Consider the following 71,166-nt stretch of genomic DNA (forward strand, 5'->3'; position numbering starts at 1 on the left):
ACTGTCTGCCTGCATTGTGCTGCTTTAGCATTTTTCAGCTGAAATCTTTGTTTAACAATGTGACAATGAGCAGGTGTAGTGCTTGGATGGGGATTTAGGGAGATTCCATGACTTTACAGAGAGGAACGTTGGGAGGAGAAGCCTCAGGGGAGGGAAGAGAGCAGCGGAGGGCAGAAGGAGAGTGAAATGTCTTTCACATGTCTTCTGGGTGTTAGTCAAGCAGAAACTGCTGTCGTTTGCAGAGAAGCAATGGATCTGCTTATGCTTAGCTGAATTTCACATTCAGGGTTTGGGACATAAACACAACACATAAATCATTTCGCATTCTACTTTATAAGCCAAGTAAAAAAATTAACACTTGTGACAGTCTTCTTACTTAAATATGTGCAACAAAGTGAATGAGTGTATTTCAGTGTCAAACTATTGCTTTAAGTTGTGAGACACCAGGGCGAGGTGCACGTGGACATGTCTTATAAAAAGGTTAAAGATGAACTGGCCGGATTTCGCGAGTGGAAAGAAGTACTTTTAAATGACTGTGGTTTTAGAGTTGGGTTTGATCTTGTAGCTGCATTTCAACACATATTCTCTCTCTCTCTGCTTGTTTGCCATGGGACGGTAGACAGGCATGTCTCTCAGGGTGTCATCTTTCCTGCCAGAGGCCAGACAGTCTTCACATATCACTCACCTTGTTCCTGACAAGCCTGGGAATTGACTCATTTAGAGAAACACAGGAACCTCTCATCACTTAGCGTCCCGCATTTTAAGATTTGATTTTTGATTAGATAAGGAAACAAACGTTTTTCACTTCTGAACACTTCTGCTGTGAATCTGAAATCTGTGGTGCACGTGCATGACTTTGTGAACTTTATGGTTGCGTGCGTGCTGGTATGAAGGTGTACTACATGCCATAGCATAGATTTTAAATCCTAGGAGGGTAATCCACATCCACGAGCTGTGCACTCCTTTTGCTTCCTCATGCTGACAATGGGACATGGGTTAAAGGTGGAGCAATGAAAACACAGGAACCATCAGGAATCACCCAAGGTTGAGTTCTGCAAATTGAATGAGTCCCTTGAGAAAAATACTACTTAGGACTACACTGAAGCCCTAACAATGGTGGGTCATTTGGCAGCAAAAGGCAAGCATGCTCTCAAATCACTTCACAATAGCAGGAAAGAGAGGAAAAGGGACTTTTTCATCTTACTCTCAGATGCTGATATCTGCTATGTGCACGGTACTGATACCCAAACGTTCATGCTGGGATGCTGCTTTCATTTGGCCATGATCAAGGAGAAACACTTCAATCTGCAGAAGACCAAACATCTTCATAAAGCACTTCACTTTTCATCCCTGATTGTTTCCTCGTCCTTCATGTACTCCTTAAATAAATCATTAACCAACATTTTATGCTCCTTCAGCTGCTCCAAATGTGGACTGAAGATCACACTGTTATTACAAATTAAATATCTTTCAGCTGTTTATGGGACATTTTATAAAGGCACAGTTTATCAGATACAATTACTTTTTGTCGCAAAACACGTCAGTGGCAAAACCAGAAAGTCGGTTCCCACATTTCTGACAGCACCTGAACGCGTCCTCGAGTTGCACGGGCAGCATTAAACCTCCCTGCACATTTTTAATAGCAGTGACATCTTGGGGCTGTTGTAATCGCTCATACCTCCTCTGTGCTCCACCTACAAGCTGCTGCACACTTTCCCTCCTTCTCTCTGCCTCCAGAGCAGAAATGCAGCAGAGCTTGATCAGACCTGTCCTGGCTGCTCCAAGTGTCTTCCTTCTGTTCGGGACTAGTTTCGGGTGCTTTTCTCTCACGGTGTTATGGCCATTTCTATTTCTTTCCAGTGTCTGGGGCTCATCATACTTGCAGCGATCCTCCTCCAGACCATCGCGGTTGCTGTCAGTTTTATGTACTTCAACAAAGTCCTGAACACGGTAAGATATGTGTTTGACTTCCACTTGAACTAACAGACAGTGAGTGCATCACTAAATAACCTCTATCAACTCATAACTCACTTAACTATCATTTATTTTACAGGGACACTTACTTACAGGCACCATAGGGATATAGCATTCAAAATGAAGTTATGCTGAAGTGATTTGAGGTCCAGTGATGTCAAAATGCTAAGAAAAGGCCGTGTGACACTTCACATTTTCACTAATCAACTTAATTGTATTTTGTAAAGATGCAAATAGTTAGATTCCTGCAACACATGTCTCTGTCTCAAAAAGTGGTGCATGTTTACAACAACCATCAGCTTTCCTTTTAATCCTTTGGAGAATGAGGATGCTGTTTAGGGTTAAATGAATGTAGTGGAAGAAAAGTACAATATTGATTTGATTGATCTGATTTGTTAGTCGAGGAAGTAAAAGTAAAATAAAATAGAAGTTAATTATAAGTACCTCAAAATTACACTCAAGTACTTAGTTACTTACCATTACCTTACAGTCATGTCTTGGGCAAGTTGTTCAGAAAGGTCGGTGCAAAGAGGGGAGCCGTGAGTGCTTACACATGCTGAGTGGATCCTCCTTTATACCCAAACCATGACACCCTCACCTGTTACCAATTAACCTGTTCATTTAGAATTGTGTCAAACTGAATTGTGTAGCTAGAATATATTAGAAACTGTTGAGTTGTGTTTTGTTTCTGTTCCAGTTTTTTGTTGGGGTGTTCATTATAATGGAATGATCCATATCAGAAGTTAATAATTATATGTGATGATCTAATATTATCTAACATAATCATGCACGGATTCCTGGTGCTAACAGTGGACAATGACAGAGGAGAAAGTAGATAACAAAAAACAATAGGAGGAAGTGAGAACAGTTACAGCTTGGAGTTAGTGACACAGTGAAACAAAGAGTAAAAGTTTATAAAACCTCTTCATAAGGCTGATAAATCTGTTCCTGAGCTCTGATTGGCTGATGGTCGTGACCCCAACTCACTTACACTTCACAGTTGTGAATGCAGCCATTATTTTGCGTAATAAGGAAGGGACTGTATCACTTAGAGTTTTCTTATATATTATAATGATGATAATGAAAGTAAAATTGTGGCTGAGTCAAAAGCCGTATGATCATTTTCTTTACAGTGAGTAATAGCTGAAGCTGAGAACAAATGGGCAGACCTTGCATATAGTTGATTAATTGTTTTTTTTTTTATTGATAGATGCAGGAGAGTTTCTCTAGCAGCAGTGTGTCCTGCCTGATAAACACAAATCTGCACTTAGGGTCTGAAGATTCAGCAGCTGACGACAAGAAGAGCGATCCCTGTTGGCAGGTCACCCAACAGCTCCACTACCTCATAGAGAAGGTTTTACTCTAATTTAATTCAACCCGAGTCTCCCTCATTACACATCTCTATCTGTTTTATGATTATTCTTTCATTGCAGGGGTCTGTAGTTATTTTTTAGTTACTCAAGACACTCGTTGATAATAAAGACATAAAGGACTGTTCACACTTCATAGTCATCCACGATGGTATGGGATTTTCAGAAATGACGCAGATAAAATTCACTGGAAGTGCGGAAAATGATGTAATTTCATCTCACTTCAGAATACTGACTCACCCATAGGGATCATCGCCATTACAGATTAACACCTAAAATATTTGTTGACCCAAAATGAGAACTGCATGATCTGTGGGAAGGACCCGGTCCCTGGGGATTTACTGATTATAAGCTTAGATTTAAAGATACTTAAAAGTCATAATAGCTGAATAGGACAAGCATTGACTTTGCTTTTTCATTATCTTATGTCCCTTCTATCTCTGTGGGCGTATTTCTTTCAGAGCATGGCTGACAAATTCCAGAAAGAGATATCCACTGCTATGAGAAGTAAGAACAATGCCTTCACTCACTCTCAGTTACTCCTAATGGGCTAAAGTATGACTTTTCCCACTAAGAAAATGTCCTGTTTATGTGGGTTTCTTATCTGCTTGTGTTTCCACAGAGAAACTGACAGGAGTGCTGCCTATCCTGAGCTCTGGGATTCGAGGGGTCCCGCTTCCTGAAGTTGCTGCTCACGTGACGGGTGTCGTATCGTCCACAGGCCCTCCAGCAGCAGAGGGTACGTATATAAAGTAATGTGGTCGAAGAAAGCATGTAAGTGGCTGCAAATGTCATACAGATACTAAATGAGGCTAAATAATTAGCGTGGATCTCATGACGTGTTGCATACTGACTGGGTGCAACAAGTCCCGTGTTGCTTCATCCATACCTTTCCAGGGCCAGAGGTGAAGTATGTGCTTTGAGGCTTCTCAAACTGCTTTCACATTCAATCTTCCGACATGTCTGTCAGGACCTGTAGCCGACTTCTCATAGCCTGGAAAGTCCCACAGTTGTCTTTTGGATGAGTCTGATTTTTTTAAGACTCTTGTCCAACAAACAGTTCCAATAATTTACCTTGAGTTATGTGACAGACGCTTTTTTTTCAGCAGCTGCTGTAAGCTTTATGCGCAAACTCAGAGCTTCTCACATTTGCTTCTTATTCTAATAGCAGCATCACAGTGAATGGTTTTAACTTGTATGTGTACATCTGTGTATTTCTGCTGGTTTATGTGCAGGCTCGCAGAGAAGCAGGGGTTACTTGGGGGAGCGAGTCAGATCATGGGAGGGCCAGAAAGGTCTGTCCTTCCTGCAGAACATGGAACTGAAGGGAGGAGACCTGCTGGTGCCCAGAGCGGGCCTCTACTACATCTACGCCCAGACCTACTTCAGACTGCCTTCCACAGGGGAGACAGAAGGGGAGGCAAAGGAAGAGATGGGGGAAACCAAGGAGGAGGAAGGAACACAGCTTGTCCAGTATATCTACAAGAAGGTTAGGATTTGTGCACCAACAGAGGAAGAATGATATAATAAAGATATAATGTTTATAGATGAAAGCTATCTGGTGAACTATCATATAATGTTATGCTTTGAATGAATGTTGATCCTGTTTTTGTGGTTTGGCCCACAGATGAGTTCCTACTCAGTGCCCATCCTGCTGATGAAATCATCCAGGAGTGTCTGTTGGCCCCGGGGTCAGGAGCCTGGTCTCTTCTCCCTGCACCAGGCGGGTACTGCCTTTCTGCAGCCCGCTGATTGCCTCTTCATCACTGTTAGCAATGCCAGCGCCATGGAGATGGATGGAAGGGCAAGCTACTTTGGGGCCTTCCTTGTGGGACTGGGATGACTTGATTTAAATGTCAACAGGAGTTAGCCCACATGTGAGCGGTTTGCTCGGCCATTTGAGCAGCTGTCTGAGGAAACAGGACTGAAGGAGGATGGACTGTAAGGAGTGCAAAAGGCATCGTCAGGAGCGGGGAGCTGTATGGGCTTTGACCAAACCAAGCTGCAGTGGCAGATGCTGGACTGGACTTTGGTGTCAAAAGAAAAAACAGACATGCGTGTGATGTGTGTTTACTCCAGCAGCCAGTATGACAAAGGAGACACTTGAAGCGGTACAATAGATGCAGATTAAATGTCCTGTCATACATGAGTGCCTTCTGTCTGAAAGCAGAGTGACTTTAATTAAAAATAAATACCAAAAAGTAGAATTGATTCATAATGAATCATTTTTGTTTACATATTTCCTTGTTGTGCAATATCTGAATGAATGTGTGTCACTATGCAGCCTTAATGAGAAGCACCATCTTGAATGAATGAATTGAATATTAAAATTGTTGTCTGATATTTTTACACTTGTAAATATTTGTATAACGGACACCAATCCATCATAAGTCTCGTTAGTCCTGGTTCTTGTAAAGGTTCGTGAAAGGATGTCTCTACTCTGTGATGAATTAACATGAACATTGGTTGAGATTTGTCTTTTCCTCAAGGCCCAGCATTAGGTTCATATATTCAATTAAACTCAGTGAACTGATATGAAATTTGCTCTCTACATTATATTGCATTAATACTGGATTTCTTAAATCATATGCCTCAGGTTGAAATGTAATAACTTTGTTGATGCCTACATTTTTCATTTAGCATCATCCTTAGGTAACATTTCTAATTTGTCCAATCTTAGCTGTAATTCGTTCTCATTGCCAAATATTAGCTTGTTAACACAATCAAATAAAATAATAACATGGCAAATATTTTTCCTGCTAAACATTAACATGTTAACATGAGGTCAAAGTACTCTGTGTAGCCTGACAGGAATGCTAGCTAACATGGCTGTTGATTAAGTCTTGTTTTATTGAAGGGATCTAAATAATATTTCTCTATCTTCTTAACCAACGCGTACAACGAGGAAGACATTTCAAAAATCCCTTTTACACAAAAAGACACACAAAACTGAAAAAGTAAAAAACTATCATTTATTTCATGTTGTATTACATGTTTCCGTATTATGGCAGTGAATGTTTCAGCAATAAGAGTCACTCCTCAAACAAGAGTTTTTACATACAAAAAAACAAAACAAAACAAAACAAAAACTAATCAGGGTTCAAGTAATGCCCAAAACAAATACATTTTGAAACATACACACACGCAGGAAGATAGATCATATTCGCTGATCATACTGTAATCCATCTGCTACTTCCTGGTCTACGAGTAGAGAACCAAGGTGTTTGTTCTGCCTCAGTCCCCTCTCTCCTTCAGTCTCTTTTTGGTCAACATGACTGGACTGACAAACATGTCGTAGTTACAGCTGAGAGTAAACATAAACAAAGACAATACACAGCTTTGTAGGTTATAGGAGGCCTTCAAGGTGCTTTAACCAAAACACACACATACACACACACACACACACAAAAATAGGACAGTGGTACCAAATCTCAAACAATTGGTATCAAAAATAGTCTCTGAGTTGGTCTCTAATCAGTCAGGACACTACAACGGTGAGGAAAAATGCACACGCAGTGGATATTTTGTCTTGTTAATGACAACCTATGGCTTCAGTTTATCTAAACACACACACACACACACACACACACACACACACACAAGCATAGTGATGTACAATTCCACAGTCAAAATGTAACGGTGTCATTTTACAGAAGACAGACAGTTATAGTCTGTAAATGGCAATACTGTAAACAACTGTGTGTGTGCATGAGAGCTGGGAGGCTCCTTGTTGGCGCTCCTATTGCTATGGTAACCAAGAAATGGTTTTAGTTGTAACTTGGCTAATCAATCAAACGAAGTGCTTACAACCCACCATCCACCTCCCCACTGACTTAACAGTAAATCTCAGTAGGCACGCGCACACACAAACACACACACACACACACTCTTACACGCATAAAAAGAAACCGTGGATCCAGCCAAGTGCTTTGACATTATCTCGCTGCCTGTACAATGCCTGTATCAGTCAAGTTCATTAAGACAAGCTCATTAACAGCTGACAGTACTTGGGTTGAGTGAGTTAATAACATAGAAAAGGCATACAGTCTTGTGTGAGATAGAAGTTCTCCTCTGATCAGTCACAAGAATCATTCACAATTACGGTGCGAACACATACGGGGGTTAAGGATTAGTAAGGGCCATCCTGACACCAATTATGTCTTCTTAAACATACATGGAGTAATACTTAAACATAGAAAATGCTATGACAAGTGACTGACATATGATGATGCTGTTTCTGTTGTCATTATGCAACAAAAATCACACATGCACATATACTTCAATCTATAATTGTGCGTACACACTAACAAAAACACAAAATCTGTTATGAGTTCCTATTGCCTCTTACAGTATGTCTGTGGTCTATGAACAAAAAGCACCTCTGAAGTACAGAATAGCTGTGGAACTGAGTATAAGTGTTTAACTACACACAGGCAACAATACACACCAGCACACAGGCACAATACACGAGGCTTTGGCACACCCATGCTAGTCTTACTAATCAGCATTTTCCAACACATAATAAGAGCAGGTTACAGGATAGAACAGACCCATAGCTGCCTTAGATGGCCTCCCCCTCTTGAGGAGGTACAGGTTGTCTGACAGACACTGATCAGCCGTCACATTCAATCAGCACCAAACTGTCTGTTTTTGGTGTCCCAGCCTCTCATCCAATCAGAAGCTCCAGGCTGTCCTCGTAATTAGGATCCTGTGGAGGGCTGGGGGACAGAAAGGCTGTGGTCACGGGGCTCCCTGTTGCTGTGGCAACATTGAGGAGAGTGTTAGTGCGGATGCTGGTGGTTGTCGGGTTGCGGAGCGCCGCAGCTGCTGTGATGCTGGTGAGGTTGATGCCGAGTGTGAGCCGCGTCTGCTCCAAGGCTTTCTCCGGCACGGCGAAGGCCTCAAGCTTCTTCTCACCATTGGCCATATAGGAGTTCTGGCAACCTCGACAGATACAATCCAAGCATGCCTGAGGACGATAACAGAAAACAGACAAGAATGTTACTTTTACTTTAGGTTCTTTGTCTTCTCTTTAAAATGTAGCTTAAATAACCTACTTTTAAATGAGAGCAAATAAATACAGTACGATAGAGTGTTACTATTAAGCGCATGGTTTCTACATTAACAAAACATTAACCTATCATGACTCATAAATCTAAATAAAAAGCACAAAATAATCTTTTCATAAAATGAAAGTTGTAAGACTGAGGATTAGAGAAGAATTTCCATCATTCAGAACAACACTCTTGCACAAGTGTGGATTTTCAAAAATAGTAAAATTCACTAACAACAAATAAAACAATTACAGTACAACAAAACAACAATTTACACTCAGTCACAAAAAGACATGTACAGTGTTAAATAAATGATCTGCTTACTAAATATACTTCTACTAAAATACTTTTCAAAACTGAAAGAATTTCCATGAATGGTATGATCACCTTGCGGTTTGAATAACAGGGACAGCGTTGCCCCCTGCAGGTCAGCACAGAGGGATTCTGAGTGGCCCTGCCACACTTGCAGCCCTTTTTCTCCACTGGCTTCTTATATGGAGGCCTGACAGGTGTTGGAGGTACCACACAGCCTGGCATCAACCTCTGGTCTCTGCTTCTGTCCTTAGTCTTGGATCCTCCGCCAGAGCGGGCCTTGGCATGTGGCTTCTTAGGGCCAGGATCTACATGCTTCCTGGCACCTTTACTGTGGTTTGGTGCAGGGCGACTGGGCTTAGGAGGTACTCCGTTGGGAAGAGATGAGTATGTATGTGCTGGTACCGTTAAGGAAGGTGTGGGTGGCTGTGTGTGCAGTGTATGAGAGGGGTTTGGAGTGTGTAAGTGAGTGGGTGATCCCTGCAGGATGGAAGCAATAGGGAGGGGTTTCACCTTTTCCCTGTCGCTCTCTGAACGAGATCGCTTACGGTAAAGGCGGACTGGTGGGGGCTTAGAGGTCGGGGGAGGATCGAAGGAGGATGTGTGTATGTGAGCACCGTGACTTTCCACCATATTAGTCCTGTCTGTTTGAATCTGTGTGTAGTTGTGAGCAGCGTCCAGCTGTATGTACATTTGTGCATGTGCTCTGTCCGTGGATATGTGTGCATGAGTGCGCGTCCTGTCTGGCTGTGCGTGAAGAGAATCTCGAATGGGCCGAAGGGGATCTAAAGTTTGTAACACCTCCTCCACACTAAGAAGCAACACCTCCCCCTCCTCCAGCTCTCTGTTGCTAGATTCCTCATCCCTGAGTGAGCACACAGTGCCTGGAGTTGGGGCTAAAGGGCCAGTGGTCAGACTCAGTTCCAGATCACTACAACCAGTATTGGACACAGACAGGCCTGCCTGTGGCTGCTCCTCTACCAGTTCGCATACTTCCAGCTCAGGAGAAGATGGATCAAGGTCCTCTAGAACTCGTCCATTGCATTCCTGTGGTCCATTGGAACAGGGAGGATCTGAAGAGGAGCTTTGGGGTACAGCTGAGAGCTCTGCAGGAGCAGGTGGTGCCTCTGTGGGGGTAAGGGATTCAGGCCCAGAGGGATTCACATCTTCCTGTGCTAGGCTTGAGTCATCAGTCTCTATTTCCTCTTCATGTGACATTAGCACCTCCTCTAGCAAAGCCATAACTTCTGGAGACCCTCCTACATGGCTGCTGATTGACTGGAGCAACGGTGAATGGGTTACATAAAGACACAGCTTCCTGTAGCACTGAACCAGCAGAGTGAGCCGTTTGTTCTCCTGGAAGCAGGAATAGTCCTTACATCGGCTGCACGATGTCCTAATCTGCATCTTCTGGCCTTTACAGCCCAAGCAGATATAATGTTGACACTCTGGATGTGTTGAGGAAATGGGATCCTGGAGCAGTTTACCTGAGACACAGAGGAGCTATTAATGCACTTTGCACACAAGTACAGCAACAATGGCACATTCAGCATGTGGGAAATTTGCTCATCATCATGCCTCTATAGAACAGGTGCAACTGCTATAACAGCAATTACATCATTGTACCAGTTTATTGTAATAAACAAATAGCTTAACGTGCTTGATTGTTACGTTGACAATACTGATTTTACTGTTTAGATCTTTACAACTTATCGTTCTAATTTATTATTGAATATAAGCAGAAATAGTCAAGCAAACACCTTAGTTACTAGTCATCGGAAATACTGTCATATGTCACTGTCAATATTGTCCATCTCTAAATGCAAGCTGTGCCTGTATTAATATTCCACGGGCTAAGAGGAGTGAGTAAATAAAGAATGAAGAGGAAACACATGGCTCGGCAGCAGGCACCACAACGGAGGAGTCGTCTGTCTTGACAAGAGGACAGATGACTGGAGCTCAGCTTCAGTTGCTAAGGAGACCACGATGGTGTGCACGACAAATCGTGTCACATGCACGCACGCCCACTGACACCAATCAATGCGAATAGTAAGGATGTGAAACATCCATTCATTTTAGTAAAGCGAAACTGATTTTTAGCACGAAACCGACGCCAATGATATAAACATCAAAGGGACTGCTATGCGTCGCTATTAAACGCTAATTATTGTCAAGTTACTTACCACAGACATGACATGAGAGGGACTGTCGGAAGAAGTGCATTAGCTTGTACATCTCTGTGAAGGTGTGAGGCTGCCGAGGGTCACACTGCAGCACGGCCCGGCTGGCGGACACGTACAGAGCGGTTGCATTAGCGGGGTTCATATCGGTGTACTCCGGTGCCTCAGGGAAATACGGCCCGGGAAAATATCCAGGCAGCCGCTCCGGCGGAGATAAACAGCCAATAATCAGGGTGGTTGGAGGAAATATGAACCTATCTGGTGGAGCAACGATCAGTTACTCCAATTTGTCAATGCAGACACATGAATTAATAATCGACAGAACAGACAACGAACATTGTGAAGCTGTTATCGTTGAGCGCGCACAACGTTAGCTCGGCAGGTGACTAGCTAAAGTTAGCATCACCGGCTGATAGTCGTTACTATTCGCCACGATTGTTTGAATCACAGCTAACGCCTCTGTTAATTCGGACCAATTAGACCCTATCTAACAATTACTCACATCATCCCTAACGCTACCTAATAATTAGCAGTGTATCGACTGATCGAACGATCCATGATCAAAAGGTTAGCATAATGTCGCTAGCGTTAGGTTACGACATTAGCCAAATGTTTTACAGGAGAGATTGTCGATGTTAGCCGAATAACCCATTTACTATCCTGTAAATGGGCTATACTGCCTCCTCGATGATGCGTTTTTGATTAATGAGCTGCAGCCAAGCTCACAAATTTGTCTGGCTAGCAATTAGCTAACAGATCCCAGGCGCGCATTTGATGTAAACAAAGCTAACCAGCTATCGTTAGCATGGCTAGTCAAAGTAGCTAGCGAAAATCCAACCGTATCAGTAACACTAGGACCGACTTATATCTCACGCGTATAAACGAAATGCATTCAAATTGTAACGCTGCAATGTTGATACGTTTTACTATAATACTTGGCGAGCGTAGACCGAAACATAGCTAACTAGCCGTTTTACAAATGCATCAATCATTCGATTTTCCACTTTTCCTCGTATCATCCCCTCTCGACAGGCATGATCATCTCGCGAGACTTCGCGTTGTTACCCTGGATACATTCAGTAGCGCTTCCTCGTGTTCTCGTTCACTTAGTTTACTGAGGTTTTACAAACCAAACAATCAGTTTATTGTTTATTTATGTAAAAAAAAAAAAAAGCTCAGAACAATTATTCTAATGATTTTTTCTAGACTATAGCTACACACATACATGATGCTTAGATTTTTACAGCAGCATTTTAAGGCACAAATAATACAACAAAGGAAATAGGCAGCGTGTGGAAATAAATACAGCTGGATGTTGGTGGTATTTTATTCACAATACTTACTTTTATTTAACTTTTATATATTCAGACGAACTTTACTGAGAGGTCACTACTCTTTTTTAAAAAGGCAGTACACACTTCTCCAGAAGGAAGTGCAGTACTAGTTCTAAGTTATTATACTTCTACTAGAGTGCATATTGCAGGTATAACCTCATCTGCGAGCGGCTATGTTTGTTTAAATCAAAATCAACAAATCTTCAGGATATTACAGAGCTTGTTGCTTATAAAACTGAATGCCAGGAAAGGAAAATACAGTTTATAAGACTTCTTCTTCTTCTTTTTTTTGTTTTTTTGTTTTTTTGTTTTTTTGAGAGCTCATGCTCTTATAGATCTGTGCATATCATGTGTTCAAGCTGGACTCGGGCTATAATAAAGTTCTTCACTCTCGACGCTGCAGGACCAGAGGAAAACCTGACCCCCCTTTTAGGTCCCGCCCATCAGCCGTGACGCCGACACCTCCTACCTGATTGGCTGTAAGACCTCCCACCTCCGTTCTCCATTGGTTCAAATCTCTGTCGTTCATTCCCCGGCTGCGGTCACCCGAGAACGCGCACAGCCATGATGGCGGCCTTCAGGTTGGCGCACGGCAGCTGCGGGCTGATAAACGGGCTGCGGATCTCCTTCAGGACTTTGTCGCAGGTCAAACATGGAGCTGTCGCTGCTTCTTCGGTACGGCAAACGAACCTGCAGCGGGCCTGTCGCTGGTACTCGGTCAGCCACCTGTCCGTAAAAGAGAGGATTGACAAGAAAAGGAAAGCGGCGCTGGTCGGTGGAGGTCAGAACAGAATAGATGCACAACACAAAAGGGTAAAGTTAACTCTGTGCTTTCATATTAACAAGCATTCACTGGATCTGTGTGAACGATTCTTCAGTCTAGTTTCAATGACATTGCCAAAATGTGCAAATAAATAAATAAATAAATGGGCAAATGGCTTGTTCCTGCTGTAGAGATCTCTACACCCATTAATAAACTTAATTCATAGGAAATAAAGTGTTACTCAGGGCACATGAGACACCTTCTGCAGTGTCCTGTCTTGGTGACTTAAAACATCCACTTCTGAGTGCTCTTGAGCAAGGTACTAGTCGATCTGCCACCTGCAGGTGGAAGACTGCAAGTTCAACATAAGACCCCAAAACAAATTCCCATTGTTCCCAAATAAAAGATCCACTGGAAAAAAGATCTGTGTCAGCACAATGAGATGGACATTAATGAAGCAACTTGATGGGAAAGTTGATGTGATTCTCACAGGGCTGTTTACATTCAGATTGAGTCAATTATGTGTGATTATATATTGTGCTAGTTCACATTTTTGACATTCGCTGGAGAAATTGTTATAGGTAAAATGGAACATACCGTGTAACATCACAGCACTGATTGAGTATCATGGTCTAACTGCACCACGCCATGTTTCAGGAGAACGTCTTCTAACTCTGGACGCTCTGTGTTGCAGGGTAAGCTGACAGCCAGGGAACGGGTGGAGCTGCTGCTGGACCCTGACTCCTTCGTGGAGTCGGACATGTTTGTGGAGCATAGCTGCTCCGACTTTGGCATGGAGCAGGACTCAAACAAAGTAACAGGCCATTGTACATTTTCTGCACTTACAGTAACAATAACAGTTTCTTCCCGTAGGTTTTGAGGTTTTAGTGTCAAATAATGTTTCCTCACTGTCTTAGTTCCCGGGTGACAGTGTCGTGACTGGCCGAGGCAGGATCAATGGTCGGCTGGTCTACGTATTCAGTCAGGTAAAACGCGTATATAATATATAATTAAATAAAAATGTAGAGTTTTTGAAGTGTAAAGCAGCTCCGTCTCACAGTATTTCTCCTCATTCTTGTTCTTTTTTGTTTCTCTCAGGACTTCACGGTGTTTGGTGGCAGTTTGTCTGGAGCTCATGCACAGAAGATCTGTAAGGTGGGTTAACGGAAGCATCGGGGATTTTGATTTTATGGAAATGGTTAAATGTACCACACTAATGTATCATGTGCTCAGATCATGGACCAGGCAATGATGGTTGGAGCCCCAGTCATCGGTCTGAACGACTCTGGAGGAGCTCGGATCCAGGAAGGAGTGGAATCTCTGGCTGGTTATGCAGACATATTCCTAGTGCGTACCTGCTTATTGAGTGAGATCAGACAATCATAATTATCAGGCTTCAAGAACGGAATCATTTACATGGTTTTAACTCTTTTAAGTGCACGTGGCTGAGTTTTAGGATTTCTTTGACACTGTCAATGGAGAAATGAAAATGTGTTTTTCAGCGGAATGTGATGGCGTCGGGAGTTGTCCCTCAGATCTCCCTCATCATGGGTCCCTGTGCTGGAGGGGCTGTCTACTCTCCTGCCCTCACAGATTTCACCTTCATGGTTAAGGTATGCTAGTATACAAATACAGTGAACCCCCAAACACTAATTTACTTTAATCTAAGCAGTGTTTTATTTTTAAAGTGTCAATATGTGATTTGTGTGTGTCTGTGCGTATAGGACACGTCATACCTGTTCATCACAGGACCCTGATGTTGTGAAGTCTGTCACTAACGAAGACGTGACTCAAGAGGAACTCGGTGGAGCCAAAACCCACACGTCTGTGTCTGGTTAGTGTGCATGTGAAGACCTTCTCCTTATCAGTGCAGATTTTATTTATTTTTTTGTCTTTTTTGCTTCTTCTGCTCTCTGCCAGCATCTTTTATGTATCACAGTTGCGTCCCAGTGGCAAAATTCATTAAACCTTAGTGGTCATTTTAGCATTTTGCTATAGCTGACATGAGATCAGTCCTACAGTTCAGAGATACATGTTCAAAGATTATAAAATCCTGTCCTCAGGATATGAAAAAGTGTCTCATGTGCTGTTCTCAGGTGTGGCTCACCATGCATTTGAAAACGACGTCGAGGCCCTTCTCAACCTGCGAGAGTTCTTCAACTTCTTGCCACTAAGCAATCAGGATCCCGCCCCCATAAGGGAGTGTCACGACGACAGGTGACCAATCAGCATTATGTCCACTTAACAAACCTGTTCTTAATGAGAGACCATCTATTTTTATAATAATTCATGTTTGATATGTTTTTGTTTTTCTTTCCCCCCCAGCGATCGTCTTGTACCTTCACTGGACACCATCGTCCCACTTGAGTCAACCAAAGCTTATGACATGTTGAACATCATCCAAGCAGTACGTGCACAAACATGTGTGCTGATATGTGCAACTACATCATGTCATCGTGCAGTTCCTGCCTGTGCTAAAAGCTGTCTTTCTTTGTGCTTCTGTTCAGGTAGTGGATGAGAGAGAGTTCTTTGAGATCATGCCCAACTATGCGAAGAACATTGTGGTGGGATTTGCCCGCATGAATGGACGCACTGTGGGAATTGTGGGTAACCAGCCCAAAGTGGCTTCTGGTGAGTAAAGACAATCTGAGGGCCGGACAGAAGGCACAAATGAATCAGATGATTTGAACTGCTGATTGGGGTTCCTTGTGTAAACAAATTCAGTTGTAGAAAATAAGCTGGAATAAGGTTATTGTTTACTGATTAATAATGTTTAATGTTATTATTAATGTTTCAGTGCTGGTTTATACCTGTGTTGTCTATCAGGTTGTTTGGACATTAACTCCTCAGTGAAGGGGGCCCGCTTCGTACGCTTCTGTGATGCTTTCAACATTCCCATTATCACCTTTGTGGATGTGCCGGGCTTCCTGCCAGGTATTTCTCAAAATCTCACTGTGCATTCAACCAGTAACTCGAAATCAGTAACTGTTTCCCATACTCTAGTTTGTGTCTTACTGAAGTTACGATATTGAACTGTGATTGTCTGGAGACTGTCTTCCACAGATGAAACAATCCGCCTGTATGAAAAGCTGCAAGTTTAGGGAAAAGAAATACAAAGCTCCCACAGTAACAGGTTACAGTAACAAAGTTCAGTTACAGCTACTGCGATGGTCATTTACAGGTACTGCTCAGGAGTATGGAGGCATCATCAGACATGGAGCAAAACTACTGTTTGCTTTTGCTGAGGCCACTGTCCCGAAAATAACCATCATCACCAGGAAGGTTTGTGAACAAATCATTTTTTTGTTTGAGTCATAAGACGTCAACCTTCAAACTGCATGTATTGCAACAGTGCTTTTAAGTAAAACTGATCAACTGGTCAGATAAAATGACTGAAACGCAGATTCAGAAAAGCTTCTAAACTTAGTCAAAACTCTTAGACCTTAGAAGCTAAACAACTCAAAGTGACTGCCAGTAACCACCAAACACGTCCAGATGCTCCTCAATAAAAGCCAGAATAAAACTATTAAAGCGCCTTGAATGAGCTGCTCAACACAAGTTCTGCATGTTATTTAAAAATGTAACTGAGGCATAATAAAAAATGTTAGTGTGCTGCAGATCTTTAGTAGGTTAGCAAAGAAACATCAAGTATAAAAATAAATGTGTGTGCCTGTGTGTCAGGCATATGGAGGAGCCTACGACGTGATGAGCTCCAAGCACTTGAGAGGAGATGTGAACTACGCCTGGCCTACAGCTGAGGTTGCTGTCATGGGTGCCAAGGTATAAACACAACATCATTCTTGCTGTTTATTTACGCTCGTTTCCCTTTGATTTAACTGAGTGTATGAGTGTCGACATGTTTTTCTCAGGGTGCCGTTCAGATTATCTTCAGAGGAAAAGAGAACCAAGCAGAGGCAGAGGCTGAATATGTGGAAAAGTTTGCCAACCCCTTCCCGGCTGCTGTCAGAGGTACGTTTAAGAATTTCTTTGTTGTTTCCAAAAAACATCTAGTACGTTACACACTTCACTCTCTCACTGGATAAATGTTTGCTTTAGGTTTTGTGGATGACATAATTGAGCCGTCGACAACTCGCAGGAGGATCTGCAGAGATCTGGAAGTGCTGGCCAGCAAGAAGCAAGTCAACCCCTGGAAGAAACACGCCAACATTCCTCTGTGAAGCACACTCAGTTTCCACATTAACACTACGCAAAGCCGCTCACTGAAGGATTCCCCTTGTATCAAGTCTACATTTAAATGAACCGCAGTGGTACCCTGTGATGATGACTTTGGTCACCTGCCAAGCCTCCGTCTTATGTCACTGGTTGAATTCACTGTTGTTTCAAACTATCATGTACCACTCCACCAAAAAGCTGAACACAGAAATACTTGGCCCAAGATAAAAACGAAATGTTTTAAACTAATGCTTAATCATCTTTTACTTAAAGGATTTTTTAGAATTTGAGCAAATAAAATCACGTGATGTTACATCAGTGTCAGTGATGCAAGAGGTCTACAGAGGAGCAAAGTTCAAACACGTTACAGTCCCTGAATAGATAAATCCAGTGGTTACACACGTTTTAAATTGTTGCCATGCCAGCAGTGGTCATTTTGGTCACTGCTGATGGTACGATTTGATGTTCTCAGATCAAGGTTGTAGTTGAAAGGACACATTACATATTGCAGTAAACAAACTCTCTCACTCTCTGTTGATGTACTGTATGTGTTTTTAGGTTTGTGTGTACGGTAGTTTGCTCTTTCAGACACACTCCCTGTGTTTATTACTCTGTTTAGGTCAAAGTCATTATCACAACCTGGAACTGTGCCTTTTCTCTGTGGCAGGCTCTGTTCTGCCATCTGTAAAATAAACTATGGACCCAGTATAATGTGCTGTATGTCTACATTACTTCTACTAATGCAGTAGTTACCATTAGCGCATCTCAACAAAATTAGAATATGATCATTCCACAGGAGGAATATTTAAAACTTTTAGTTATAATTTTGAGGATTATGAGCTCATGAAAATTAAAAATCCAGTAGCTCAAAATAATTACTACTTGTACATTGTAGTATACTGCATCTCTCCAGATGACAAGTGTATCTGACAAAGATGTGATACTAAAGCACACACAAACACTGGCCCATTAATTGATAACAGATTTTATTTTATTAAAAAGAATTTAAGTTCACAGAAAAAAAAAGAAAATAAAAACAAAACAGATTTTGAGAGCGTGTTAGGGCAACTGATGTCAACTGCACTGCAGAAAAGATCCAATTGTCTCTGATATTTACAGGACGACTGCCAAGCCAGCCAGTGAGGAAATGTATAAATGATTGCTTAATCAACAGAAGATGAATAAAGATATGGTAGGACACATTCAAACAAACCTGTCAGACATAAAGAGCCATCACTGCACTGGATAGGAACAATGATAACAACACTTCTCTAACTCTGGATCAGTGAACACTGTAGGTATAAAAAATTTCAGTAACTTGCTCTGACCTGTAAGATGATAAAACCAAACAGATAATCTGCTGTAATACTTAACTGTGAAACGATTACAATCAGACAATACAGCGCTTAAAAAGCTGGTATCCCACAGCAACAATCTGAGCTTGGTAACCGTTAGATATGAGTTACAGGCGTAGGGGGGTCGGGCTGGAATATACTATGTAGGCCACAATTTGGCAATGAACAAGATACATATTCAAGAAAAAGCTGTACAAACATCAGACAAAAACAAAAACACACTTGATTTAAAACTTTAGTACTAAAGCTACAGAATTCAAAATATGTTTATTGTCTTTTTTTTTTACTTTTTAACTTCAAAAAGCTGTTATTCAGGGTGTGTGTGTGTGTCTGTTTCCAAGATTTGGGAGAGTGGTTGCTTCAGTCCACAGCTGGTCGGGGGTGCGGCTTCTCTGTCAAATGACAACACTCGCTTTGCTTTGAAATCACACAAAAGATAGTTACGTCACGTTCTCCGGGTCGGTCTACAGCTGATGACCTCCGCTTGCACATGAGACCACTCAACCATCATCACCACCTCCACTTTACACACACACACCGCACACCAGCACCACCATATACACAGACTCAGATGGCAAACAGAGAGAAGAGAGGGGTTGGTGGGTGCTAATTAGAGGAAAGATATACAACATTTAGTACTGAGATCCTCTCTCTGTTGGGTTTAACCAGACGGATTGAAGTGCAACACCAAAACAGTGGGGGTTGGGGTGGGGGGGCTGAGTGTTACGCTGCTCTGTGATCAGGAGCGGAACCAAACAACTGTACACCTGTGTAACCATTAAAAACTGCAAGAACTCCTCGGCTGGCTGCAGGATTACGAAACCAGACCGCCATCAGAGATACCGCTGACAAGAGCTAAACCAATGGGCTGAGGAGGAAGAGGAAGAAGAGGAGCAGGATGAGGCTCTTGAATACTCTGCACTAGATTCTAGGTTCCCCAGCTGAAAGAACAGAGCGTATCCTTTCTTCATGCTTCCAGATGAGATCTAACCAATGTGGAATCCATCAGTAGATTCACTCGAAAACATTCTTCCATCATGTCTTACAGAAAGAGAAAAGTACTTCAACATTGTTTTTCCTTCTTCTTAAGAGTCTGATTGGCAGGTGATCCAGGGTAACCATTCTGAAATGTCTTCTGTTGACTCCTGATCTCAGGATCTTTGCTTCGGTCCTGATCAGAACATAGGCATGCTGAATCCCTGGAACAATGGAGAGGAGACCATGTCAAAAATAAATTCTCTGTTACAGCCTTGCACTAAGCACTGTGTATGGCTGTCTGCCTGTGTGTTTTTTGATACTACCACTGCGGGGCACTAAAGTAAAAAAGTTCAAATCCTACACATAGCAGCTTAAAATGGATGTGAAAGTTCTGTTTTATTTAAATTACAGACATCATTTAATAACTTGTAGCTAACTAATCCAATCTGCAGATTATTTTCTTCATCAATCATTTCATCAGTGAGGAAGGTTAAACATAGTCTCCCAGCAGCCAAAGTGATGTCTAAAAACTGCTTTCTTTAGCCAAGGAACAAACCAAAAGTCAAAAATATTCAGTTTCCTTTATCATAGACTATAAACGCAGCTACTAAATCTTTGCAAAAGGGACAAGAATCTGTGATTCTCTCACCTTTGCTCACATAAACCTAAGGTTTACCTACCGATTCATCCTCAATCATCGCCGCAGAGTCAAAGAAGTCCGGTCTTAATTCTGCTCTTTCACGTCTGTTCCTCGATGGTGGCTAAGATAGAAACAAAGACCAACATTAAAAACAAATAAAGATGGACCGTAGAATAAAACAAATGATGAAAAGAGACAGAGAGACAGAGACACTTAGTTTGTCAGTTGAGTTACTAACCAGGTCAATAACCATAGTATCTTCAAACTCCTCGTTCATGTCCTCCAGCTGGCCCCGTGATGACATCATCACATCCTCAAAGATGGGCTCTGCATCATCCTCCATCAAGCCGCGTCTGATAATGAATACCATGAAGATTAGGTGGAAAAACACAATTTGAAAGATTTTCTTATTAGAGTTTAACTCATCAAAAACATAGTTTTGGTATAATCCTAATTTACTCAGAAATTAAATATGGAGTATGTCAAAACTTCAGATCATCTTGTTTTTGCTGCAGTCTGCAGATTTGCCTGAGCCATGTATTAAAACACAACCACACTAACTTACACAGTCTGCCGGACACCCTGATTGCTGCGTGACTTGATGTAGTTCATGCCCGTTCGATCCTTCCTGTTCACCTCTTCCATTTTTTGTTGGCTTAACCACGACATCTGCATCTGAGGACTGAAGACAAACACAGGGTCAACACAATCAACTTTTATAACAATTTTAGTACTTGCTCTTATAAGGCTGACCTACTACAATAACCCACAAGTTTATATAGATTGTTTCAGTATGCGTATGTATATAACGTATAACAGGTGATACACTGACTTGTGTACGTAGTCGTTCTCTGATCCAGGCTCTGAGTCAGGGTCTGGCATGTGTTCTACTGGTCTGTTCTCTCTGAGGACTGTTGAGGTGAGTTGAGGAGTCTGCAGTGGCCCTGGTGTCTGAAGGGTGTCATTACGCAGCATCCACGAGCCCTCCACACTGCTCTCCTCTGAGTGTGGAGAAATACATTTAAATACATCGTAACCATTAACATTGTCCCATAACAGTGTAGAGCAGCTCAAACAAGCTAGACCCAAATCCCTAGTCATGCAGCTCCTTACCCTCAATGCGTTTCTTATGTAGTGGTGGTCGACCCTTCTTGCTGCGGACTGAGCCGGCCTTGCTGCTAGAGCCAGACGTGACGGACATGTGGTCCTCGTCTCCTCCTGTCAGCAGGCTGTTTCGATAAGAGATCAGTGGCAGCCACACATCCTCCCGACGCTCCGACATTGACTCTGACATGAACTTTTCCAGGTACGAGTGTCTGAGGATACAAACATAATTTACGCATAAGTCCTGGATTTGAATATTACATCATTAAAGTTTTAAGTGACACACCAGTTTGAGAGAGTTTGACCTCACATAGTGAATATAAGGTGGAAAAAATACTTACACTGTCTTTTTGTCTTGACGGATTAGTTTGGAGGAGAATTCACTCAAAACTTCCAGGAAGGCCAGATTGATGGGAGGAAACTCTGGTCCTCGAGGATTCTGGTACTTAAAAGCAAACTCTATTCCATCTCTAATACACAAGAAACAGGGAAGCAAGACAGAGAAAGAGATAGAAATAAAGAAAGTCATCACTAGTGGCAAATTTCTTATTCTTTAAAAAGAAAAATATAATCTCTCCCTCAATCATGTTAAAATGTTTTTCTTCAAAAACATTTTAAAGTGATCGAGCTGAATTTAACCACAGCTGGGAGGATCTCCCTGTCTGATTAAGCTGTCAGCGCAACACAACTTCTTTCACAGTCTTACTTGTGTAGTGTGGCCACAGCCTCTCTGGTCTTGATCTGATCCAGGCCAAAGGTGAGAGCGAAGCGGCGGGCCAGCTCCTTGATGCCACTCACGTGGGACGATGTTCTGTCCAGGTTGGGACCCTGATCCTGCAGCAGTTCGTTGAACAGCTACAACACAGGAAACACAGTAACAGTGAGTGTTTGTGGACGTGCACATGAGAGCGCTCATTACTTTGCAAATGCACTAGCGGAAGCCGAGTAGTGTGGATCCACCGTCTCACCTGCTGCAGACTGAGAATGAGTGTCTTGGCACAGAGGATCTTGTCCATCTGTCTCGTTTTACTGAGAGTCTCCTTAATGATGTCACCATAATCATTATAATACTGAGACAAAGAAAAGAAACAGTTAGCAGACTCGCATGTCAAGGTAACAGTTTAGTATGTTCAATCTTATATCTACAGGTTCTTAATAACAACTGAAAAATCATGATACTATACAGTCTGTTCATAATTAAAGTTGAGTTCGAATATATCCATTTACACAATTCTTTATTATTTATATTTTAACCCTTTTACTTTATGACATGTTTGCAATGCTCATATCAAGTACAGTTGGAGGCACACCTTCATATAGTGTTTGAAAATATCTGCAGCAGCGGGCATGTCTACGATATCATAGATGATGAGTTTGCAGAAAGCTGCGAGCAGGTTTCTCCTTTTGTGGAGAGCCTCGATCTTGTTGGCCTCGTCCTCCTCGTCTCCCTCTACAGGCACAAATATAAAAGTGAAGCAAAGTATTATCTCATTAATAATTACATGTGGTGATACTCCTAATTCCTTAAAAAATACTCTTAGACAAATGTGGAACATGATGCCCTATAAATGTTTCTCTCTCTCACCCATGCTTTGGCTCTCATCATCCTGGTCAATGAAGACATGGTCCAGGACGAAGTTGAGCACTTCGTTCTGCAGAGTGCTGTCAGGGTTAAACACCAGTGGCTGGAGGCCCTCCCTGCCGCCGGAGATCAGCTGGTGGCTGAAGATCATCAGCAGGTCACAGAGAAGCATGAACGCCTGAAGCACAAATAAAGAAATTGTTACATTTTTGATAACTGTATGGATTTTGTGCGATCCTCAGAAATATAACAGTTGACATGACATTTTTTGTGTAGCCAGAGAACATCAAAATCAATCCTTCACACCTAATATTGTCTAGTGTTTCCACGTTAGCTGTTGTTGTCTGTTACCTGTTCTTTGACTGGTGTGTTGACGTTGGAAAGGCACTGCTGGCAAACAGCCAGGAAAGACTTCACCACTCTCCTGAGAGCCACAAGGTCATCCTGCAAGCACACCACATCACACATCATCAGCCAAGTGGCACAAATAATGAGTATTTTAACAAAGATCAATATCAGCAGTGAGCTCAGTCACACTAAGTGTCTGCACCAGTGAAGTAATCAAACCTTAATGATTTTAATCTATCATCAACTAACATAATGAGGCAGAACGATCAATGCACTTTATGTTACTGCTGGTTGAGACTATCAGGAAACTAATGGACTAATAATGATTACGCCTGATTTCTTTTTAGACCTCTTGACACACTGTCAGCACAGGGGATTGCACATCAAAGCATTCATGGGCTGTGTCCAAAATTATTCCCTATTTAACACAGACTGCACTATATAGCATGACAACTGCTCATTTGTCACCTGAAGCCATTTTTAAGTTGAAGTTCTAGCTTGTCATTCACTGTATAGTAAATAATCAATATTGATAATAAATAGATAGAACTAGAACAGTTAACAGTAAACATTTAAGTGACATTTAAAAAAGGGGCACAAGGTGCTCTTTAAGACAGTTTAGGTGAGAGTGCAAAACCACTTAGAAGAGACCATCCTTTAACTTCTAAGTTAAAAGAATGATGGGAAAGGGGGAATAAAATTCCCTGCCAGCAGATTATAGGTTAAAGTGTCTTGGACGTTTGGGCTTTGGTCCATGATAGCCTCGGGATCTAAAGGGAGTAAGAATCCTGTCTCATAGCGAGATGGATTTTTACACCTAAGCTGCCGCTCTCTGTAGAAGCTCCTGTCCCTTAGGGCAACTGATGCTCAGCCAGGTCAGCCTTAATTCTGAGTCTGAGACCAAAGATAAAGCTGAGGATTTGAGTGCATGGTGTTACAGCTCTGTGATTGAGTCCAGCACCTTGCTGGGAGACCCCTCTGTGATCTTGACCAGCTGCCAGAGGATGGAGTAGTGTGAGCACTGCAGGGCCTGGACAGCTATCTGCTCTGGCATAGAGCCCTGCTCGATGCCCGCCTTCAGCAGCCGGTAACAGTTCCCAAATAAATCCCACCGCGTCAAGTCGTGGGCACTGATGCAAGAAACAAGTGGAGAATAAATGAGTATGTTATCAAATTTATTGGTAGAAATTTTCATCCTGCAGTTTGCAGGCGTTTTTAAACACTAAGTAAAGAGAAAACCTTACTTGTGAAAGGCTGTGAGTCTTTTGAGTGTAGATAACACATTGTAGATATCATCATCATCTGCCTCCTCAGCCTGCAACACAGCATACATCAGTTAGTACACAAAAACTAGATACACAATGTAGACATCACCACCAGGCCAATGATGCGTTCTTGTTGTAAAGGTGAGAGATTGGTTTCTAAATATCTATTTTTATAGTTATGTTGGGGACATTTTGGCATTTTGCTTTTTAAATAGAGAGAGAATCAGGAATATCGTGGTCATATGGTCAAATCTGTATGTTTTTAATCCTTTACACATATTTCTGTGAATCATAAATTCCCATATGATTCGAATTCACATTTCCCACACATCTATTTTCACTAGCCCCTTTTACACTCACACTCTTCCCATCATACCTCCTGCAGCAGCTCCTCAACGGAGTGTGCAAATCGATCTGTCATTTCATCAATGAGCTGGGAGCGGGCAATGTCCACGCGGTTCATGATGGTGTACTCTTCAGAGCACAGGATGCTGTAGGTCTTACTGCAGGCTTCGAGCACGTCTATCTCGATGTGCTTCTCCACCACCAGCCGGATCTGCTTCAACAAGGCATCCAGGTGCTTCTCCATGCGACCGGCACTGTACACATCCAAATCGAAGTACTGAGGGATCTGGAGCAGGTTGGCTACCTTCTCTGAGTCTGCCTGGTACTGTGGACAAAAGCATGGAGAGATAAAAAAATAATTACAGCAAAAAAGTCAAAGCAGAGGTATAGAGGCATAAATAAGAGAGAGAGATTCATCAATCACTACCTGATGCTCAGATTTGTTTTCACAGTTAGTATAATGGTCAATAACACTTTAGGTACTTTTTCAGCACACATGTCCAGAGTGGCAAATATTCAATGATACTTGACTCATGACTACATAATTAACAACCTGGATCAGTTATTTCGACAAACAGATCAGTCACCCAGTCCACTCGTTAATCAGTGACAGTTTCTGGCACTATGAAGGCTGCAGGCAGGTTCCAGGGAAGCTCTTACCTTGGACAACAACATTGGCAGAGCCATGATGAAGTGCTCTGTCAGTTTGTTCTTATCGTCTATCTGGGTCTTCCTCTCTTTCGCTGTCAGCACCTGGACAAAAAAGTTGATTTTATTTTAAATTTTAGAGGAGGAACGAGATGGAAAAATGATGTCTTCTCTTTTATGACTAAAATAGTTATTCATGCTGCACTGCTCCCTCCTTCCCATAAATCTGTGAAGGACCTTCGGGCTTGTTGAAGTGGGAGAGGTGTTTGAGCCATCTTCCTTTTGTATTAGACCTCTTCATAGTTTATGAGTTATTGAAGCTTTCATAATGGTAATCCAAGATCGACATTCTTGAGTATGAGGAAATTTATCGCATATTGCCTTTCATATATCACCATAACTGTTGATAAATAGGTCACTTATTTTTTGGTACTTGTTTTGCTTTAGTATAATAGTTGATGCAGACTGCAACTCCAATTTTGAACAGGCTCATACAAAATAACTTACAATACATAAACAGCTCTAGATTTCTGTTGGCAGGTATTGTCACCTGCTGTCTCATCAACCTCATAAGATATAGTGTATATACCTGATATATAACTCGAAATACATGCTGTAAGAGTGGTTATATATATATATATATGTTGGTAAATGATGTGTGTATATTTGACCTACCCGTTTACCGGTGCCTCTGCCAACAGGTGGGTGTGCCTCTGCTGCCTGTCTGATGGTGCACACTGTCAGCTCTATCAGCGCACTCTCCTGTCTGTCTGACAATACTGCAGAGACAGACATAGAGGAGGGGAGAAAGATACAAAGAGAAGAAAGAAAAAGCAGACAAGAAGGAAAGTCGGTGAAGGTCAGAAACTAAAGCTTTTTTAAAAAGAGACCAAGAGAGAGTTTCAAGGAAAAAGATTTTATTGCATCAGCTCTTGTAGCTGGTTTTCTTTTGTGATGCTGCACCTAAAGCCGACTAGTGGGTTTAAAGAAAGAATGAGAACAGTGTGTGTCTTTGTGTGCGTCAACCGTACCCTCCTCTCCTTGAACAGCCTCCTCCAGTAGAAGTTCAGTCATGCACTCCCAATCTTTAAGTAGTTCCTGAGAGCTTTCCCACAGTGAGTCCACAAGGTAGGCTGCATGCTCATGGAGCTAGCACACACACACATAAATACAAACCCAGAAGGAAACACAGTAAGTGTCTAAGTTTTAAGGATGCTGGCTGCAAACATACAGCTGCAATCACCCAGCTTAAAATATTTCAATCACAGGAAATCTTCCACTCTAAATTTATCGTATCCTTATCACTGCTGATAGCTCTGCCGTAGCAGAGTAAACTGTCCACCTCCAATCACAATAGTATGTATGTTGTTGACCTTGTCCTTCTCAACAATAGTATAGTATGCATCTATAACGTCTAATAACAGTAAACCACAAATGTTACCTCGCTCTCTAAAAAGAAGAGCACCAGCATACGAATGAGATTTCCATTGGGACTGCTCCTCCCTCTGCGCTTAGCCAGTGCTTCTTCTGCCTGCGGGTCATGACGACTGAACAATCTGACGGCGCAAGAGTTTGAGAGAGAAATGTAAAGACAGGAGAGATATAGGAAAAGAACACACCATTTTTAAACAGTAAATGAGAGATATCAGAACAGTTAAAGCCATCAATTCAACACTAATACAACAGCATAAAACTGACTGACTACAGATTCAATTAATGCTTAACGTTAGTTAAAGTCGAGTTCTATGGTGGGAGAGGATGTACTAACTTCCTGTGCAGGAATTCTCCAGCAGCGACAGCCACTGGTCGGTGGGCAGAATAAACCAGATGATACACATTCTCACAGTCTTCGTTGGACAAGGCATCTTCACTGCCCCTATAATAAATAATCAATATGAGTTAAGCTCACCTACAGCACCTCATCAGTAAAAAATCATGGGGAATAGGAAAATAAAGAAACTGTAGGCAGGCAATACATAAGTGGCACTAGAATAGCATTAGATTAAGACCCAATATACACAGTGAACCTAGATAATACTCTAACACTGCAGCATTTCATGTGTATCCATGTGAAAGTATTGTGTTACTCACTGCAGAATGAGTGTGACCAGTCGTATAGCCTCTACAGCCACATCATACTCCTTATCCAGGGTCATCGACACTATGCGGTCCTGTCAAAACAGATGCATTTTATAAGACAACATCTGAGCACTATGCGGTCCTACTGATGAGTTTCTCATTAGAGTAATGATTCATATTTTTTTGTTTACCTTGAAGCGGTTGGTGAAAAGTTCTAGCTTGGGAAACAGTTCTCGGTTTGTGTACAGATTCTGCAGAGCCTTCAGGCACTTTAGACGCACCTCTCCTTGCTGAAAAGGGGAGAGACAGTTTCTGTGTGACTATAAACATAATCAGATCCCTAAATCAATTCAGCAGTGGAACAAAAATATTGATAAGTGAAACCAAAGCCTTAAAGAAATCTGAGATAAAACACTCTGGTGTCTAGTTGTCTAGAATGTGTGCTCACCCTATCATGTAGTGTCCAACCAACATATTTCAGGTAACTGTCATTAAGAAATGCATCACTGTACATCTTCATCCACACTCCAATCTCCTCAATGCAGATGGCTCTGATTTCTGCAATTGCATCTCTGCAAAGTGAAGAGTTTTCAAACATCACCATTAGCACTGTTTGTGGTAACACTGCAATATAAAAAAAAATCTAAACTGAGTAAAAACTGTATAATCACAACAACCAACTGCACTATCTCCTATAAACTACAGATTGCAATGACCACAAGAAGATCAGACAAAGTGTACCTGTAACGATGCACAAAGATTCCCTTAAAGATAGAGTTCATCATATTCTCTATTTCATCTTGGTTTTCCTGAAGCTGCAAAAACAAAACAATCCAACAAGTTACAGGAAAGCAGTTTTCAGTAAATTCCTACAAACCTTCAACAACTCTTATCAATGTACTAAGATGCTAACATTAACAAGAACATTTGAATATTGCGGATTCTTTACTGTGTAAATGCAGTTCATTAAAAATTGGAATCTCAAAAGTCACATCAAACACGACCCAACCTCTTTTCTCTTCTGTAGCAGCAGTTCCAGCTTCTCATTGGCTCGTTTGCCGGCTATCTTATTCCTCTCAGCCTCATACTGCCTCTGGGTGTTGTCCTGGTGAATGCTCAGATTGAGTGCCACATTCACTAGCGCCGTCATAAGCTTCATCGCTATGTCAAGACAAATTTACACACGTAAGGCTGAATAATACTCACTCGAATGCTTCAGACTTTCCCTCATCTCTTATTATTGTCACTGGCACTTTGCAATGCTGCCATTAAAAGATCAGTGGTGTCTTATGAAAGTGTGTGTATCTGACTTTAAATACTATTTAGCAACAGGCACACATAAATGTCTATAACAATTACGAGGGAGAAAACCTGGTGTTATTACCTGCTAATGTGGAGGTGTGTCTGAAAGCTCGCACTTGGGAGTCAGACAGTCCAGTGAGGAGGGAGATCACTGTGTCCATCATGTACTCATCGTAGATGATGCTATACTGACACTGGCGAATCAAAACGCTAATAAACTCGCAGAAGTTATAACGGAATTTCTTCCACATTGGCCCCGGCATGGTGAGAGGATAATCTCCACTGTCCTGTTGACAAAAACAGTGTGATCAGAGTGACTGTATCATCATTGATCAAATGATGTGCATGAAAACAACCGACATGTTGAAGTGTTTTCTAGCAACACACACATTTGACATCTGGATCATTTGCTGCAATTCCCCCTAAAATAAATGCTCTGGCAGTGGTAGTTGGCGGGGGTCACTATGCACATTTCTGCAGCTAGGCAGGTTCACACACAGCAAGCTGTACACTCTGTTCCCAACATTTCTCCCATGCTGCCCCCTGTCCACCCTGATCTGAGGATGTTATGTTTGTTATGTAGTAAAAAGTTGGTAACAAACTTGAAAATACAAAATTGATTTGTGTTTTTAAATGTATGATTTAAATCACACTGCGACCAACTACAAGTACACCTTTTTCTTTTTAGCTCTCTGTAAATACTAACTAAAATTTGTTTTAGTATCAAATCCACTTTGAAGCAGGAGGATTATTCCTGCTAGAACCAGAACTTCAGATGAGCACAAACTGTACCCACAGCTACTCAAGTAAGGTGATGTATTTACATAGCTAATAAATAAAGCCATCATTGTAAAAGATTGAATTAATTTCACTTGAACATTGATTACTCTCTCAGAGTGAGAAACAAACGTACCTCATCAAACTCTTCAGTCATCTTACGGATTATCTCAGCATTCTGCATGTTCCTGAACATCTCAATCCTCACAGTGCCTGGTTACAGAATAATAATAATAATAATAACACTGAGTTTTTATTTTAGTCAGTTAAGACAGAGACACAGAACAATTCATTTCTGTAATAAATAATGTTACCTTTGCACCCTGAGCACTGGATGAAAAAATTGATAAGGTCCAGCAGTGCCAAGTCTCTGTCTTGTTTGTATGATTCTATCCACTCGTCCACAACAGACTGCACACACACACACACACACACACACACACACAAAAGAAAGAAACATCACACAAACACAACAGTGAGAATCTCTCCTTCAAACCTGCTACAAGTGAGAGAACAAAACAGTCCTCACACAACAGGTACAAACACAAATATGCTCTTTCTAAAAAACAGAAGAGTATAACTTTACACCATCTCTCATCATTAAATATCAAAGTATAGGATAGTACAGTTCAACCTGGATCTGATGAGAAATATATATGTATCTATAAACTACTGAACATATTTGACTGAATAATTAAATCTCCTTAATAATAAAGATATTTTACAAGTTCAGGTTTTAAAATGTTTACCCACCTGCATGGCACTCTTTCCCAGTTTGACCACTTCAAACAGAGTCACGGGGTCGCCACCGTCCCCATTATGTTGAGCCACACCGTTGGCTTTCCCTCGTCCTCTTGCTACACTCACAGTCTTGTCCATCGGTGACTTCCTAGGTTTCTTATTGGATGTCTGTGGGGACCGAGGTGTCCATTACACAGTGATGAAGACGACACTGTTATACGTGTGCATACAACAAGTTTCTTCACCTCTTTAAATACACACTTATGTGCAGTGATGCACACACACACTCAAAAGCAACACAAAAGACAGAGACTCACATAGTCTAATTTTTGATTGGGCTTTTTTCATGAATTCTCTATGAGACTCTTACCGGGAGCTGTTTTCCAGGCCTTCCTCTCTTCTTCTTCCCTTTCGCCTCTGGGTCTTCCATCTCACTCATGCTCATACTTAAACCCACTGCATCTGTTGCCCCAGACTCATTGGATGAGTCCCTGAGAGAGTAAGACACAGGTGATCCATATGCATTTAACACTTTTAGGGCAAATTCAATGTTGAGCTCCAAAATGACAATAAAGCTCACAAAGGTGAATGTGTTTTGTTAGCAAACCTATTTTGGTAATGCTGACACATTTAGCTGTGTTTTCACACATGGTTAAAAGGTCTTGTATCATAGAGGGGTTATTGGTTTAGTAACATACAATCAGAAAATTAACTTCATTTGTTGCACTAAATAGGAATTTAAATACTTTTTACATATCAACTAAAGTGCAATTAAGTACTTGTTACCTAATGATATGGCATAAAACTATCATTATGTTTTTCTTTACAGGAGTATGGTAAAATGAGCATATCAACTGTTTCACTCACTGTAGGACTGGGAGCTCTGAGGTGATCATCCTGGTCAGTGGGGGAGATGCTGAGGTGTGTATCTGCGTTTATGTGTTTCTTCAGGACTGAGTTTGTTTTAGGCCCAAAGATAGAGGAACAAGACAGCAGCACAGCGGGGGGAATAGTTTGGGGAGGCAGGTAGGAGAGGCTCCAGTACAAACTTGCTTGCACTTAACTCTTTTCGGCTCCTGTGAAAAAAAGAAAGTGAATAAGAGAAAATTGTGGTTAAAACATACATCTTAAAATTAACTAGTCAGCAAGAACAATTAATAATACATGATTCTGAAGCTGCTCTGATGGCAAATGGGAAACAGTTAAGCTCATGAACATAAACAGAAACCTCATTAAGACATTTAAAGTTAGGTGGGAGTAATCATAGTTAACCAAGTTATGAAAACTAACAGTTCCGAATGGTTTCAACATTAATGATATACTTGACAGTTCATATGATGTCTGAAGGCTCATTGTCAAAACTGTCACAGCTGTAAAATGTCACAGAAAGCAAAGAGAGACAGTTCAATTTTTCTCTTTGGTGGATCAGGCTGTGGAGGTGGAGATGGGGAGAGGACGACACCAACTGGCCACTCTGAGAACTACAACAGCAAAAAATTGTGGCAGGAGTGGCAAGGATTTGTTCCCAGTTGTTGACAAACAACCAACAGCATGTTGAGACACAATAAAATCCATCACAGCCCCCTGAATTCACAAAATTACTTTATTAAAAGAGTAAAGATCAAGTCAAAACCTTTTTTTTTTAAACTTTGTAAGTGGAGACGTGCAGTAACTCTGTCAATCAAAATACTCTGCCTTCAGTAATAAAAAATAACAGCAACAGTCTTTGTTTTACACAAACTACATATTAATATGATTTCAAGCAAACTATGGTCTAAGCTGTGATCCAAGCTGCTGTGAATAATTAAACTCTGTGATCCCAACATGCCTTGCAGTCAGAGCTGACAATGAGGATAAATTCTCCCTCAGAAGACTCACAGCAGTGTTAATTATAACACTTAGTCCTGACCTGCTCATATGCTAATGAGGGCAAAGAGCAGAAGTGCAGCACTACTATACTTAACCACAAGAGGCAGTATGATCCACAAAGTCCTCTACCCAAAGTCTATCTCCAAACTACTACTACTAGTTTTAATTGGGGAGAGTGGTCTTGGAAAAATCAGCAAACACTCATTGAACTCACAGCTTAGTTCCAGCCCAGTTCTATCCACCTACAAAGTGTTTTACGAGTGTATTTTCCCCAGAGTGTGTGCAAGTGTATATGTGTGTGTTTGAAAGTAGGTCTGGGCAACAGTAGGGGGCAGGCTAAGAGAGTGTGTATTTAAATGCTGTCTTCCACTCAGTGTTTGTACTGAGGAATAGCATGGGCAGGGAAGCCCTCTGTTTCACTACATTGAACTACACATTCTGTGTCTCACTCACACACACAGACACATGTCAGGGTCACTGCTCTCACACAGATCGTCTTTGCAAAACAGCATGTGAGACTGCGAGAAGAAGAATTGAGTTTAAAGTTGGCTGTGATTATATAATACAATAAATGTTTTAAACTTCCACAGTGAAGCTTCAAAAGGCAGAGCCCACAGAGACCGAAGGAGTGCTCGTGGAGGGATTTGACATGCACATACACTTCTGACTGGTTCTAGCACTTTATATTCCTGCTGCACAGACTAAAGGATCCACTAAAGGATCATCAGGCCTGACGGGGCTGACAAATGGCTGCAAATTTCAATAATAAGGGAAATAATCCTGATAATTCATGCACAGAAATACAAAAAAAATGTTAATTTAAATAATAAGAAAACAAATATGCCAAATCCACTTGCTTTTTAAAATATTTTTATGCAACAAAAAAAAGAGATGAAATCAAAAGCTAAAACAGCAAATGGGCTTGATTTAGATGCTGTTATGTTCAGGGAAAAATATATGTTTACATAGATTTAGACAGTTTTAAGACTCAATGCAAAGCAAAACATTAACCTTTCATAATAACTTTAAATAGTATAAATAAATGGTATAGCAAATCTGTAGTTCAGTAGTTTAGATAACATGCACACATGAACACAAAAATAATTTCCATCCTAAATAATTGTGTATGGATGCAGGTACACACAGCATCCATACTGCATACAGTGCTTGCAATAATCTGGAATACTCTCTATCACAAAATGGTGACACACTTTCTCTTTTCTAAAACATCTGGAAAAACAAACTCTATTCTGTCAAATGCAAAGAGGTAAATGTGGTAGTAAATGATGGGACAAAGACCAGATGCTAATTATTTATAATCTCATTCAGTCTTGTCTCGTTATTTTTGAGTAATTTCCACTTGCACGTTAATCCCACTAAAACACTTTACATCACTCAGAGAGCCAGCTGTAGGTAAAAATAATCAAGATGTAGATCCAAGACACCATATGCAGAGAGAAAGAATGTTGTTCTGCCAGTCACACTCACTTGAGACTGGTAATCAGCACTCATTTATACCTGATTCATCCTAACCGATTACATTCTGTGACAAAGTAAGTGGCTTAGAGTCACAATTGTGCAGAATCAGACGACTGACAGAGCCAGAAAAAAAGAGGAAACAGAACAGGGATTATGTAATTTCACCACAACCCCACCCGCTAACTCTGCCCCCACCTCCATCATTAGTCTGCATTTCACACACAGTTATACATCAGTTCTTTCTTAACCCTAATGTGCATTTCCTTTCCTTTCATCATGTGATTATCTTTCTCCAGAGGCACTGAAGCCAACGACATTTGAATCAATTCTCATATCATTATTTTTTCTCATTCATGAGTTATATAGAGAGGAACAGGAAAAGGGTGTGTGTCTGAGTGTGTGTAAGGTGGGTGCATGTCTGACCCATTATCGACCAACAACTATATAATCCTCACTGCATATCGGCCTTCCTCATGTTCTTGACACACTCTCTCTCTGTCACACACACATATACACACACACACACACACACACACACACACACACACACACTGTAGCAGCTTCAACAGGAGGCTATGAATAATTTGCAGGGGGTTTCTTGAACTATACCTCATTTTTGGAGGATAAAATAGAAAATGTCAACTAAGCATCCTTTCTAGCCCTCTGTCAGTTCAAAACCATTTACGCTAGTGGCATGGAAGAGAAATAAATCCAGATTTTAACATAACAAGCCTTTATTGAAGAACAATAAATTATACAAACAAAGCCTATGTTGCTTTGCTCAGTGTAGAATTTCTTTGTTTTCAGCCACAGAGAAGATATATATATATATATATATATATATATATATATATATATATATATATATATATATATATAATAATAATAATATCACTGACTGGTGGTTCTACATTAAAAGAAGGGACGACAAATGATAAACACTTATTCGTAGAAGTCTTGCAGGTTAAAAGGGAAATGAATGTCAAATTGCGGTTTTTCTAACTAGTTGCTCAACTTTAAAGAAGAAAAAACAGGAAATATCAAAATATGAAAACCCAAAACCAGTGAAGATATGTGCAATATGTGCAGCCTAATGTGCTTTTTTTTTTTTAAGTGGACCAGATTTAAAAGTGAGAAAAGATCAAAAGCAGCGACCACAATGACAAGCAACTATCAAACATCACTAACAAATTCACAAGTTTAACCAAGTTGTCCAAAATGTATGCGTATATGTATTTTACAGCATATAACATCCTAAAAGCATAAAAGCAAGAAACACAGCAATAAATAACAGTTGGTATTAAGATAGTTTGAGGGCATTTTGCTTTTTATAGTAGCAGCAGTGAAAAGGCAAACAGGAAACATGCAGCAAAAGTCCCCAGTCAAGCTCAGGAGAGGCACACTGAAGTTATGTAGCATGTGCTGTAACCATTTGGCTACGAGGGTGCTCCAATAACACTTGTTCACACAGTCACTTACACATGCACGCCCTGTCTGCAAAGAAATTTAATAGTGGGAATAGGAATGCAGACGGCTTGTTGGAGCGCAGCTTCTCTCCTTCAAGCATTTCAAAACATTCACCTTCACCAGAGACTGTCTGTACATTTACGCACAGAGAGTGCCAAACGGGATAAGGAGAGCCTCTTGTCTGATAAAACTGTTCACCTGAGAAAACCTGATGAGCTTTAAATAACTAAATTAAAACGCTGAATAATGAAACATTGTGTGGCCACTTCAAAGAGGAAGGGCAATCTAAGTTAAATTTTAGGAAACAGGTTTATAGGGAACACTTCTATTTGAAAAATTAATATGTACTTCTAAGCTAGAGATACAGTTTGTACACATGCCAAGAGGTTCTTTCTGATTATATACACAAACACTTTAGCACTTTATTATGCAAATTCATACAGTCAGCAATCATGTAGCAATCATATTGTCAGCACATAACAGTGGCCACTTGTACTTAAAGACAAATACACAAGAGGTTAAGCGATGCAGTTATGAGTGCTACTTCAGAGGCACTAAAACAGACCTTCACGTTAACTACGTGTGGTCTGCCGACTCACTTCATCCTCTGTGCGTCTGTACTTCAGTGTGTGTCTACTTAAAAGAGAGAGTGCGAGACAGAGACACAACGAGCGAACATCTGAGAACCACTTAACATGCATGACATGTTCTCCAGGAGGCAGGCCGGCGTTACTATAGCAACTGGTGTGGGTCATAAGCCCGGCGGTGACAGCATATTTGATTGGCTGAGTGGAGACAGGAGGGACCGCGGTGAGGGTGGGAGAGCACAACAGAACGGGATGACTTACAGATCCAATCAGGGCTCCATGAAATCTGACTTAATGGCGTCTAACAAGAGTCCTGCAGCACTGGTAAAAAGTTGATTCACAACATAAATATATTATATATATTGATGTTTTTCACAGATGTAACACAAGCTTGGTGCTTCCTTCATCATTCAATCCAATGTTTACATTTTACAATAAATCCTAACCTCAACATGGAAAAATAATATAATCCATGAGGGTGTTTTATGGATAAAAGTGTAGTACAAATTATGAAGCAGTCTCTAACTGCTGCCTCCACAACTCAATGAGCACACTAACAAAACTCAGATTGCTATTCCCAGAGTTTCCGGCTGTATTCAAACAAACATTTGCCCTATGTCAAAACAATTCAACGAGTCATGTTAGCGGGGAGGTTTTGGTTAATGCATCAGTGAGACACTGAAAAATGCTCAGACAACTGGAAGAATGTTAAATGTTAAAAAACTTATTATACACAGAAATACAGCACAGACTTTACATTAACTAATGACATGCAGGAGCTGTAAAATCTATACATATACTATTTTAAACTGTTGTGCAATGTTTTGGTGTCTGATAAGCATTAGAAATCCGAGATCTGTTACTCACTTACATTACTTCCTGAATTATATTTCAACATCTAAGTACCTGAAACAGCAAAGCGGCCCCTTGTATTTTGTTGTTTTTAAAGTAAAGTAAGTTTTTTAAGTCTGATAAGAGAGGTGCACACTTCCACATGTACACATGTGTTTGGGCAGCTCCACCAAACATGCAATTAGAGGCAACTGATAGTGAAAACAAGAAGAAGCAAGTTTAAAAATAGTAACATTGGGAGTAGCTAATGTGTGACGCATCCAGGTACAGACGCAGAGCTGCTCCGACAATCAATGCGTGAAATCCTTTTCAGAGCAATAAATCAATTCCACTGCCAGAGGATTTTGTGGTGAGCGAGACAAAACACCTCGACAGAAAAGCATAAATTATGTTTTTAGAGAGAAACTCTCACTGAAGCTAATGTCACTTCATGTCTTTCAACTGTAAAGAGATTTTTAGGGCTAAAAATAGCATAGAATAGTCTTTATTGGCTTTATCTCATAAATTCAACATTCAAAATGCTGCTCCTGCTTCAAGGGAAAACAATAAAAGCAACAGCCGTTTTATAATAAGGAATATATCAGTGAGCAAAAAGAGGTTTCAACCTGATGTTTTTTAAACCAGAAAACAGCTACAGTATATGAAGTATTATTATTATACTGATGGTAATGATTCAGCGTCACTTGTCAATGTGACACTTTAACACAGAAAGTGCCAGTGGCCATAAGGCTCAACACTTTTACTACCTTCACATACAGCAATACATTTTTTTAGCAAACTGAAATATGTTTAAACTAAATGTCCATACGCAGCCTCCACGTATAATACATACTTCACTGACTTGCACTTTACTTTGTTAACAATCTTTATTCAAAGGTTTTAAAGCTAAACAAAGATAATTTACAGGTGATAGATACTTGATGGTTTCTCTTAACTTCATTCAGCTAAGTCTATTTTTTGGGAAATACCTGGTTGTGCAAATATTTTTTCTGAAACTCAGCTAACACACACACCTGATGTCATGACATGGTCCCTACTGACAGATTCCTCTGACAGGTATAACCTGTACTGCATCTGCTATAATTGGCCATTATCTCCAGAGACTTGAGTGTGGTACACTTGTTTCTAACACTGTGGGCTACAACACTGCAGCCTTCAAGACAGGACAGCACAGGGATTCACCACTAATGATGACAGAAAAAGAAATGAGTATAAAAAGGGATTGTTGCTCAGATACAGCATGTTGTTAATCAATAAAACCAATCAGGACTTGTGCAAATACTTTATCTACAGTACGGCCGTCAATACTAATACTAATAAGGCCTATCAGGAATATGTACATTTATCAAATTAGATTGTAACAACACCAAACAATGGGTGAAATACTAATAATGTGAAACATGAACTGAAAAAGAAATAATAGAAAAATAAAAATCTAATCCTTGTATAAATTATTTATCATCAGTATGGAAAAACAAATAAGTCAACACTCTACAGTCTGATAGATATTAATGAGGCCACTGTAAAATCCACTAAGCACTACTAATGAGATTCATGTTTCTCCCTGCTGCAGTCTGTTTTGTCAACCAGTTACTGGCTGTTTGCAAGTCAATTGCTTCATTGTAATGTTAATTAAGCTACAATACACAGGCAGCCTTTTCCAACAATGTTTGACTTTTGTCAGGTAGGTAAGCTGGGACAAAAAAAAGTCTGAAGTGTGTTAAAGATTAAATTTCTCATGAACTCTTTGGACAAAGGTATCACATGCTGTACAGATAATGAAGCAGGCATATTTGTGATTTGTGATACTGGGCTACACTAATAAAATCTGACTTGACAATACTAACTAAAGGACCTCAAGTCTATTTCTGATGCAAGGTTTGAAAGGAGCACTAATTATTTTCACATGTTGCTCTGTTTCTGTCCAGCTGACTGGATAAATGTTGCCATAAACTCTTTGCTTGATCAGACCATTTGAAAAATTGCCTTTATTGGACTGAATAAGAAAAGCTCCTTATTCGCCAACATCAAATTACATTTATCCAAGCCACAGATTAGCAGGGTAATTTGTGAAAGCTCTGCGATGTCTGGAGTTCTCTAAAAACAGATTTATTAACTCCAAGAGGCCAAATGATAATTATTTAAAAAATTATCATCTGTAGTTGTTGCTTGACCCATTTTAGAACAATTTAGTCCAAGGGTTTCTGGGAGAATAAGGATGTGGCAGCTATCTGGCACCCGTTTGAAGGGTTGCCAAGGGTGTTTCTTCAAAGAATGAACTGTTGAGTCCATAATGTGAGAGCAAATGGCAAGGATTTTTGCTTTTGTTCTTAAGTTACTAGTCTTAATCGGGTGAACCCGTCACTGAAACTTCAAAATGTGCAAGAATGTTCTGACATTTCCACAAGCCCATAATTAAAATAACTAAGTGCGGAAGAAAAAATGAAACTGGAAGAGTGTGCCGAGGTATTCTTCTCTCTTTAGATTACTTCCACAAGCTCAGCAAATGCAACTCTCTGCGGAGCTCTGACTGGCAAAGCCTAAAGCTGCCTAACTTTGTCTCTCCGGTATCTGTACAATCCAGTCACCAACTTGCTGAGCTGATGTTATATCAAGTTCACGCTCAAGTGGATTAACTTCAACACCATTTTCTCTTGCTCTGTGTGGCTACATTCAAAAGTAGTCTGTACAATAATCTAGCAGGCATAGGTATTAAAAACTGATCAACTGTTCTGTCTATACAAACAGATTTTAACCACTCATCTTTATACGATTGGTTTCCTTAGCAACATACCCCACAAAGACCTCAAATGAAGTCAATTTTCATTCAGTGGAAATTTACCACTTTCATTACTTCCTCAAAAACATTTTCTCTTGCTTTCAGCTTGTGGAAAATTTTACCCAAATCAGAGGTTATCTGTAGCTGTAAACCATGTGGTGCATTTTGTCTCTTCCCTGGCAGACTGTGGTCTCTTCAGTGTACTTTTATTGGCACATTGGATGATAGTTTCTGAGGAAGAGGCAGAGAGAGGTGACTATACTCATCTGTGGTTTATCCCTGAAGAGCACTGCAGCAGTGCTGAAGGGGAATGATGGGTGCTGAAGTGTAACAAACTACTCTGATTGATTTACGTAACTTCGAGTATGCTCTGCTGGCCTGAGTCAACCTATGACTTTAAAGTAAGATTGTCAATCACCTAAATGGTGTGGGAAACAGAATATTATGAATGCACATGATCTCAGGAAATATGTACAATGTAATATAAGTTATATGGGAAACTCATTGTTAAGCAAAGTGTGCATCAAACAGAACACAGATATAGAAATCCTAAATAAGATTGATTGTGTCTGTCAAAACTTAATTGGCTGTTTTCCCCAAATGCCAGAGGGGAGAGCCACTGAAATATACAAGGATGTGTTTTAATTGCTTCAAACACCTGTTCATGTGCCATGCAGCCCTCCAGGCAAATACAGTTATGTGTTGCAGTTTATTGCAGAAGCTGAAAGTCAGACAAATAACCTGAGTAACTGACCGCGGATTATGTGAAATATAAAGAATCTAACAGTTTGTAAGAACTTCATTCCAATTGTATACTGTGGACTTCATTAAATAAACTGCCCAAAGTCATTTGCATTATGCTTGTAACACAGTAAGAAGCTGTAAGCTCCTACACAAATATAATTAAGGGAGTAGCAGTGAAAAGAATTGCTTTGCATGACTGTGAATTGCAACCAGTTGTAAGTGACACATGATACACTTCTATAATTAAATATAATAGTATATTGCCTGCAATCACAAACCACTGGAAGAAAACTGGAAAATCTCAGGACTCTTCTGTTCTACAAAACAATTTGGTGAGTGGCCAACATCCAGTCAACAGTTCAACTCTGAATAAGCTGCTCAGTTTTAACACTGCAGGGCTGAAGGAGCAACAGGGTCTGGGCAATAGTACGATTAGTAAATCATGCCAGCTGTGAATGTTTCAGTCATCACAGATCTTTCTGCTTGTCTTAGCAAGCACCAGCTACCTTTTTAGTAAAATGTCTCAGGCAGAAGCCCTGCTGCATCAGATAGGGTATTGCTTATTCAACAGACTGGTATCTGATTGCAACAGACAGCATGTTTCACAGTTCAGATCTGAAAAATACATCAGAAGTGTGGAAAAAAATCATAAAGAAGGACACATAGTGAGAGAAACGTGTGAGCATCTTTCAGAGACTTTAATAATCAAAGAGGAATACTACAGACGCACACAGAGGGAGATAATTAGCTATCCAACATACATTCTCACCATTTTATTACTAGTTTTTATTACATAAAGTTCAGTGTTCATTTGAGATCCTGCTATTCAACCAATTTAAAGTAAATGTCAGTAAATGTACTTGCACCCAGCTAAGTATAATACAATTAAAGTCTTTATGATGAATAGAAATACTGTCTCTCTCCAACAGCCTGATATTACACAATTCATTTGTTAATTGGGTTAAAGTCTAAAACGTCTGGTAGCCTTGGAGGAAATGTCTTATTCGTACAACTTAATAAAAGAAGAAAGAGAGCTGAGGTCATGTATACTTTAATGGATAAATATGCACAGTGCCTTAACACAAGCGCCAATGGATGCATATTTGGTGAAGACAGGAGTGACCTTTGTGGTGCATGTGTAAATTCAAACCACGGAATGAAATAAGTTTATGCTAAAAGATCATCTTGGCTTACTTTGCAGAAAAACCTAGATGTGGTGAGGAGGTTCTGCTCATGCTGATGATGAGCAGTGCACTGCTAAGACTAATGCATTTACACAGTCAATTTTTATAGTCTAGCTAAAGCTTAGGGATTAATGTGAGGTTTAAGATCAAGCTATAGCCAGAGTATGTTTTTGTCAGGGGGTTGATTATATTGGCAGATAAGAGATCAGTTGCTGGTGGGCTGCTGAGAATGATTTTTTAAAGTTTTAAATGTACTTCATGCACACCAAGTATAACGACCAGTATGATTTCAAATGGTTTCAAACAGGCAGCAAACAAAAAAATTATTTGTGTGTGATGTAAGAACATACATGTCTGCTACCCTGCACAACGATGCACTGGATAACTGATCTGTTTGTGAAAAAAGGAAGAGGAACAGAAGATGAGAACAGCAGGCAGAACATTCCATGAGCTGCACGATGCACCAATAAATAAAATAAATAAATTAGAAATGGGAAGTGAGGGCACCTTTGTTACTCAGACTATCACAACAATGCATTTATGTCATATGCCCTTTTCAACCTCAAGCACATAATTTTCTTTCAGTGCTTAACCACATTATGTAACATAATGTCACTTTCTCACCAGGATTCAGTGTGGTTGACATTTTTTATGTGAACTGCAGAAAATCAGATGTGGTAGAGCTTCAGCTTGGTTGAATAATGACTTAAATCCAGCAACTGACAACTCAAATTAAAATGGTAATAAGGTGATGTCTAAGCCTTTGAAACACAAGATGAAGAAGTAAAAGACGTGGCTTAATTTCTGCACGATTCAAAAATGTGTAGTCACAAGGATGGATGTGTAGACTTCTGTGATCTCCACAAGCACAACATCAACTGTGTAACAGTAGTATTTAGCTCAAGGGCACTTCAGCAGACTAAAGAGTTTCCACATTAAAGTTAGTACTCAGTGCTGCTAAAAATCATTCTACTGCCCCAAATGAATTCTAGTGTCGCCTCATCCTAGCAAATCTGTAACACTGAATCTGTTTATGGCCGTGGGAACCCAGATGTGTCATTACAGATCGTGAGGTGGAGATTTTCACTGGAGACGTTTAATGTCACAGTCAGAAAATCATAGGTGTGAACAAGAAATACCAGGATCCTGTATTCCTGGTATTGTGCGCGTCGGTTCAGTCAATACTGTAGCTTACTGAGACAACACGATAATACAGAGCCATCATCAGTCTTACTGCCAACATCTGCATTTCTATTCTTGCTCTTGTACTTTCTCCTTCCCCTTGAGACAAGTACATGTATATACAGTGGTTGTATACAGTGTGTTTGCAAAGATTTTATACTCAAAACAGCTGTCTACATCCTGCTGTCTTTACAGGCAACCTAGTTTAAATATTCCATCTGAACCTGTTGGATAATAAGATGGCAGATTTTTGTCCTTTTAAAGTATTTTATAGACTAAACAGCTAAATCTGTAAACGATGGAAGTAATAGGCGGATTCATATATTATTAATTTATTAGCTGTAGCCCTAGTGAGGACCTTGTTTATTTAATTAGTAACAAATCTCCCCCCAACTTTAAACAACTATACTAGAATTATTATAACTATAATACTCTTTTCCTTCCAAGGAGGGCAGACACTGAAATCCCAACTTGTTATCAAAATCACAACAACCAGCAGGAATGTCATCAAACTCTAAACTACAACAAAATCCAGCTTTCACTGCTTTAAAATCACTCCACAGTGAAGGCCAGTGAGCTGTGAACCACAATCAGTCCCCTCTGGGCCACTGCTATGAGCTGAACAACCAGGACAATAATTTGGCTTTATCATATTGCTAGCCTCCATACATACTGAGGCCAAAGAGCCTGGCTTCATAACAAACATCCTTGAGGCCAACAGTGGCCTTGTGGCTTTACCAGATTATGATTATGTCACATGGGAGATAACCCATATGACACAGAAAGTTACAGAGTCTGAAACACAGTCACGTTCTTGCACACAAACAAACACAACACCATCTGTTATTGCCACAAACTACTGTATGTTGCTCTAAACAGTGCACAAAGCCTGATCTTAGCTTAGAAGAGGGAAGGGGAAGGATGCTGTGTGAACTGCACAAACTGATAAGATCACTACTAAAAAATAGATTTTCTCTACATCTCCTGAGAACCACCACTTTGAAAAAAGGATAAATAGATCATAAGGAAGAAGAGAACGGCTGTAAAAGACTTTCAAAAGGAGGATAAGGGCGAGAAAAAGACAATGCCCCCCCCCCCCCCCCATGTGCAATGGCTGCCTGCTTGGCTGCAGCTGATGCAAAATGGAGCCGCGAGAGTGGGGAGAGAAGAAAGTGGGGAGAGAAGAAATTGGGGTGGGAGGGTGGGGGTATGGGATTCATGGGGGAGCGAGAGGGCAAATAGGAGGAGGTGGGAAAAGAGGGAGAAAGTGTAGCAGCAATGCAGAGGGGGAGAGCAGCAGCAGGGGGAGGGAATGGAGGAGAAAAGACCCATTTGTTGTTCTCTCATCTGTCTGGGCTCCTACTCTCACCTTGGCCCAGATTTTCTGCCGGCCTCATAAACTCCTTTTCCAGCAAGCCAGTTCCAGAGCTGGTTTGGAGCCAGTGCTTAATTTTGAACCAGTTCTTTGCGTATCGACAGCCAAAGAACTGGCTTCCAGCCAGTAAAACTGGTTCCAGAGTGGCATCAACTCTTTGCCAGTCTAGAACCAAGAACGGCATGTGTCAGGGGCTTGGGGTGGGATTGCAATGACTGACAAGACCGACAACAATGCTGTTATAAAGATAAAGGTCTGTGTCTTATTTATTAGATTTGTTTAACTACAGCATGACTGATGAAACATATCAAACATCACAGTCTCTAGTGATCGCAATTACCAGCGCAAGTGTTGGATCAGTAGCGTGTGGTTGTTAGTGTAGGCTAACAAAGTGAGCAACACTTGTATAGAAACATTGCAGTGGTTGTTGTTGTGCTAGGTGTGAAAGTTGAGATGTATGTAGAGGTTCTTTAACCTGTGGAAAAGCACAATAGTTTTTAGAGGGTTTATAAACCAACTCTAGAACCAGCCAAGAACTAGAAAAATGTTTGTATTTTTGGAAAATTGGTATTACTAATTTCACATAGAAGGGGAGAATGAAAGAAGACAGGGCAGGACACACACAAACACACAGACTGACACACACATCCCTTGAGGAGGCCATTAGTTCTCACTCGTTATTACTTTCTAACGATCTAGTGGCACGTTGAAGATTTCACCAGAGCCAGAGAAGCTTGCTAATCTGAGCAGGCAGATGTCAAGATGAAAAAAAAAAAAAAGTCGTTATGTAGCACTAATATACTGGCAGCTGAGGGGAATAAGAAGAGGAGGCCAGTGAGCTTTGACTGAACCAGATGGCTGATTTGAAGCAGTGCTTCAAGGAATATGTAAATCTCAGACAGGTGTCTGACACAAACTGCAAGAAACACTAAAAGGAAACAGCAACTGGGTGGATTCATAGTGAAAGAAATAAAGAACAGTGTTTTGAGATGTGAGATATTCCCCTGAGGTATGCACATTAGCTCTGACACTAAAGCTGCGAGAACAAGTAAGAATAAACAATTTTTTGAAAAATGTCAATGGGTTGTCTTGTTCCTTATTCTCAAATGTGACAATTGTGCTGCTTTTATTTTTTATGTGATAGTAAGTTGAATATCTTTTGTTTTTTGACTTTTAATGTGTTATCAATACTTTTCTAAATGTGAAATAATCATCAGATTAAAGGGTTAGGAACATTTGTGGCGGTTTGTGTTGATAAAGTACTAATTCTAGTATTTATGTCATCATAGTGCTTGATTAATAATAACCCGACAGAGGGGAATTCTGAGGTAGTCTTAATGATTGTTTTAACTAAACAACATTGCACATATTGCCAAGATGCAGCTCTTAAATGTAAACATTTGATGCTTGTCTGTGTTTTATTAATTAATTATTTACATAGTATAGTAGTAATTATAGCTAATACTTCTATTTTGGACTGTTGACTGTATTAATAAGACATTTCAACATGCAACTTCAGGTGGTTTTAAGAACTTGCTATGTGGATTTCCTATTTATTTGACATCCTATATACTAATAAAGAATAAATAATTGTCATACATACCATACTATTATACTACTATACTATATTCACTTTATCTATTTTTCATTACACTTTCAGACTCACAGAACTGCACAGACAACTGAAACAAATTAGTGTGTTTTCGACAAATCACAAAACACCCAGGCGACATGTACTTCATATTAAAATGTAAAATGCATTACATAAAACAGGTAAAGATATACTTTCCTTGTTAAACCTAATCTAAGAATATGATGTTGGAGTCTATCAGCTACTGTTACCAACTGACTGTAGTTGTTTTAGAAAGAAAGTCTGCAGAGGTTTGTCATTGAACTGTTTATATGTGGATAACACTGGACAGATTATATGCAGTCAGTAGGGGATAAGAAAGGAGGGCTATGGGTAAATAATCTGAGGCAGTGGGGGCAGTGAAGTCCCTAATCCCCTGTGCAGAAGCTGAAAGAGCAGATGGGTCAAACTAATGAAGTCTCAGAGCAGGTAAATGAACAAAACCACAACAAGAGTTTCATCAGTGAATTCAGTCTGTCACATGTTCAATAGGTGACACATTATGTTATCACAGTCCTAATATCAAACTATGATAAATCAAAAGTCTCTTCCAAACCTCGTTTATATGCAAAGGCCATTTTGTGATCTGATCTGTTTTGTACACAATGTTTGTTTCTAATAAAGATGTATTTACAGTCTGAGACGACTTCATTTCCACTCTCTACTTCCACAGAATTGACTTAGCACAGGCCAGTGAATCAATATTAAGAAAGAGTGTGTATAAATACCACTGAAATACACACTGCCACAGCTGATGTTAAGGAGGTGGTGTTTGCTGTTCCTCGAAGCTGGTTGTTACCCTCATTCGTATAAATGACACCTTGAGGATTTGCAGGTCTGGTCTGATGCCAAATGTAGATTGGATTTATGTGCATTCAGGGCAGCTCAAAGTCAAATCCCTCGCAAGCCAATGCAACGATTAACTTATACCCTAAACATCAACCCCTGGAGACTCTTCAGAGCAGAACATCAATCTTGTTTAATGCCCCACAAAGATATCAATAATGTATCAAAACCTCTTTAATATACAGACTACACTCCTTGAGGAGACAGACATTCACATCTCTCAATCAATGATTATACAAATCCAGGACTTTCACTCCACTGCCATTCAGCTGGCCAGTGCTTCTTGTGAAATTCTTTCCACGCAGAAATTAGGAAACTTACAAATGTACACTATTTGGTGAGGCAGTTTTTCATGCTCTAAGCTGGTGGAACAGCTTGTTCAATGATCTCCAAGAAGGTGAAAGTGCTATTTTATAGTTTTTATTATTTAATTTTCATAAATGTAATATGCATAAACCATCTTACTTTTGACACTGTCCATTATACATCCTTATATCCAATTACAACTACATTACAGTGTGACACTATTAATTTATTGTTTTATTTGAAGTATTTGTAAGCAGTTACACCTGCTCATTTTTCAAGCAAAATGTGTTGTCTTTTTTTTATGTTGTTAGCTAAATATCTACCTTATAAAAATACAAATGCATGGAGACCTGCATCTGCAACATCACACAAACGTTCCCTGTTAATACTACATTTAACTCTCTCGGGCATTTAGTGTGGGTTCAGCGCTGGTGGCAGTCTTTTCTTTGAGCCGTCTGTCTGAGGCTCAGTCTTTAATAAGGTTTCCAGTCTACAGCGGGTGTAAAAATGAAGTGCTGTCAGTATCAACAGAACAGGCAGTCTGAACACAGGCGGGAGCAACACGTCGTAAGCTGCCCTAACAGTAGAAAGAACATAACACACACCAACACATCGATCTAAACAAAGTGGGAATCAAGACGAGCTAAAACACATGCCAAATTGTGCCATTTAGAAATATTTCTATAATATCTTGTGGCTTACTTTGTATTAAATTCAATCAAATATGCTATGTTGAATCATATCACCTTTTTAAATGTAAAAAACACCTTCAGACATATCATAACATTTCTGACATTTCTGTTCTGATGGAAAAGTAATTCCATTTCTTTATATGAAGTGAACTGTAAAGTGGAAAAATACCACTGCTTGGACATTTTAATTGGATGCTTTTCAAGTGACAGAAAGAACACCATGTAGCAGCCTATTATGCTGCTGACAGAGAAGAGGAAATGTTTGTGGTTGCAGGCAGTTTGAACAAGGTAAACAGACACCAGATATATTATCACGGAATATGTTCACTGAAAATGATCATGCTTACTCGTGTTCTTTCCTTGGATTTACATGCAACTGTTGGGAGTCACTGTGTGCCTTAATTTTATGGATGCAGCTGATAAGGTATTTGAGTCTCTACTCAGGTAGAAAATCAAATGCTGAGGGAAAACGTCATTAAATATAAAAAAAAAGCATTTAAAAGCTAACTAATGTAATATAAATGTATTATTAGCAGCAAAATATAGAGAATACTGTGACAAAACTTCCCTTTCAGCATTTCTAACTAATTTGTGATACAGGTTAAAAAAGGTCCAAATACTGCTTCTACTTTAAACACCAACAAGCCATTTTATGAGCTTGCATTTCAAAAGTGAAACCTTGAGCTGCAATGTCACTATTCACAGCAAATGTAAAATAAACTCAAGAAATACAAGAAAACATGTACCTACAAGTGTTCAAGTCTAATAAATTTAAAATATTTAAGTAAAATGTACACTATTATGCATGTAGGCAAGTTCCACAAGAACCCAGGAATCAGATAAGGATGCTGACTAACTAGAAATTTAATGCAAGTTCCAGACAACCAGGATGAGACATTATTCTAGATGAAAAGTATTTAAAAAAAAAAAAAAGTGTCTAGCTTAACATTAACACTAGTAGCCAATCAATAGCTTGGCTGCATTAGAAAGAACAGTTGTGTGTCAGCTGCAAGTAAAAGCAATTTGCTCAGCCTAGCAACGACATGTAGAAATACCTGAGAGAGAGATCACACACCTCTACACACACACACACACACAGTCTCATTACTACTCAACCTGACAGCTGAATAGCATTACATTATCAAACACCTGCTGAATATCAATTTAGCTTCCTGTATGGCAGCCTACTGTAAATAGAACTGGTAATGTTATCTTATCAATCGCTATGTAAACACTGTATTAATATGTTATCAGACACCTTGCAAATTTCCAAACAAAGTCACACCCACTAAGTTAGGTAATATTTTACATTGCATAAGCATGGTAATCGTGACTATTAAGCACAGTGAGCATGTATTATCATTTTGAATACGAAATGTCCTTGAATTTAGCAGGAAGTCTACATTTTCCTTATAAATGTGTAGAAACATATCTTGAAGGAAAAGTCTACATCATGTGACCACACAATACAGGGTGATTTTATTACAGGTTTTTGCTTTTACTGATATGGACAAGTGTATGATTATGAAATGTGTTTTAGATGTTTGTAATTGAGCACACTGCATCATATCAGTCACTATTATAGTTTATAGATACCAATAACAACTAAAGTTATATTTAAACTTTATGATATTATGGAATTTTTTATCAGAATCAGAACAATAATATTCCAATATGTCATATCCTCAAATGCATATCCACCATTGTTGGTGCAGTTTCCTCTTTGGCCCAGCAGCTCTCACTCTGGACAAGCACACTACACTGTGCATGACATTTCCAACAATCAATATTTACTTTAATGGTGGTGGCGTTTTCTGTGCAGATGTAATGTCCTTAAAAACTGGACTGCTAGAGACAACTGTGCAACATTAGGCTTTACTCAGTCAAGTTGGTTTTACATACCATGCCTCTAATATGTTCTGCTTTCTCTATTTCAGTCTGCTAATTTCCAGTCTCGCCATATGGTCAGAATCGCTTTAACGTCAGCCTGAAGCTAAGTAACAGTCAACTTGATTTTACAGCAATCATACTTCCAATTTAACCTGTAGTTACCCGTACAAGGAAAGTGACAATGAACAGGTCTGACAACTGCATTGAGGATAATTACACAAGAAACTGCATCGCAATAAAAACCTTAATCTCACACACACCCACCCACACACACTTTACTAGATTACTATCATTTCACATAAAGTAGATAAAGTGTGTGCATATAATACATTTTATTGTACAGCACCATGATACAACTGAGTTGCTTTAATGTCTAAAGATCTAAAGAGATTTTATTAACAGATTTAAACTAATGAGGTCCGGTGGCAGTAAATTTTACTTTTTCCTTTCTCTTCACTGTGCTGAAAACTACCAAAGGCCGGACATCAGTACAATGGGAAATAAGGTTCTTCCTATACCCAACATCTTGAATCATGGTGAGTGTGTAATAGGTTCTGACAAATGTCAAACCCATTACATCTCCTGAGCCATGTCATTATAAGCATATGGCTCCAACAAAAAGCAAACTGAGCTTAATCAGAAGGCACGACTCAGCCAGAACTAATGTCTGCTTTTTCCAATTCAACTTCATGACTTAAACAAGACTTGGTAATATATTTATGACATTATAAAGATCCATTTATAAAGTCAATCTGTGTTGCTACATATGGTCATCAATATGTTCTCTTAAATGGAAGCAGCCTTAAAAACAAATTCTCCTCAAAACAAATCAATTTCATATTGATATGTGTATATTACTAGAGGAATAAGGAGAGACCGTTAACCCTTCCTGTTAACCCACAGTGTTATTCTTAGGTTTACACAATGACACCTTCACATCATCTAGTTTCGAACTGTTAACAAAGGCAAGGCCACAGCTGAATATTCAGGCCTGTAATCCACAGATACTGAAAACTGTGTGGATATTTAAGCCACTGAACATTGATTTGTCCAACTAGGATTTCTTCAGTACAAGCTACACAGTGCACTTCTATATGGCATCAGTCCAACATCCCGTTACACAATCATATTAATGTGGTGATATCTAAACCAAATAAACAGTTGTTGTTGTCTGTATTGCAGCTGTGATTGTATTTTTAGTGAATCCCATTACTAAAGCAACAGACATCTGGAATAATATTTATGGTTCCCTTGCTAAAAACGTCAACCTCTGCAGTGCACTGCACTCAGGCATCAAAACACAAGGCCTGCCGCGACTCTTTACATGGAAGAGGGTCACACATGTGTATACGTGTTGTTTGTGTGTGGGAGGAGATGACCCAAAGATCCTGATGAGAGAAATCCCCCATTTGCAGTTTATCATTGTTTTCCACCGGCTGACAAAAATTCTGGCGGGATAGTCCTAATTATGAGTCCTGCCATCAGAACAGCACATTCAAGTTTAGACAGACAATTACACCATCACAATAGACCTTTCTATAAACCCACACTTCACATTGACTGGGAATATTTAAACGACTTAACAAGCACAAAAATATATTTTTGGGTAGGAGCTGATCTCTTTGGACAGGCTGCCCAAATAAATTATATGCATGCTGAACGGTGGTTCACCTACATCAAACAAAAGAGAAAGAAAATAGGACATGTTTTTATAATAATACTCAATGGTGGTTGCCCTACTGCACCTGGCTGACTACAGAAATAAGTTAAATATATCTATGTAAATCACTTTTACTTCCAGTTCCTAACTGTACTGGAGCCACTTGAAAGCCTCTGATTCTCTCCTTAAGGGTGTTGTGTGCAGAATAAATATAAAAATAAATGGGCATTTTATGAATATATAATGCTAAGAGATATAAAATAAAAAGGTATTTAATGCAATACAATATGCATTTGTGTGCCACCAGTTGCCATACTTCTATCCTATTGCAGTTGATGTCTTCCCTTTAAAGTCAGTGGCTGTATAAATAAAAATAGTTCAATTAGTTTGCCAGAAATTTTAATTTAGAACTATCAAGACATAAAATATCCTGCAGTAACAATCTTTATTCATTTCACAGGCTCGATTGAATCGAACTCAATCAGATAAGGTGTTTCTGCTTAAAGCATGTTAAGATGTAATGTTTAAATTTAGTTGAATATGCTAAATATGGTTAGAAATAGCATGAGATCACTGCATGAAAAACTGATATACAGTTCTGCTAAGCAACTGTTTCCTCCCATACACTTAAGAACAAAATGTATTTTACAAGCATCAATGATAAGTTGAAAAAAGATTATGTGGTAAAGCATCTAAATCTCCCTGACAGGTGTACATAATATAATTAGAATAATCTAAACTCCTACAGCAGCAATAAAACTATACATGCATTTGATCCACATATGCAAAGCGTCACAATGATTGGCACATATTTCTAAACTTGTTCTGCAAGATAAATGTGATCTGAGCAATGTGTGATGGAAAACACTGAATGATGAAGAAGACAAGCTGGCAGCCAAGCAGGCTGCAGATAGCAATCCAACAAGTCGGCCTGGATGAGAAATCACATGGCTCACAGTAAACAAAGCAGTTATGCAACAATCTGAGATTCGTGCACACTGCCAGGAGGCTCTATGACCCACTATGGACCACCCTGCACAGGGTGGGCTGCACACAGGTCAATGTGGGAGGGGAGCCAGAACTGGAGCCCGTTTGAACCTGCAGGGCTGGCTGGTGGAGCCCATCCCCCCCCTAATGTGAGTCATGTTTCCCCGCTCAGTGTTGCCTGTTTCCCGCACAGAAGGGGGCGGGAAGGGGGAAAAAACAAGCGCCATAATAATGTTGTTTCACATGCACCAGCTCAAACTGCAAATGCTGTATTCAAAGTGGCATGCACTAAACGAGCAACCTGTTTATTAGCCGTGTAAAAAAGAAAGAAAGTCAACAGTGCTCTTGAGAAACTTAAAGGAGCTGGGATGCTGATGTTGACACAGGAAGAAAAAAAAGAAAAAGTCTGACGTTCATATCTCACATTGAGTGTCTCTGAGTGTGCAAACTGGACTAGCATGGGTGCACAACAACAAAAGTCAGCAACAACGTGGCGGGCTGCATTTGAGCAGCGAAAAAACCCAAAGAAAGCCGCGCACGACAGGAGGGCACCGTGCTGTACGTGCACAACACGGCTGTGCCAACGAGAGAAGGTGATGCTCTCAATGTTGCTTTGCAAAGAGATTTAAAAAAAAAAAAAAACCCCACGTCACAACGCATGGCTCTTTATTTGTTGACAAGCCAAAACTCCCGGCGCCAGCTGGAGAATCGGTGGCGACACAGGCCGCCGCTGCGGCAGCCACACTCGCCCCTTCTCGCAAGTTTGTCTTGCCGTAGTATCAGGGGGCTAGCTCGCAAGCTAACAGCTCCGCTAGGCTATAATGTCACTGAGGAAGAGGGAGAAAGCACATTCGCCTCCGTTAGCCGCTAGCGCCCATCCCCCAACCAGCCAGCCTTCCCTGTCTGCGTCCACCATCTTTAATCTGTGCCCCGTCTCCGTTCCCACCACGCAAAACACGACAAAAACACAACACACTCACCTTTAACGACCATCGCCGAATCGATTATCACCTGCCCGAATAATAAATCGATTTTCGTTTTAATATCGGGCGTATTTTAATATTGAAAATTGGCCGTGCGAGCGGAACCGCGCCTTGAGAGAAGAGCAGCAATCCTAAACCGCCATCTGGTGGTATTTTCCTCTCTGCGATGCAGCGGGAGCGGCGCAGCCTCAGACCGAGACACAGCTGCCCCCTGGCGGACACACCGGGCCTCGGCGGACGCGCGCCTCGGGGGGGGGGGGGGGGGGGGGGCGAGCATGGGAAGGGAAGGGAGGGACCGCAAGACCCCGCAAACCCAACACTCACGGGGAGGCGCACATGAGCAGAGACACTACCCCTTCTCTCCCTCTCTCTGTGTGCAATAAGGTTAGTGTTTGTCTTTTTAAAAATACCACCTGCAAATATTACCTAATACTTAACTGACTATAATTTGGAGCATCATCATTTTCTTTGGGTCAACATATAATCCCAAACCCTTCTGTTAGTACGATAGGCCTACATACATGTGTTACATTGGTCATATATGCAACCAGCTACCAGATTATTTATAGGTCAATACAATTTATTCCAACACTTCTGAAACAAATCTTGCCTTCATGGTTATTATAAGGTTCAGTTTGTTGAATAGGGTGAACAGAGAGCTTATTTTGGACTGTGTAGTTTGTTCTGCAGTCGGACTGTGTTTCTCTGATTCAGCCTAACCTCAGCAATATAAATGAGGAGGGTAAAATATCAGAAACAGCATCAGCAGCATAACCTAACAATAACTTTAACTAACTAACAACAGCTTTCATTATCTTGTTTTGTCTGAAAATAAAATCACTATCACGTGTAACAAGGAAAAACAGCTCAAATATCTTGAATTAGCACATATTTAGTGAGAAGACTCCAATTATTTACTGATTTTCTAAATTTGTTTCTGATAATTTTTCTTTGGATCGACTAATTGGTTAATTGACTTATTAAGCTAATCACTGCTGCTGTGATGAACTCAATAGAAATGAACGATTTTAGATTGGAGTAATAATTTAAAAACTTATTGATTCACATACAATACAAGTCAATTAACTTGCAAAATACATGTTGCTACACTCATGACCTTTGACCCGGGGATTATACTTGATGCTTTCTCAATCTCTCTCTCACTCATTTTCATCTTCAGCTCTAGATTGTCCCATAACATCTCTCTTCATAAGGCTGTAATTGTGCAAAAACCCAATTACACAGCCGGGATGTACACACATTACTTCTTCTTGCTTGCAGTGACCTGATAATGCCGGACAGAGTGAGACAAAGAGGAGAAATAATATCTTTAGTTAGTTATATCAGGTCTGCTTGACGGTCATTAAGTGGATATCAGACGCCTGTGTTCTGTGATAGACAGAGAGAGACAGAGAGAGTGCATAAAACAAAAAGAAAGGCTGATAACATTTCTGTTGTGTGCACCTTTTTCCACAGCGAGCTAAGGGAGGGATGCGCACACACACACACACACACACACACACACACACACACACACTCACAAACAGATGTATCAGGTGGTGTTTCAGCCAACAGGCGCAATGTTGTTTGCCATAGCAACAGCACGTCTTGCCCATAAAAGCTGCCGCCACATTGTCCCCTCAGGGTTATTTTACAAACACACACAAATATTGAAAGGTTAGTATGCTATTATTTGGTGTAATAAGGCATTCCACAGGTAAAATGTGTATTGGAAAATACAACCTATCAAAGAAAACACATCTATAACACTGAAATTCAAAGAGAAGGAGCACATGAGTAATGTGGGAACATAATAATCATTGTCAATAAGAGGTCTGTCACCTTATTGAAATAAAAATAAGGGTGTTTTTCAGAGCTTCACTTTTTAATGTGTGTTGAAGTTTATAATCTTACGTATTCCACCATTTACGCTACCTTTACACAGCACAGAAACACTACATGTCAGCATTTACTACGTACTGTCTGGCTCATTATTCATCTTTTGTCCACATTTCTTCTCAATCATATTGAGACAAACGTGTTCGTGCAGCACCTTGAAGTGTTTTGCTCTGTTTCTTATCTTTTATTTTGCAGCAGTAAACGTCTTCTCTAAAGATTATGTTGGTGAAAGAATTTCAGTTCTTGCAGGTGTTTCCTTGATATTACCCCTCACTACTTAAGTATGCATGGTGTAGTGTTGAATTATATAACCAGTAGACTTCAACGGTGTCTGCGTCAGAATTTCTGGATCCATTTTTGTGTTCTCACCGCTCTCATATTGAGAACATCTAGCACACAAGCACACAAACGTGGCAATGTATGGATGCACACGCATAGCACGCTTAATCAGATCATCCACCGCAGCAGAAAAAAACTTTTCCTGGGTCTGTAACCATGGAAACAGAGGGTGTCTGGTGCCGTATTGGTGGAGCAAACCCTTTCAGACTGTCAAAGTAATCGCAGGTTATCGCTCCAATCTGCAAATACACTGACAAACATCTTCATCTGTGGAAAAAACGCAGACCAGAGGGGTTTCAAGGGTGCTTCGATGATGATCATTTCAGATCTCTCCCTTTTTTTCTTTAGGCTGAAGCACACTTTGACGTATTGGGGGTTATGCAACAAAGGTCTGGTTTATTGTATGAGCTGTCTCATCTCTGGGGCTGTTGACTAACTGTATGCATGCTCTATTTTTAATTTCATCTGACCTAGCTTGCAGAGTTTTGTCTTTAAACTACCTCTCACCCCCTTTTCTGAATCCAGTATCCACGTCTGTCTCTTGCCCACCCTTTCAGCTTCCTCTCCATCACCATAATGCAAAATGTATGAGAAATAGTAGAGTGCAACGTTAGCTGGAAAAATTGATGACAGTCCATCACAACCTCACTTGTGAACAGGGCAGTCATCATCCATCACATCCACCTGCCTCACACACCTGTACACACACACACAGATGATGGTGGACACAGTCAAGGTTTTTTATTTTCAGTTTCCATCTGTTGAAGATCATCTCATTCTCTGGTGTGTGTTTTGTTTTTTTTACGTTTGTTTATTTATTTGCTTCTTCCCTCCACAGCCACAGACCTGGTGATGAATGTGTCCTGCGTGCAGTTCACTCAGTCCTGCACTCACCAGCTTCTGTTGTAATGAGAACAAGCATTCTTACAGCCAAGGCACCCAAGCGTTGAATAATGACATCCTGCTTCCAGTTTCTAAACACCAACAGCCAAAGCAACTAATCATCTAATATGCTGAGGCAGAGGAATAGGAGCTACTGAACGAAAGCTCACTCCGTGTTCATTAGTTTTTATAATTAACAACCTGTTAATGAAACTTTTAAAACTGTAAATGCAATGTCCGTGATTGGTAATATTACAATGCAGATTGCAGATTAAAATGTCTCCAATGTCAAACAAGTGTGAAATTGGAAGACATATCCTACATGTATTAATGTACGTCTATGTTTGAAGGGAAGTGCTTGAGAAACAGAGAGAATATGTGTCTGACTGAGGGATAGAAGAAGAAAAAAGGAAAACAGAGACGAGGCTGCAGCAGATACTGAAAGAAACCCAAATTTAGGCCACTCAGAGTCGACTTTCCCATCCAGCTGCCACTCTGTTCTTCACCATACTCTATAATTTATTTCATATTGACCTGACGTGGAGCAAGAGAGGCAGCCAGTACAGAAGGCTTCTTGACTCTGAGATGTGCTTGAATTCATCAAAGACCTCTCTGACTTTCCTATCTTTGTCCTTCCATCATCTCCTTCTTCTTTCCACTACAGCTGCCACCTCCTTCTCCTCATCTTCCACCGCTTTCTCCCTGCTGTCAGCTCAGGTCTGCTGCACTTAGCATAATCTTATCATAGCAAGTCACCAACTCCTCCCCGGAGGCTGCGCCTTCAAGTCTGAATATGATGAGCCCATTCCTAAAACCTGGCTACAGAGCAGTTGATGGGATTTAAACAGTGCCCTAAATAGCCTGCTCTGATGTACTCTCATTCACAGTAACCATGGAAACACTAGATAGTCCTCCTCATCCAAAGAAAGAAAGAAAGAAAGAAAGAGAGAAAGAAAGAAAGGCCACCATGCATCTCTTTAAGCACGGCCAATAAAACATCCACAGGGACCAACCCTTTACAAAACAAAACAGTGCACAAGCTAATTAACTTTTTCTATCACAGCTCTGTTTGTCCACATTGAACTCATTTTTAACTGCCAATTTGGGAGTTTTTTCCAGGGCAATTATGTAAAACAGTGCAAGTTTGGTGGCTGACAAACCTGATCTCGATAGTGCTGTTTGTGATTTTTAAGGAGGACGGGGCTCATGAGAGAAGGAGGGTTTGAGCTCTATTCTAAAAGAACTGAAAATGAACATCCATAATCCCTGAAACATGTCTCCATGGCACACTGAGTTTCGAAAAAGCACCGCTGAACAGGAAAACTTGACTCTGTTGCTAAGATTATTATTGTGTTTGATATCATCCCAAATGAATTCAGCCCCTTAAAGCTGCACTTGTTTTTATATCAACAATGGATTAAAAGACAGTTGAAATTTGACAAACATCTTGTTAGAAACATGGGTCATGAAGAACAGTAGAACAGTGGTCTCTGAACCTCAGCATCAGTGGTTTGACTGCAAATGGCCACACGTTGAAAAATACACTATCATCTACTGCAGCTGTCCACCATCAATTTTCCCAAGGGGATCAATAAAAAATATGTTTATTATTATTGTTGTTAAATACAGTACAAGTGAAAGCAAGAAATCGTCATGGATGAGTACCTTTAAGTACAGTATGTGGATGTTTTGGAGATAAAAATATCAGTAGCCTGTGGATGATGGCGTATTAAGAGGGACGATTTACACTCTGCTTTACAAGCTTGTAAAAATCATTAAAAACCAAAATAAAACCATCAAAACCTGAAGCGACATAAATGAAATGAAAAACCTGCTCGAAATAATGTTCGATTATTTTCATTTTGTTGGTTCTTTAGAGTGTAGTCCAAATTAAATACGTCTTTTAATACGTCTTTTTTATTAACTCATCCTTTGGATGAAAGATTCTTTAACTTAATCACCACCTTTGCTTATGTTAGGATTTATGATTTATGATCATGCTGGATAATGATGTGTCACCGTCTTGTTTTTTTTTCACAGAGTAAAGCGCTAATTGGTGAATGAGTTCACAGAGTGTGTGACCTTTGTTCCATAGGTTGTTGTTGACGTTTAGGGACTCTATTATTCATGTAATGTAAATATCTGGGGCAATTAGCCAACATGAAGAGAGTATTATGATTTTCGTCACATGCTCGTGGGCACACACTGTATTTGATCTTGATATCGACTGCTGTGCATCCCCTAGGTAGAGTCAGTGTAATGTAGTGTAGTGTAAAAGCAGCCAGAGGCCTCTTATTAAACAACAGTGAAGGCCCAGCTGCATTTGGCAAAGGTTAATGTAGATTGAAATGGAGCTGAACACACAAGTGTTATGGCAGCAAAATGTCAAAGCAATTACTGTCAGGTTTCAGTAAGATGAAAGCGAGTGAGGTTGTGCAGAGTTTGTGAGTCATGTAGTGGAAGACACAGCAGAGAGAGAAGCTCCTTCAGAACATGACCCTCCTTAATTTAATCTCTTCTCAGCATTTCTAAAATGCAAAAATGTACATGTTAAACCTAATCTAATATAATCACTGACATTGCAAAACTCAATTGTAATTGTTAAAATAACCACCCATAATAGCATCTATAGCAATTATAATTCATTCCTGCAGAGGTTTTACATGCTAGTGAAGCTGCACAGAGTTGCTCCAAATTCCACCTCTATGGTGTTAATGATCCCCAACAGGGGGATAAGGCCTGATGCACAGATTTAATTTCAGTTCTTCTGAAAGGTATGGTTGAGGTCCAGGCTGTATGCCGGCCTGGACCTGTTAGGAAACACATTTCTCAGTGGAGCTGGTTTTGGGCACAGTGGCATTGTTTAAACAGGAAAGAGCTTTCCAAACACTTAGTTATGTGCTAATCATGGGCTGATTCAATCAACGACTGAGTGAGTGTGAACGATGGCATTTAAATTAACAGCAATTTACAATTAACGTTTTATTCTAACATCATTTAGTCATCATTTTATTCAAACCATTTTTTGACATTGTCATACTTCACTAAATAATAGTGCACTCAACAAATGTTGAGTTTAATTTAAAATATCACATTTAAAATGTTCTTGTTCATTTTTTAATGTGACACTGAAAAATATTAATTAAGATGATGCCAGTCAGGTCCACTTTTCCATCTTATATATCTTATATAGTATGGGAATATACAACATAAGATCACAGTATATCTGTAAATAGTACAGGCATTAAAATATCTTAGGCCACAGTACTGTAATTTAGTGCTGCATGTTATATTCCCAACTAAAAAAGGACGATTAATCAAGTTACAAAGTGATGTGAGGAGATCATCACACAGACACCCTCACCTTTCTCATTTTTGTGATAATGCAAAATGTATTTGTAAACTGTAGCCTGATGTCTCTATCACTCACACACACACACACACACACACACACACACACACACACACACACACACACACACACACACACACACACACACACACACACACAGTAGACTGATAGATAACAGTAATCAAGGCTACAGGTCTGATGTTCAGTGGACGTCACGCATGCTCAGACGTTATAATCAGCACCCCCTCTTCCTCCTCCTCCCTCCAATCTCTCTCTGTCTCTCTCTCCGAGGAGGGGCGTTAATATCAGTGTTCAGATGGTGATGTACTGACAGCAGGTCGCTATAAAACACACTTTTTCCTCCCGCAGAGTGAGGTGAGGTGGCCGCAGGTGTTGGGCACTGGCCTGACTGAGACGCGCCGCTGTGCCCTTGAGAGAAGCTCCAGACTGCCGCAGGAGAAAGAGGAGTAGTAAGGTGGAAGCAAATGGCCAAGGAGAGGCGATGGAGCGTTGGAGGTTCTCGGTAAATGACCAAGGCTGACCGAGAGTGAAGTTTAACCCGGTGGCATCCGCTGGTTTGCGGTAAAGCAGGTGAGTTGAAGCGCGTTACGCGTGGTTTTAACGATCGATGCAGACTTTAGATATCTCACGTGGTGGTGCACTGATTGGCTCATGTTATGCAATAGCTTGAAATGACATGTCACTAATTGGGGAACTGTCTGAGGACTCGGTCTGGGTTCATCGGTTCAGCCGCCTTGTGCCAAATCGCGGGCGCATGGAGCGTAAGCGAGTGCGCGTCTCTGCCCATTCAAGAATTTGTCGTGGATCACGGGTCGGCAGGTTACAGCAAAACACATACATGACTTTTGATAGCTGTTGTTCAAATATATCTCAGCCTGTCCGACATCCTAAACTGTTGGAACAATGCTCCGTCATGTGAAACGACCACAAATGCGACAACACACATGCAGCATCCCTGCTTTCAACCCGCTGGCGTCACAGGGGCGCATCACAGAGGAACCTATAACCTTGAGAATAACATCTCCCTTCACACCGGCTGCAGACACACACACACTCTCTCTCACACACACACTCCCACACACACACACTCCACGACTCATTCACGTGCATTTGCTACATAATACCGTGCAATAAACTTTAATAAATATGACACTTACAGGGTATTTTTTACATTTAGAACAATATGTGCTGCAGATTACAAGCGCCAATCAGTCTTATGTGTGTGATGGCAGCTGCTTGATTGTTAAATTATTTAATCACAGTGAAAGAATACCATGCAGAAAGTGATCAAATATGTTAATGCTGTCTAAGTCATTTAAGCCTTTAGAGTATGTTTATCAAATAAAATATAGTAGAAGATACACAGGTAACACAGACAACAGTTTCGTTTTTCTGCCAGATGTCATCAGAAGAGCTGTCTGAGCTTTATCTGCCAATGTTCTCACGTTGTACAGTTCCTGCATTGGCACACAAAAGCTCACTTAAGGGTTGTGTAAGCTGTGAAACAAGGTTTTGAGAGCGGCAGCAGTGGCAGCAGCAGCACTGCGGAGGCAAGCTGCATCATCCAGTATGGTAAATTGTACAGACACGAGTCAGACAGGAACATCCTGATCTCTTTATGCTCTTTGTGTTTTCATGGAGCAGCAGATTAGGTTTCATCTAACCTTTGGTTAGAGTAGATGACTGGACCTTCTCAAATGTCATCTGTGCAATCGTATGTCTGTGGCTGTTCTCTTTAAGCTTTAGTCGATACGCTGTGCAGTTGTGAAGCCTAAAGGTACAGGTTACATTGTTAGTAAAATGGTAAAAACCATGGGTGAGTTTTCCAACCAACCTTTTATGACCATGGAGAAACACATTTGCATTTACACTATAGCAGTTTAAGCTTGTACATGGGAATACTACAATTGTCAGAATCACACAATCAGCCACAGTTTCATAATCTTCCAAGTCACAAGGACTGCAGCAGAGAGGAACAGCGACCAGCTGCCGAAACAGCTGGTACAGTTACACCATTCAGCAAGAACTTTGGGCTTGATTAGGAAAATCAGCTGCACATTTGTTCTGTATAGTGATTGTTAAGGTCTAGTGATATGATCTTATTATATCTTGTATATCAAGAGATGATACAACATTCTGAACTTTGTCCGTCTTAGATTTCTTTGTACTCTTTATACATGATAAATATTCATGACTGCTTCATGGCACAGCTGGATTTTTATGACATTTGCATCAATGTGCAGTACCTTTGTTTTATGGGTGTTACATTGGCAGGAATAGATTAAAACATACATTTATATCCATAAAATGTTTCTTTGTTAGCTTCCACACAATTAACAATACATCTGCACGGCATTGCTTGCTATAACATGAGCCTATATTTAACATTGTTCTCTCCACCCAGTCCTTGTGTTTTCCATTAGATGTTAGTACTAAATGACACTTTTAGTCAGTTTAAAATACAAATTGAAACAAATGTGCAGCATGTAAGTGGACGTTTGCAAAATGAGACAATTTTCCTCCTGCTCACGCTGACATGTATCACTAATCAAAACAAATGTCTTGCAGGAATGTGTGAGTGTGTAGGAGGAATTGTTAAAAAGTCTGCTATTTGCAAATCAATCATTGTCACCATTTGCAATAATTGTTTAAGAGATAGTCACAAATTACTTTTTAAAAAAAGAGTGAGCTGAGGATAGCTAAATCAATAATAAATCAGTGAAGAACCTTAAGAAACTCTACCCTAGGCATATCTGTCATTGTTAAAATAAAGTTATCTAAAAATCATGTTGTTTATGAATGAATATTTTAAACAACATCTAAAAAATGCAAGTACCGGTATTGTAAAATCAGCTCCAATAGGTGTTTGCTCACACCTTTGGGACTGACCTGCATTTTTGGAACTACTGTGACCTGGATGACTAAGAATCTCCCCACACATTTAAAAATCTATCGTTGTGTAGCCAAATGACTGTTGAGTAACACCTCTAAACTCAATATCTGAGCAGTTTGCTCCCATATGTTTCTGCGTGGATAAACATTATGTCATGTGAATATGGCCCTCATTCCCACAGAAACCAGTGACTAATTTAGGTTTTACAGCATAAATGCAGCAGTGTGACGTGCAGCACTTGCATAGCCCCATATAGTTCTGCTGCAGAGAGCTATTACTGTGTCAATTACTAGTTAGTCATCTGTGGAGCAGGACCTTGAGGAGAAAAGTTAAAGACATGGGGAAATGAAAGGAGGAGAAAAAGCTGACATTCAAGAAGGATGTTACAGACATGGAGGTAGATTTGAGACATCATGGGGTCCATAATCCATTTTCTTTGTGTGTAAAAGCTGACATATCTAATATTTTGGCTCAGCACTGATGCATACCGTGCCTTCATAGTTCTTTAATTCTCTTCCTGCTCTGCTTGAATGTACTGAGTGACATAGTGGAAGTGAAAGAGACATAGACAAACAGAGGGAAGAAATTGTCATTGTCCACTATCTCTAACCAGCCATGAAGGTCATGTTGTTCAAGAAGACTAAGAGGTGCTAATAGCTTTGCTAATCTACCAATATGGCTGTGTACAATTTGGCTTATATAAACATCATATGAACATCATCACACAGAAAAAAAAAATTAAATTGGAGATTGTTGAGACCCACAGAGCTTGCGTATATATCTGCTGCCAAACATGCGGGGCGCATGGGAAGATGTGAGTCACCGCTATTATTATCTTGGATATTAAAGATATATGAGATATCAAGCAGCATCCCAAAGAGCGCAGCATGAGGAAGAATGAAGATTTGCAAGACTGTGTGTAACATACTGCTTGTAAAAAGGTCACACATTCTAATATCTTATTGGACTTTCTTTAGCTTTGATTACAATACACATTCACCATGGTATCTTTCAATGTGATATTTACTCCCATCCAAAGTCCTCTTCAGCATCGAAGATTCTCAAGGTCTGGACTCTGTGGTGACCAATCCATGTGTAAAAATGATGTGGGTCATGCTCCCTGAACCACTCTTTCACAATTTGAGCCAGATGAATCCTGGTACTGTCATCTTGGAATATGCCTGTGCCATCAGGGAAGAAATAATGCAGGTCAGAATGTTCCTGTCTGACTCGTGTCTGTACTGGTCATTTAGTATATTCAGGTAGTCAGCTGACCTCATAACGTTGCTGAACATAGACCTGACCAACTGCAGCAACCCCAGATCATAGCACTGCCCCCACAGGCTTGTACAGTAGACACTAGGCATGACAGGTGAATCAATTCATCCACCTCTCTTCTTCCGACATGGTTGTTTAAGAACTTGTTGCCAGCTGAAACATATTCATCCATACATGAATTATCCAATAGGAAGCTCTTACCTATTTAGTTAAATCCAGTGGTGAGTATATTTTGGACAGGCAGTGTATATTGTGTGTCTCTAAAATGTGTTTACCTTTTTTCTCACAGGTGTCTTTCTTCTCTGAAGATTTAAAATGGAATCCACTCACCTGCTGGGCAGCTCGAAGAAGAGAGTGAAGATCCACCCTCACACTGTCACAGCCAAATACGCCACACACACTCCCTACTCCCCTCAACCTGGAGTGCACACACACTTCCCCCAACCCGGAGATGATGGTTATGATGATGCTCCCTCTTTTGAGGACTTTGGCTCCTTCCTGGAGGAGACGTCCGACAGGAAACAGCTAACTGAGAGCAGGAGATGGCCTCTGACACTGTTTGGCTCTAGAGACAAAGACAACAAACCTCAGGCTGCTGCAGGAGGAGACGGGAATGAGGGGGGAGCCAAAGCAGCAAAGGGGTCTGGGAGAGGGGTTGGGGAGCAGCTGGCCAGTTTTGGGGAGGCATCTGTGTCTGCGTCTCGGCTCACCTGGGTGGGGCTGCTTGCTGCGGCACTGGCTCATGGCTGTTTGATTGTTCTGACCCGCCTGGCCTCTGAACGCTTTAGCCTCGGCCCCCTGTTTCTATTATTGGTGCGATCTATTGTCCAACTCCTTGCTGTGGTTGTACCTCTGTACAAGGGGGAGAATCCTTTCGGACCAGAGGGCTATCGTCTACGCCTGCTCTGTTACGGCATCACCTACTCACTTTCCCTCTGCTGCGCCTACTCATCCTTAACCTTCATCTCTCCTGGAAACGCCACGACAACCTGGCGCCTGGCAACCACAGCCCTATCAGCGACCCTCGCCTTCTTGCTGCTGGAGGAGAGGCTGGGATTGGCGGATGGGATCACCATAGCTGCAGGGCTGTGTGGTTTGGGGCTTGTGTTACTTCCCACAGGAGATGAGAGCAACTCTGATTCACCAACTGACCCAGTTGTGTTCTGGAGGGGCGCATTTGGATGGTCTCTTTCAGCACTTGCAGGACTGTGGATGGCTCTGGCGCTGGTTGGGTATCGTTCCCTGAAGGAGAGGGTGGGAGTTGGCACAGCTTTGTTCACAGTAAGCTGGACGGGCTGCATGCTTGCCCCAGCCTCCTTGGCCTTGCTCCAGGAGGGCTGGTCCTGGCCTATGAGTGCCCCAGCATGGTGTCTGGTTCTGGGTTTGGTTGTTTGCTCAGTAGCAGCCTTTCTGGGTATGACGCATGCCCTCACTCGACTCCATCCAGCTCTAGTCTCCGCATCTCAAAGCCTGGAGATACCTGTTGCCATGCTGCTGCATCTGGCCGTGATGCTGTTGACTCCCACTGCCCCTGAGGTCGTCGGGAATGTGATGGTCATACTGAGTGTTGGTTGGCTGGTTGCAATGAAGCTACTCCCCTCACGAGGAGGCGGGCGGCGTCAGAGGGAGGAGTATGAGGAGATTCTGGACTCACCCATAAAATAGACACGTTCTCTCTCCTTCCTCCTAGACACGTTCTCCTCCCTTCACTTCCTCTTCTAGAAATTGGTTCCAGTGTACATAAGAGATTACTGAATGTTTATTGGAACTTGATCTATTTTGTATTGTCTTCTTTGATTTTGGGAAAGTGCCAATATGGTGTTGTCTGTTCTTGTGACTATGTGATGTGACATTAAAACCTCTCTGTTCAACACAATGCCTTCCTGAAGCCACTGCTAATCAAGAGTGTGTGTGTGAGTGTGCTACGTTTTTGTGTGGTGTCAGTCACTCTGACCAGCCAGCTGAGGGTTTGCCAAGGATTGATTTCATCTATTTGGCTGCTGACGAAAGGGAGGGAAAAAACAGGAGATGGGAGGCAAGGGAGAGGAGCAAGACATACAATCAGGGAAAGATAAATGGCTGTAGAGAGACAGAAGATGATGGGATGGCATACAGAAAAGAAGCAGGGGAGAAAGAAGAGTGATGGCAGATGATGAAACGGATGAAAGGGAGAGGGCGGAAAGAAAGGAAGCAAAGTGAGGCTGATGGTGGAGGGTTATTGTGCAGTTTTGGGACACATGCCTGATAAAACACTGTGCTATGTGGGGAACAGCTATTATGTCTAACAACTACCTGCCACACGCACAAGGACTGTCATACTTCTTTTTCTGGGTCATTCTATTTTCCATTTTCCCTGTGTTGTTTTTCTCTGTGATAAAATGAATGAACCACACGTGACAAAATTTCAGTCCCCCACACAGACTACACAGACGGAGACTCGTACAAGTGCCCCCGCAGTGAACGAACCAGTGTGGACACTATGGTGAAACAGGTGTGTTGAGAAATATGGACATAAGATACTATCCTCTGCTGTTCATGTTACTACAAAATGCATCTCTGAGTCTTGTTAGGTGTAGGTTTAAAACATATGCCAGTAAGAAAAAACAAAAAACCGTAAGATCCTGCCTGCAGTTCTGAACACAGCTGCAGATTTATAAGAAAAGGTGCACACACACACACACACACACACACACACACACACACACACAAACACATACAGGCAGATGTAAGCCTTTCAGTAATGCAAACGTTCAGGTGATGTCAGTGTTTTGGCGTAATTAAACTCACAAATGGTTCAAATATTGTTTTTGCTGTTGCTATGTTTCGTTATAGATTCAACTACCAAAAATACAGCATGTAAATGATTAAATGTTACAGTAGTTTTCGGCTTAATAACAGAAAAATTGAAATATGTTAATTAGTCCAAGGTCTCTGCTGGATATCTTTAAAAATGCTAGATGCTGGTTGCTTATAGAACTTAAAATATAATGTTTTTACACTGAGTTATAGCTTTTACTTAAGTAGAGAATCTAAATATTTCCTCAACCACAGACTTTGCCTTGTCTTTCTCCACTTTTCTCTCAATTTATGTTTAAGGTTTCTTTGTATTTTTCTTTGTTTCCTACTCTCCTTTTCTGTTTCCTGGCTTGTTCTTTCTCTTTTCTACACCCTCATCTAACTTTAATAAAACTAAATAGAAATAGAAATACATCTGGGACCATTGTACAGAAAGTGGAAAAAGAACAGGGATCACCTCCAGTCAACAACAGCCACTCTGTGATTTATATTAATGAATGTTTGTGTGTGTGTGTGTGTGTGTGTGTGTGTGTGTGTGTGTGTGTGTGTGTGTGTGTGTATGTGTGTGTGGCTGCAGGACGGTGTAGCCAGTGCTCTGGCAGGATTTCACAAATCGTAAACACCCAGTGCATCGTAAGCTGTGGAGTCATAGCACACAGACTTTTGAAGCAGCTAATGAGAGAGAAAAAACATGCTCAGAATTAACCCCAGTCCAAAAACCTCTGACACACTTTCTTGTGGTTGTTGGTATTTGCAGACATCACCACAACTACACAAACATTTATGCAGTGGTGAAAACTCTGGCACGTGCACGATAAAGCACATGCCCTGACAAATGAAAGTGGCGGGCATGCACGTGGAAGTATGCAGCTCTAAAAATAAGTTGTGTAGGAGGAGGGAGGAAACCTTTCCATGAGTCTTATTAGGTGGTTTAATTAGTTTTTATTCATTATAGCAAACCGAAAACATTTATAGCACATTTACTGCCAGACTCACACACACACACACACACACACACACACATATATATATATATATATAAAAATGACAAACAACATAAAAACAAGCATGTGCAAAATCATAATCATTGCTGTAGTGTCAATCTCAATCTGGTCATTTTATGTGTCCCCTCTGTTGTTCCCCTGTGTTCCTCCCTGTTCTATCACTCTGCTCAGTTTCAGGTGAACCCTCTCTAGCTCTGTTGCTATGGCAACCATGGCCCTTTCCACTGTTCTCATGTCCAGCGGCGCGGCCCCTTCCTGTTCCCTCGGACCAGATGAGAATGGCTCCACGCCCAAACTGAATGTTGAACCTAAGCCCCCAGGTCTTGGCGTTGGCTGGTGTCTCATCCTGCTGTCTGCAGCTCCTGATGACACTGCTCTGTCTTCCTCTAGACGCATCAACCGGGCATAACCCTCATGGTTACTGCGCAGGAGCATTTGCAAGGTGGCATTTAACCTCATCTCCCTCTCTGCTTCCTCGTCCCTGAGCTCTTCCAGTTCCCGCTGCAGCCTGAGATTCACTTGCTCTGCTTGTGCCCTGCACGCTGACTCCATGCCGTGTACACACTGCTGGCACGTGTCCACACTTGCCAGCTTGTCCACCCGGGTCTTCAGATGGACCATTCCTCCACAGCATTGCTCCAGAGACTCCAGCAGCATGTTCTGCCTCATGTGGGAGTCCTCCAGAGCGATGAAAAGCTTGTCCCAGCGGGAGAACTCTGGAGCCTTGCATGGTGTTGGAGACACTCCTGAGGACACCAACCACAGGAAAATATCAGCATTTATTTATGGAGCAGAAATATTTACTCACGTTAAACAACCCAATGTATAAGTGATTTATCCTGCCAGCCACTGTTCTCTGGATAGATTATAGAAAAAGTACAATAGCAGCTAATTCCTCCTTTGCTCCGCATAGTTTATCTTCTACTGTTCCTACATTTAAGTATCAGTAGGAACAGGAAAGTATTTCATGGATATCTGATTTATTTACTGAGCATACCTTGCAAATCATCATCTGTATTTAACATTTAACTCACTTAGAAACAACAGACACAACAAAGTGGCTCTACAATAAGAAAAACAGTTAAAAGCCTCATTTAATTTGTGAAAAGTATAGAAATCAAAACCATTTTTTTCAAGCTTCAAAATAAAGTGATGAAGATTAGATTGTTGTCTTCAAACAATAACAAATAATGTGTTTTTGTAAATTTGAGAATTTATCTTTAAAAAAACATGCAACAAATAGATTTATTTGACAAGTAATGATAATTTTCTGCAGTGTTCAAACAAGCATGACTCACCTTCCTGCTGATCCTGAGAGATCTCGTTGTCATAGATGTCTGCATAGTTCCCCTCATACTCGATGTCATTCACGCACATGGATGCAGCCACTAAGCAAAGCAGATACAGCACAGTCCAGATCCTGAACACAGGCATGATGATGCTCTTGATGTGCTGCTTTAAATAAATGTATGAAACGATCTGGTTATATCAGATGTGTTTGTTGCCCGGTTTTCCAGCTCCTTCACTTTATTTATAGCTCTTTACACTGAGCCAACAGTTGCGGGTGCTGACTTATAAACTCGAGGGGAGAAGGAGGGAGGCAGTTTGGCAGGGTGGGACATAGGTGGGGGTGCCTTTTGGGTGAGTAATGCTTCAATGGATGTAATATATCAAGAGTCAAGTTGAGTGAGAAACGGGTGTATTATGGGGAAAAACTGAAAAGTTAAGGGTACAAAAATAATGAGGTGAAACAAAAAGAATAAAAGCAAAAGCAGCACCCAGAAAAAAAATAAACACGTACAAACAACACGTGTACGTACGTTTTAGTAAAAAAACAAAAAGACAAAGTAAAAAGACAAAACGTAGGTCCTATAAAGTCATCACATGGAATAAAATCTCTGCACACATGAACACATAGTGGAATTATTGAACATTCATTTTTGTAAACAACAACAAACATAGAGCTGTTCATGCAGGACATTTCAATTCCCTGTGGGTCTGTGTGACTCTTTAACCTTTTTACTGATGAGTCAGGCTCACTCACTGCTTTCTTCTAAAAGACGGTTGCACTATTGCAGAGTTTGGACGTGTTTTAAGCTTAAAATGAGTTTGTTTTTACCACTTGGAATTACATTTGGTTGCTAAGCGACACTGTGAAATTTACTTTCTGCATGTGATCACATTTTGTTCCCTGGTGACACTGTCAATTTAATATTTTGTGAGGAAACATTAAGGAGTTACCGGTGAGGCCTAATGACCTTATTCTGTTCAACAGCTGCTGGGGTTAAACAGCAGAATTAGAATGATGTCGAGGTCAGAGGAAAAGCCTTGACATTTCTACTCTCTGAAGACCTCCAGACTGAGCTCCTCCTGCACACATCAGCATTTTTAACCTAGCTGCATCTGATTTTCTCTGTCTGGAATGGCGTGATTGAAGCAGAGGAACTGAATGAGGTAGGTGCTGGCAGGTTTATGTCAAGCAAAGAGAGAACCTGAAAGGTATTGCTGTTCACATTGTGGAATATTTTTTTTGGCCTCATTACAAAGTAAAAAACAAAACAAAAACAGCACAATAAAAAGTCACAGACAAGAAATAAAATTGAGTTCAGGTGTCATTCAAGGTGGGAACAGAAGTGGATAAGTGGTGAGGAAATGAACAGCGGGACAGAGGAAATTTGTATAAATGTTCCCAGCCAAAATATGTCACAGTAAGCGTTTCTATGTTAGAAGCTAAACTCTCTACAGGTCATCTTTCTATAGGTCACTATATGACTTTATGACAGAGGAGCTACATTTATCAGCAGCCGCCAGACACTGTTTACCAGCCCACCTGCACACCACACCATAGTTTAGCTGTCACATAAAACACTCCCAGCTGGCAGTGAGGAGGAGGAGTGATGAGAGATGAAGGGAAGCTAAAAACATGACAAACAGAAAAAGGAAAAGACCGATATAGACATGAGGAAAGCTTGATTTTAGGCAAGTGTTCCTCGTTTATTAGCCGTGATTTCATTCAGAACAGGGAGAAGTGAGAAGACGCTGCTGTCTGGCTTGTCCTGACCAAACCTATGATACAAGGGAAAATGGGACAATGGGTGTTGTCAGCAAAATTTAAACAGGCTTAAAACAGATGATAGAAAACAGCGACAGGACTTAACTGATGAACAAACATCATATTGACATTACTGAGGAAAAGTCTGCCAACGTGGACCAGCTTTATGAGAACAGATGAGTATACAGTCAAACAGTAAAGCCAACAATAATATTAATGAGGATAAAATGACTTACTTGATGATTATGTTGTAGTTTAATGTGTGCATTAGGCTATAACATGCTGAAACACAGACTGCATCATTCATATCTGTCCCTGTCCACTGAAATATTATGCCTGGGCTGCTCAGGTGGAGGAAAACAATTGCGTCAAACATTATTAGAAACATCCCAATTCTCTTTATCTGCTTTCATAACTCACTCATCTCAACCAGACCTGCAAAACATCATTCCAGCTCCTCATTCTTCCTGTATCACCCAGGAGCATCATATGAAGGTCAGATAGAGAGAGAGAGAGGGCACAATGCTCCAAATGATCAAAACAAGTTGGAAATGTAACGGGAACTTGCTGTGTCAGTGTGACACAATTATGGAGCTGTTTTTCCATTGTGTGTGTGCATGTTGTAAAAAACAACCAAACCCTAATAAATCATGTTATCTGGTTTGTACATTTGATAACACTTTACGCAGTGTGACAATACGTCGAACATTACTGCATGTGGCTTGAAAAACCTGGTAATAATAAATGTTTGTGTGTAAATTTATGCTTAATGGCTATGAGAAGGTCATGATGATACAGTGAGTTGTTAGTAAGT

The 71,166-nt window shown here is 40.6% G+C and overlaps 6 protein-coding genes across 7 annotated transcripts; 3 read left to right on the forward strand and 3 right to left on the reverse strand.

Annotated features, from left to right (window-relative positions):
- The first annotated feature begins 1,751 nt into the window (after nt 1-1,751).
- Nucleotides 1,752-5,691, forward strand: LOC113148164 (tumor necrosis factor ligand superfamily member 10-like). The gene is made up of 6 exons (XM_026339712.1): nt 1,752-1,950; nt 3,185-3,328; nt 3,806-3,851; nt 3,967-4,083; nt 4,580-4,833; nt 4,972-5,691. Exons 1-6 carry the CDS (start codon nt 1,837-1,839, stop codon nt 5,185-5,187), a joined length of 891 nt encoding a protein of 296 aa, XP_026195497.1. The 5' UTR covers nt 1,752-1,836; the 3' UTR covers nt 5,188-5,691.
- A 611-nt stretch (nt 5,692-6,302) lies between these two features.
- On the reverse strand, nt 6,303-11,941 carry msl2a (MSL complex subunit 2a). Its single transcript, XM_026340261.1, has 3 exons — nt 10,894-11,941; nt 8,786-10,197; nt 6,303-8,313 (listed from the first exon to the last, which is right to left on the reverse strand). The coding sequence occupies exons 1-3, from the start codon at nt 11,033-11,035 to the stop codon at nt 8,011-8,013; spliced, it is 1,857 nt and encodes a 618-aa protein (XP_026196046.1). The 5' UTR covers nt 11,036-11,941; the 3' UTR covers nt 6,303-8,010.
- An 812-nt stretch (nt 11,942-12,753) lies between these two features.
- pccb (propionyl-CoA carboxylase subunit beta) lies at nt 12,754-17,868 on the forward strand. The gene is given in 16 exon segments (XM_026339584.1): nt 12,754-13,037; nt 13,682-13,801; nt 13,905-13,973; nt 14,086-14,142; nt 14,221-14,334; nt 14,490-14,600; nt 14,712-14,738; nt 14,740-14,821; nt 15,084-15,204; nt 15,313-15,394; nt 15,495-15,618; nt 15,814-15,921; nt 16,169-16,269; nt 16,669-16,767; nt 16,857-16,956; nt 17,044-17,868. Coding segments are annotated over 16 exon segments (1,686 nt in total). The 5' UTR covers nt 12,754-12,788; the 3' UTR covers nt 17,166-17,868.
- A 263-nt stretch (nt 17,869-18,131) lies between these two features.
- On the reverse strand, nt 18,132-52,988 carry stag1a (stromal antigen 1a). 2 transcript variants are annotated; one of them, XM_026339582.1, is made up of 32 exons: nt 52,834-52,988; nt 31,192-31,400; nt 30,695-30,815; nt 30,337-30,492; nt 29,898-29,994; nt 29,720-29,796; nt 28,889-29,093; nt 28,514-28,665; nt 28,246-28,319; nt 27,953-28,076; nt 27,696-27,794; nt 27,517-27,596; nt 27,194-27,301; nt 26,867-26,981; nt 26,457-26,574; nt 26,101-26,204; nt 25,438-25,530; nt 24,809-25,102; nt 24,412-24,482; nt 24,129-24,297; nt 23,171-23,263; nt 22,823-22,997; nt 22,548-22,687; nt 22,206-22,307; nt 21,944-22,092; nt 21,579-21,707; nt 21,247-21,449; nt 20,966-21,134; nt 20,699-20,815; nt 20,372-20,486; nt 20,174-20,254; nt 19,691-19,714 (listed from the first exon to the last, which is right to left on the reverse strand). In XM_026339582.1, the coding sequence occupies exons 2-32, from the start codon at nt 31,218-31,220 to the stop codon at nt 19,691-19,693; spliced, it is 3,783 nt and encodes a 1,260-aa protein (XP_026195367.1). In that variant the 5' UTR covers nt 31,221-31,400; nt 52,834-52,988. The 2 variants fall into 2 exon arrangements, with proteins under 2 accessions (XP_026195368.1, XP_026195367.1); XM_026339583.1 differs by lacking the exon at nt 52,834-52,988 and having other exon boundaries at nt 18,132-19,714; nt 31,192-31,220.
- A 6,624-nt stretch (nt 52,989-59,612) lies between these two features.
- On the forward strand, nt 59,613-65,363 carry slc35g2a (solute carrier family 35 member G2a). The gene is made up of 2 exons (XM_026340046.1): nt 59,613-59,899; nt 63,790-65,363. The coding sequence occupies exon 2, from the start codon at nt 63,816-63,818 to the stop codon at nt 65,163-65,165; it is 1,350 nt and encodes a 449-aa protein (XP_026195831.1). The 5' UTR covers nt 59,613-59,899; nt 63,790-63,815; the 3' UTR covers nt 65,166-65,363.
- Nucleotides 65,364-67,231: 1,868 nt separating this feature from the next.
- Nucleotides 67,232-68,825, reverse strand: LOC113148422. The gene is made up of 2 exons (XM_026340127.1): nt 68,599-68,825; nt 67,232-68,046 (listed from the first exon to the last, which is right to left on the reverse strand). Exons 1-2 carry the CDS (start codon nt 68,732-68,734, stop codon nt 67,415-67,417), a joined length of 768 nt encoding a protein of 255 aa, XP_026195912.1. The 5' UTR covers nt 68,735-68,825; the 3' UTR covers nt 67,232-67,414.
- Between the last annotated feature and the right edge of the window lie 2,341 nt (nt 68,826-71,166).

This window comes from Anabas testudineus, chromosome 22, assembly GCF_900324465.2.
Source record: "Anabas testudineus chromosome 22, fAnaTes1.2, whole genome shotgun sequence".
Classification (NCBI taxonomy): domain Eukaryota; kingdom Metazoa; phylum Chordata; class Actinopteri; order Anabantiformes; family Anabantidae; genus Anabas; species Anabas testudineus.

Coding starts and splice junctions, on each gene's coding strand:
- LOC113148164 (XM_026339712.1), top strand. CDS start 1,837: ATGGCCATTTCTATTTCTTTCCAGTGTCTGGGGCTCATCATACTTGCA. Junction 1,951..3,184: donor TCAACAAAGTCCTGAACACG/GTAAGATATGTG, acceptor TTTTATTGATAG/ATGCAGGAGAGTTTCTCTAG. Junction 3,852..3,966: donor GATATCCACTGCTATGAGAA/GTAAGAACAATG, acceptor GTGTTTCCACAG/AGAAACTGACAGGAGTGCTG.
- msl2a (XM_026340261.1), bottom strand. CDS start 11,035: ATGAACCCCGCTAATGCAACCGCTCTGTACGTGTCCGCCAGCCGGGCC. Junction 10,198..10,893: donor CCTCTCATGTCATGTCTGTG/GTAAGTAACTTG, acceptor TCTGTGTCTCAG/GTAAACTGCTCCAGGATCCC. Junction 8,314..8,785: donor CCTGTTATTCAAACCGCAAG/GTGATCATACCA, acceptor TATCGTCCTCAG/GCATGCTTGGATTGTATCTG.
- stag1a (XM_026339583.1), bottom strand. CDS start 31,220: ATGATCACCTCAGAGCTCCCAGTCCTACA. Junction 24,483..24,808: donor TTGAGGAGCTGCTGCAGGAG/GTATGATGGGAA, acceptor GCTGTGTTGCAG/GCTGAGGAGGCAGATGATGA. Junction 19,715..20,173: donor CGATGATTGAGGATGAATCG/GTAGGTAAACCT, acceptor CCATTGTTCCAG/GGATTCAGCATGCCTATGTT.
- slc35g2a (XM_026340046.1), top strand. CDS start 63,816: ATGGAATCCACTCACCTGCTGGGCAGCTCGAAGAAGAGAGTGAAGATC.
- LOC113148422 (XM_026340127.1), bottom strand. CDS start 68,734: ATGCCTGTGTTCAGGATCTGGACTGTGCTGTATCTGCTTTGCTTAGTG. Junction 68,047..68,598: donor CTCTCAGGATCAGCAGGAAG/GTGAGTCATGCT, acceptor TGGTGTCCTCAG/GAGTGTCTCCAACACCATGC.